Raw genomic sequence first — 72,089 nt, forward strand, 5'->3', positions numbered from 1 at the left:
GCCTGCTACACCAGACACATAACTTTTGCAGATCAAGAGTTGCTCCTATTTATTTAAATGAAACATGGACGTAAACGCTCTGTGAGAGGCTTGCGCTGCTCAGCGTAAAATGACGCTCTGGCTCAATTTTTATGATTGACACAGCTTGCTCCCAAGGCCAATAGTTTTAATTGGCTCTCGCTCTGCTCGCGCTGCCTAAAAGCTTGGGCATAGCAAATAAGAAACCTTGGTTTCTGTGGCCACGGGTGGTCTAGTGCAGTGGTCCCAAACTTTTCACAACAATTACAACAATATCTATGGGCTAAAAAAATCTAAATTTAAAAAAGGAACTGATGCAGAGGTGCCGTCGGGGATTTTGGGCCCCATGAAAAGATATCACATTGGGCCACACCACCACAGGCCATACCAACCCTGCGCAATTGCTGTAGCCACACACCTCCAGAACCCAATCGACCCATTCAAAGCTTTAAATAACTCTAGCTTTGCAGGCTTGCAACTCTCTTGTAGTCCAATATTTACATTTACATTTAAGTCATTTAGCAGACGCTCTTATCCAGAGCGACTTACAAACCTTAAGACATCCAGTGGAACAGCCACTTTACAATAGTGCATCTAAATCTTTTAAGGGGGGTGAGAAGGATTACTTTATCCTATCCTAGGTATTCCTGAAAGAGGTGGGGTTTCAGGTGTCTCTGGAAGGTGGTGATTGACTCCGCTGTCCTGGCGTCGTGAGGGAGTTTGTTCCACCATTGGGGGGCCAGAGCAGCGAACAGTTTTGACTGGGCTGCGCGGGAACTGTACTTCCTCAGTGGTAGGGAGGCGAGCAGGCCAGAGGTGGATGAACGCAGTGCCCTTGTTTGGGTGTAGGGCCTGATCAGAGCCTGGAGGTACTGAGGTGCCGTTCCCCTCACAGCTCCGTAGGCAAGCACCATGGTCTTGTAGCGGATGCGAGCTTCAACTGGAAGCCAGTGGAGAGAGCGGAGGAGCGGGGTGACGTGAGAGAACTTGGGAAGGTTGAACACCAGACGGGCTGCGGCGTTCTGGATGAGTTGTAGGGGTTTAATGGCACAGGCAGGGAGCCCAGCCAACAGCGAGTTGCAGTAATCCAGACGGGAGATGACAAGTGCCTGGATTAGGACCTGCGCTGCTTCCTGTGTGAGGCAGGGTCGTACTCTGCGGATGTTGTAGAGCATGAACCTACAAGAACGGGCCACCGCCTTGATGTTAGTTGAGAACGACAGGGTGTTGTCCAGGATCACGCCAAGGTTCTTAGCGCTCTGGGAGGAGGACACAATGGAGTTGTCAACCGTGATGGCGAGATCATGGAACGGGCAGTCCTTCCCGGGAGGAAGAGCAGCTCCGTCTTGCCGAGGTTCAGCTTGAGGTGGTGATCCGTCATCCACACTGATATGTCTGCCAGACATGCAGAGATGCGATTCGCCACCTGGTCATCAGAAGGGGGAAAGGAGAAGATTAATTGTGTGTCGTCTGCATAGCAATGATAGGAGAGACCATGTGAGGTTATGACAGAGCCAAGTGACTTGGTGTATAGCGAGAATAGGAGAGGGCCTAGAACAGAGCCCTGGGGGACGCCAGTGGTGAGAGCGCGTGGTGAGGAGACAGATTCTCGCCACGCCACCTGGTAGGAGCGACCTGTCAGGTAGGACGCAATCCAAGCGTGGGCCGCGCCGGAGATGCCCAACTCGGAGAGGGTGGAGAGGAGGATCTGATGGTTCACAGTATCGAAGGCAGCCGATAGGTCTAGAAGGATGAGAGCAGAGGAGATATTTACTGACAGTGAGCTGTGAAAATATAACACTGTGCAGATATGCATGCAACATTCTGCATACAGTGGAATTCACTATTTGATGCAAGACTGATACCCTCTATAAGAAATGTGCTAAAGGCCATCATCTTTTACAGTCAAAATGTAATTTTAATGGTAAAATTCTTGAATGGAGAATTCTCTTAACATTAATGAATAACTTAAAATAAATATAACTTAAATATACATTAACCTCTTCAATTAAAATAAATTAACATTATCACCTATAGAATGATATAACAAACAAAATAATAAAATCAGAAGCATATTTTTTGAACTGTTTTCAGTCTGTTCTCAGCCTGTGGGCATCATGTGTGTAGTGATCCAATATCCATAGCCATGCCATTTAAGAGTTATCACTGGGCCTTGCTCAGCGTTACTCACCAAGAGCCCAGCGCCGAGCCTTTTTGCTGGCAAAGTCACTGATCAAGTCTTTGATATCCAGCTTTCTAGCTAATTGACTTTCAATGGACAGAGTGGCAAGACTGCAAAGCCTGTCCTGGGCCATAGTGGACCTCAAATCGTTTTTAGCTTACTGAAAGCTCTCTCGCCACCAGCAATAGTAATAGGCAGTGTGCAAAATATACGTAAAGCAATGCACACTTCTCCAAAAATGCTTTGCAGCTGCATCTTACAAATTGCATTCGGGAGACCAAGAGGGGACAAGTAAGTGGGGAAAGTGGCAGCATTTACAGTGTTCAGGTGTCTTACTTCATTTTGAACCTCAGGTGTAAGATCTCTGGAATACTTCATGATCAGTGGTTGGCACACAGAAGGGACTTTATCCTCACGAATCTGTCCAACTTTCAGAACAGCAGAAAATGATTCTACAATTTTTGCAGTGTGTGGAACCAAGTGTCCAAGTCACTTATGTTGTCCATAGCAGTAAAAAACAGTGTTCCAAAACTGCTGCACTGTCCTGAGCCGTCTCCTCTTGAGAGGTCTCATCATGGAATCTCCTCTGGCGGCTGTGTTCCTTGCTCAATTGAGGTGCAACATCCATTTGCGTAGCAATCAGTGTTGCCTCAGACAGGAGAGACTCCCATTCATCTCTAAGAGCCCGCATCTCTTCCTTTAAGGCTCTGATATTGGCTGCCTCTGTGTCAAGTGAGATGTTTCCTGACTGGAGAATCACATTCCTGTGATTATGCTAACTGACATGTCATTCAACACAATGCTGCTCACCTCCTTCAGTTGGGAGTAGGGCTGGTTCAGGGGTATGGGGATGAGGAGACAGGGCTGGTTCAAGGGTATGGGGATGGGGTGACAGGGCTACTGAGCCTGAAGCTGCATCTGTTGGGCCTGGCACCAGGCAGGGAGAACTGATTTAGTATGAATAGTTTGCTAAAAGTTTGCCTGCATTGATTAAATCTCAGCTGAAAGAGAGGCTCGAAATGTAAACACTCTAATGTTAGGGGATCAAAAGTAGCCTATTTCACTACGGACTACGCTACCAGGTTCATTTCCACCACTCACGGACTACACCCACCTTCCTTTGTGAACAATTGGGTGACATACTGTCGCCCTTCCTTTTCTCTCTCCAGTCTTTTTCGTTTATGGAAACCAGATTTTTCTTTAGGAAGCTGAAACATTATGCTCCACTGGCACTCCTCACTCGCAATTCACTGCTAGCAAGTACCGTTCGCACCTGGTTTGGGGGCAGAGGCTCTATGGATTTGTACTTTTTTGCCAAAAACAAGAAAAGAAACCGTTAGTTTTATTAGTACATTGTAAATAAAAAATATATTAATTATGATAGGTTAATAATTTAATGTTGAAAAAAAATGTACCTAATGTTATAATACTTGTTTAGGGCCCCTGTCAGTCACAGGCCCATAGAATCGTCCTAACTTTTCCCACACATATGCAGCCCCTGAACTGATACACTACCCATTTTTGAAATTGCTCCTTGTGCATTCTATTATACATTTCAAGAGTAAGTTTAAAGCCAGACTGAGACCCCTCGCCCCACAGTTTGGGAACCACTGGTCTAGCGGTCTAGGCTACTGTCTCTGGTGCTCATTTACAGCCTACCGTTTGGAATCCAGCCCAAAGCAATTTCAGCACACTCTCCTATCTATAATGAACAAAAACAACATGCAACAATTTAAAATAATTTGCTGAGTTACAGTTCATATAAGGAAATCAGTCAATTCAAATGCATTTATTAGGCCCTAATCTATGAATTTGACAACTGGGCAAGGGCGCAGCCACGGGTGGGATTGGGAGGGCATAGCCCCCCCCCAGACAATCCCACAGGTGAAGGTCTTGGGCTGGTGTGGTTACATGTGGTCTGCGGTTGTGAGGCCGGTTGGACATACTGCCAAATTGATAGAGAAATGAACACAAAATCACTGGTGGATGTTCCTGCAGTCAGCACTCAAATTGCATACTCCCTCAGCTTTAGACATCTGCAGCATGGTGTTGTGTGACAAAACATCACATTTTAGAGTGGCCTTTGTCCCCATCACAAGGTGCATCTGTGTAATGATCATGCTGTTTAATCAGCTTCTTGATATGCCACACCTGTCAGGTAGATGGGTTATCTTGACAAACGATCACTAACAGGGATGTTAACAAATTTGTGCATATGGAACATTTCTGGGATCTTTTATTTCAGCTCCTGAAACATGGACCAACACTTTGCATGTTGCGTTTATATTTTTGTTCAGCATAATAAAACAGACTTCAATATTAAAACATTTGCTGACACCTCAGCGTAGCTCCTATGTTACTCTGGAATGTGCACATAACACAAACACACTGTTATTCATACAAAAACTATTTATTTATTGAAGAGATTTCATACAAAGACAACACTGCTCCCTGTTGGGGAAAACTCAGTACAACTGGTCTTCAGGTACAAAACACGAGATGAATATATATGTGTGTGGAAAATGATGCCTTGGGGACAGGAAGTGGAGAGGTTGTATTCTCCTATCCCACAATGTACCACAAGTGCTTTGACTGGCTGAGATCCATCTGAAAGAAGAAGAGGGAGCAAAAAAAGACAGTGAGAGACTTAGCTACAGTATGGTAAAGCAGGTCCATAAAGTTGACAGCAGGATGTGGATTTAAAGGTGATCACACAAAACATCACACTAGCATACTGATAATTATAACGTAGTATTATGATATGTTTTTACTAGTGGTCTATGTCTGCATCTTCAAACTGTCCAGCCACCGTCGACCCTGCATCCACCTCCACCCCATCTGCAAAGACAGACATAGAAATAGAATGACTAGAACAGCCAATATACTGATTATCATGAAACACATGCAGCTTTCTTCATGCTCATGTGTTGATAACGGGTGTGGGCTATGCTCTGAACTATATACCCGCTGCTCAGAGTGAGAAAAATAAAGTGAAAATGTTTTAGTTTTTTTCTCTTTCAAGATAGGGGCTCTGAATGCCTTGGAAGACAAAGTACATGTGACAAAGTCACACAGGAAAAAAACATTCATACTGGAAATTCCAGCAGTGTGTTTCAAACAAACCTGGCCAGATTGATTTACTATACTGAGTTACATTTACTATACTGAGTTACATTTACTATACTGAGTTACATTTACTATACTGAGTTACATTTACTATACTGAGTTACATTTACTATACTGAGTTATATTTACTATACTGAGTTACATTTACTATACTGAGTTACATTTACTATACTGAGTTATATTTACTTACTACGTTAAGTTACAGCGCATTCATAAAGTATTCAGACCCCATGACTTTTTCTACATTTTGTTACGTTACAGCTTTAGCGCCAGAGGAGATGGTTGCCGTTTTACGGGCTCCTAACCAATTGTGCTATTTTGAATGGTTTTTTGCATTGTTTGTAACTTATTTTGTACATATGTTTCTGCCACCTCTTATGACTGAAAATAGCTTCTGGATATCAGAACAGCGATTACGCACCTTGAACTGGACAAAGATTTTTTCTTTAATGAGTCGGACGCAAATAATTTTACTCCAGATAAAATACAGTTGGATGGTTTGTCTGTGCATCGGCAAGACCGAACAGCTGGGTCCATTAAGACAAGGGGTGCGGTCTGTATATACTGTCAATAACAGCTGGTGTGCGAAATTAAATATTAAGGAAGTCTTGAGGTTTTGTATCATGATAAGCTGTAGACCACACTATTTACCGAGAGAGTTGATCTATATTTATCTTAGCTGTAGAGTTACCACCACAAACCGATGCTGGAACTAAGACCGCACCCAACAAGCTGTATATTGCCATAAGCAAACAAAAAAATGCTCATACAGAGGCGGCACTCCTAGTGGTCAGGGACTTTAATGCTGGCAAACTTAAATCTGTTTTACCTAATTTCTACCAGCATGTTACATGTGCAACAAGTAGAGAATAAAAAACATATACACACATATACATATATATATACACCCTGCTCAAAAAAATAAAGGGAACACTTAAACAACACAATGTAACTCCAAGTCAATCACACTTCTGTGAAATCAAACTGTCCACTTAGGAAGCAACACTGATTGACAATACATTTCACATGCTGTTGTGCAAATGGAATAGACAACAGGTGGAAATTATAGGCAATTAGCAAGACACCCCCAATAAAGGAGTGGTTCTGCAGGTGGTGACCACAGACCACTTCTCAGTTCCTATGCTTCCTGGCTGATGTTTTGGTCACTTTTGAATGCTGGCGGTGCTTTCACTCTAGTGGTAGCATGAGACGGAGTCTACAACCCACACGGCTCAGGTAGTGCAGCTCATCCAGGATGACACATCAATGCGAGCTGTGTCAAGAAGGTTTGCTGTGTCTGTCAGCGTAGTGTCCAGAGCATGGAGGCGCTACCAGGAGACAGGCCAGTACATCAGGAGACATGGAGGAGGCCGTAGGAGGGCAACAACCCAGCAGCAGGACCGCTACCTCTGCCTTTGTGCAAGGAGGAGCACTGCCAGAGCCCTGCAAAATTACCTCCAGCAGGCCACAAATGTGCATGTGTCTGCTCAAACGGTCAGAAACAGACTCCATGAGTGCCCGACGAGTATGAGGGCCCGACGTCCACAGGTGGGGGTTGTGCTGAAAGCACAAGCACCCTTGTGAAACCATATGCTGCTGCGGTTGGCCCTGGGTTCCTCCTAATGCAAGACAATGCTAGACCTCATGTGGCTGGAGTGTGTCAGCAGTTCCTGCAAAAGGAAGGCATTGACGCTATGGACTGGCCCGCCCGTTCCCCAGACCTGAATCCAATTGAGCACATCTGGGACATCATGTCTCGCTCCATCCACCAACGCCACGTTGCACCACCAACTGTCCAGGAGTTGGCGGATGCTTTAGTCCAGGTCTGGAAGGAGATCCCTCAGGAGACCATCCGCCACCTCATCAGGAGCATGCCAAGGCGTTGTAGGGAGGTCATACAGGCACAAGGAGGCCACACACACTACTGAGCCTCATTTTGACTTGTTTTAAGGACATTACATCAAAGTTGGATCAGCCTGTAGTGTGGTTTTCCACTTTAATTTTGAGTGTCTCCAAATCCAGACCTCCATGGGTTGATACATTTGATTTCCATTGGTAATTTTGTGTGGTTTTGTTGTCAGCACACTAAACTATGTAACGAAAAAAGTATTTAATAAGAATATTTCATTAATTCAGATCTAGGATGTTATTTTAATGTTCCCTTTATTTTTTTGAGCAGTGTATATATATTTTTTAAACCTCTAGACCATCTTTACTCCACACAGAGACGCGTACAAAGTTCTCCCTCGCCCTCCATTTGGCAAATCTTACCATAATTATATTCTTCTGATTCCCACTCATAAGCAAAAACCCACAGTGACCGTCCCTACATACCCCAACCAGAAGCCATGGATTACAGGCAACATCTGCACTGAGCTAAACGATAGAGCTGCCGCTTTCAAGGAAAGCGAATCTAACCCAGATGCTTATAAGAAATCCCGCTACACCCTCAGACGAACAATCAAACAGGCAAAGCGTAAATACAGGACTAAGATTGAATCCTACAAGACCGGCTCCGGGCACTGTTCGGATGTGGCAAGGCTTGCAAACTATTACGGACTACAAAGGGAAGCTCAACTGCGAGCTGCCCAGTGATACAAGCCTACCAGACGAGCTAAAGGACTTTGAAACAAGCAACACTGAAGCATGCATGACAGCACCAGTTGGTCTGGACTACTGTATGATCACGCTCGCCGTAGCCGATGTGAGTAAGACATTTAAACAAGTCAACATTCACAAGGCCGCAGGGCCAGACGGATTACCAGAACGTGTACTCCGAGCATGCGCTGACCAGCTGGCAAGTGTCTTCACTGACATTTTCAACCTGTCCCTGTCAAGTCTGTAATACCAACATTTTTCAAGCAGACCACCACAGTCCCTGTGCCCAAGAGCACAAATGTAACCTGCCTAAATGACTACAGAAGCGTAGCACTCACATCAGTAGCCATGAAGTATTTTGAAAGGCTGGTAATGGCTCACAACACCATTATCCCAGAAACCCTAAATCCACTCCAATTTGCATACAGCCCCAACAGATGACGCAATCTCTATTGCACTCAACACTGCCCTTTCCCACATGGACAAAAGGTTCATGTGAGAATGCTGTTCATTGACTACAGCTCAGCATTCAGCACCATAGTGCCCTCAAAGGTCATCATTAAGCTAAGGACCCTGGGACTAAACACCTCCCTCTGCAACTGGATCCTGGACTTCATGATAGGCCGTTCCCAGTGGTAAGGCCAGGCAACAATATATCTGCCATGATGATCCTCAACACAGGGGCCTCTCAGGGGTGCGTGCTTTGTCCCCTCCATGACTGCATGGCCAAGCACGATTCCAAAACCATTATTAAGTTTGCCGAAAACACAACGCGATAGGCCTAATCACAGACAACGATGAGACAGCCTATAGGGAGGAGGTCAGAGACCAGGAACTGTAGTGCCAGGACAACCTCTCCCTTAACTTGATCAAGACAAAGGAGATGATTGTGGACTACAGGAAAAGGAGGGCCGAGCACACCTCCATTCTCATCGACAGGGCTGTAGTGGAGCAGGTTGAACGCTTCAAGTTCCTTGGTGTCCACATCACCAACAAGCTAACATGGTCCAAACACACCAAGACAATCGTGAAGAGGGTACGAAAATGCCTATTCCCCCTCAGGAGACTGAAAAGTTCTGGCATGGGTCCTCAGATCGTCAAAAAGTCCTACAGCTGCACCACCACTGGTTGCATCAGCGCCTGGTATTGCAACTGCTCGGCCTCTGACCGCATGGCGCTACAGTGGGTAGTGCATACGGACCAGTACATCACTGGGGACAAGCTTCCTGCCACCCAGGAAAAGGGATACAACCTTTATACCAGGTTGTATCAGAGGAAGGCCATAAAAATTGCCAGACTCCAGCCACCCTAGTCATAGACTGGCTACTATTTTTTTAACTCTTCGTTTTCTTAAAACTGGATTGTTGGTTAAAGGCTTGTAAGTAAGCATTTCACGATAAGGTCTGTCAATCTACACACAATACACAAAACAAAAACAGGTTAAGACATTTTAGCAAATGTATTAAAAAAATAACTTATTTACATAAGAATTCAGACCCTTTGCTATGAGACTTGAAATAGCATCCTGTTTCCATTGATCATCATGGAGATGTTTCTACAACTTGGGAGTCCACCTGTGGTAACTTCCAACTGATTGGACATGATTTGGAAAGGCACAGACCGGTCTATATAAGGTCCCACAGTTGACAGTGCATGTCAGAGCAAAAACCAAGCCATGAGGTCGAAGCAATCGTCTGTAGAGCGCCGAGACAGTATTGTGCCGAGGCACAAATCTGGGGAAGGGTACCAAAATATTTCTGCAGCATTGAAGAAGTTTGGAACCACCAAAACTTTTCCTAGAGCCGGCCTGGTTAAACTGAGCAATCAGGGGAAAAGAGCTCCAGTGGCAACAGCCTCCTGGGACTAGACAGCGCTACTAGGGGGGGGTTCATGTATCATGAAATAAACTAATACGGTACTCTGGTGAATGTGATCAGCACGCAGAGCTGGATGCGTGTCCCTGCTGAGGACACCTCAGACAAGGTTAAAGGTCAACTGAAGGGGCGTGTGACTCTGGCCGAGGGGGGTTGGACCCCTTGCCTTCCCATTGGTCTACTCTGGGGTTGCCCTTCGTCAGGAGACACAAAGTGGCTGGGGAGAAGCACCTAGAGTGCTGGGAGGAGGAGTGGAGTCGCACCATGGTTCTGTTCTCCAGAGGAGAATGGCTAGCCGGTAGGGGGACCACTATAGAAGAACACATTCAGTCGGCCAGGTCAGAGCTCAGATGGCTCTTAGAGAAATGTGGGAACAGGTACCATGTCAACAACAAGGAGAAAGAGCTACCACAGAAAATCAAAAAGTAGGTACCAAATAGGGAAGAGATGGAGGGAGAGAGATGGTACAAGAGAGAAAATATAGAAGTGTAAGAAGAGTGTGTGACAGAGGGAAGAGATTCTAGCAGGTGTATCCTTCTCGGAGAAACACAGCCACAGAAATTGAGTGTTTTCACTCTTTTGTAGTGATAAGTCAGCGACAGGCTGGAGTTGGGAGAACCATCCGGTGCTCAAGAGAAGGACTAACTGTACTGGCTTATTAGCTGCCAGTATCAGGCCGACTTCAATGCTCTTATTTTAACTTCTAGAGGACTCCATGGCTAAGCTCCCTCATCTGACAGATGCTTGTTCCATTCAAGCCAGTCAGGATATTCTAAGACCAAGTAGCTAGCCTGGTAATATTTTGTAACAATGTTTTTGCATGCTTCTTTTATTGTATTATGTTATGTTCTCTTTGTTATGTACTTGCTGTTATGTAGTGACTATGTAGAGCGGGATCCTTGTCACTCTGTCCTCAAGTGCCATCCAGGCTGTATCACAACTGGCCGTGATTGGGAGTTCCATTGGGCGGCGCTCAATTGGCCCAGCGTCGTCCGGGTTTGGCCGGTGTAGGCCGTCATTGTAAATAAGAATTTGTTCTTAACGGACTTGCCTAGTTAAATAAATCTTGTGGTTATTACAATACACAACCACATCTAACAAGCAGAGCCGAGAAAGTCAGTTTCAAGAACCTCCGCTGTGTATTATTTACATCCCGTTCATGAAACTTTGCCTGTGGGGGTTATACTATTTCAGTGTGTGTGTGACCTACCCTTGTATCCTGTGTTTGACTATGTGTGTGACCTATTATTGTACGTGTGTGTGACCCACCGTCAAACTCTCCATTGGTCTCATCAGTGCGGACCCCAGCCATGTGAAAGGTGTTTGCGACAGACTGAGCTAACATGCCCTCCAGTCTCTGTAGAGTGGCCTGGCCTTCAGCCCTCAGCCCCGACACACCCTCCTCATATGTACAGAATGACGGGATATCACCCTGACCATGCTCTGGGGGACAGAGAGAGAATACCACCAGTGAGTGCGTGTGTACCTGTGTGTATTAGTAGTAGCAGCAGCTGGTAGGGTGAGTGCCTAGTTGTTAGGCTTCTTACCTGCCTCTTTTCCGTTGAAGGCAGAAAGAAGGTGGAGATACAATGTTAATATTATCTTCTTGATTACTCCATCTATGTGAGTTCATGAACTGTATGTTAAAGTGTGTCTGTATGCTTGTATAAATGAGTGAGTTACACACCTGCCTCCTCCACATCGTACTCATCTCCGTCAAAATCCCCGTTGGAGTCTTCGTCATCTGGGTCTGGGTGCAGGGCCTGACACTCACACATCGCTGAAAACATAGACTCCACTGGACACACACACACACATTTGTGAAATCCTAGCTGGCATAGCGATTCCAAACTAGAGCTGCATGTCAAAAAACTGGAGAGAAAAGCTTTAGACATCCCTAATGCATGTTTGTATAGAGATGTTTGAACTTGTTATTGGCTATTGTACAGCACTGGTTACATTATATGTGGAAGATGTTATTATCTGTGACCTGCTTAATAAAGATGCATTGACTTAAATTTAGCCCTGCACAACTAGACATCCCTCTCCCCTCACACTTACATGCTGCCTTGTCGCTAGGGACGAAGCGGATCTCTGTGATCCCCTCACACTCATCTTCCTCATCCTCCTCATCATCATGGGCATTCTCCTGCATCTCATCTGGGGAACACACAGACACACACTTTAGGATCTTCTTACTCGATCACAAGTTTGTGTTTCACTGCAAGGTTTGATATTGACACTGATGGACAGGTGTGTCTCTCACCGTTGAGTTTTGCATTGACCATGACGTATAGATGTTCCTGTGGGTAGGCGCTGAGGTCTAGTGAGATGGCGTGAAGGCTGATAGTGGGGTACTCCAGAGAGAAGCCCATCCCTGACCCGTCAAACCACGACAACCGCCTGGAAAACACAGGAAAGCAACATTCTCACTCAGAGTCAACAAAAAGGAGATGATCGTGGACTTCAGGAAACAGCCCCCCCCTATCCACATTAACAGGACCGCAGGGGAGGTGGAAAGCTTCAAGTTCCTCGGCATACACATCACTGACAAACTGAAATGGTCCACCCACACAGATAGTGTGGTGAAGAAAGCGCAACAGCACCTCTTCAACCTCAGGCGGCTGAAGAAATTTGGCTTGGCACCTAAAACCCTCAAACTACCTGCCCAGAGGGTGGTGCGGTCTGCCCAACGCATCACCGGTTGCAAACTACCTGCCCTCCAGGACACCTACAGCACCCAATGTCACAAGAAGGCCAAAAAAATATTATCAAGGACAACAACCACCTGAGCCACTGCCTGTTCACCCCACTTCCAGAAGGTGAGGTCAGTACAGGTGCATCAAAGCTGGGACCGAGAGACTAAAAAACAGCGTCTCTCTCAAGGCCATCAGCCTGTTAAATGGCCATCACTAGCACAGAGGCTGCTGCCTATATACAGACTTTAAATCACTGGCCACGCCAATGGAACACTAATCACTTAAACAATGTTACATATCTTGCATAACTCATCTCATATGGAGATACTCTATACTATTCTACTTAATCTTAGTCTATGCTGCTCTGACATTACTCGTCCATATACTTATACATTCTTAATATCATTATTTTACTTAGATGTGTGTGTATTGGGTATATGTTGTGAAATTGTTAGATATTACTGCACTGTCAGAGCTAGAAACACAAGCATTTCACTACACCCGAAATAACATCTTCTAAACACATGCATGTGACCAATAAAATTGGATTACTATTATATGGTGGAAACTCATTGTATTTCCTTGATTCATCTTGTCCTCCCTCCTTGCCTCCTCAAAACGGAGGAACCTCAGATCTTCCCGGCCAATGTGCTTTGAGAAGGAGACAAGGAGGAAGGATGTGAGGCAAGGAGAAGTGATTAATCAATTAAATATAATTGAGATCCACGTCAAGTAATTGACTAGTTAGCTAACATGATGCAAAATTCAAGTTCAAGGTGCTCAAGTTGAAGTTTATATATAAAAAAAAAATGTTAAGTGTATATTTTCAAAGCAAAAACACTAATGAAACATGTAAGTCTTCAAACTTCCTGATTTTAGGACTTTAGAAATTAGCTAGCATGCTAACTAACAAATGTCAACTGGCCACCACACCAAAGCGTCACATACGTTTCAGCAACGTAGAGAGTCCCTGTGCCGAGACCCTTCCCGTCCAACACCGCCGTCGTCTCGCCTTGTTCATGCCGGACTCCCTCGGTGGGTGGGGGGACACTCCTTAGCAGAACCATCCTCGGAAACCGATGGGGGACGGCAGAGAAACTCTCTTTTGGCTCGGTCCACAACACTGCACTTCTGTGACCTGGCTGGCTAACTTCGTTTCCCAAAACTGCCTATTTAACTCTGTCTGAACAGAAACGGATAGCTAGATGTCTGTGCAGGCAAGACAAAATAAAAGACGATATAGCTATCGATAGCCTGAAGAGTTAACGAGTCTGAATATTTATTTAGTAGACATTCCCCTGAAACGTTAGTGCCATTAGCTTGCTCGGTAGCATTTACTCGACCCAGCTCCCACTGCTAGCTAACGTCACCGTTCTTATTATAGCTCAGTTGTAACAACTACGCATCCCCGCCAAGAAAATAAGTTGCGACAAAGTAAATATGGCTTGTAATAAAAAATGTAAGCGCTTATTGGTCTTATTTTTTAGGTTCGGGTTCTTTATTATAGTTCAGAGTTAGGGTTTCAAATAGATACATTGTAGAAATAGGCGAGGGTTATGACGCTGTGGAAAATAGTGACGGAGAAGAGAAGGAACAGCGACGGCAAGACAACATTACCGCCAACTACAGGTCGGGGGGTGTACGAGGAAGTGATGATTTTCCTCTTCCTACTAGCCGCGCGAAAAGTTAAAAACAACATACCTACTTGGCCAAAGGTATGTGGACACCTACTAGTCGAAAATATAATTCCAAAATCATGGGCATTACTATGGAGTTGGTTCCCCTTTGCTTATATAACAGCCTCCACTGTTCTGGGGAGGCTTTCTACTAGAAAGGGACTTGTTTCCTTTCAGCCACAAGAACATTAGTGAGGTTGGGCGCTGATTATGGGCAATTAGGTCTGGCTTGCAGTCTCCATTCCAATTGATCCCAAAGGTGTTCAATGGGGTTGAGGTCAGGGCTCTGTGCAGGCCAGTCAAGTTCTTCCACACTGATCTCCATAAACCATTTCTGTATGGACCTTCGCTTTGTCATGCTGAAACAGGAAAGGTCCTTCCCCAAACTGTTGTAACAAAGCTGGAAGCACAGAATCGTTGAGAATCAGTGGTGGAAAAGGTATCCAATTGTCATACTTGAGTAAAAGTAAAGATTCATGAATAGAAAATGACAAGTAAAAGTGAAAGACCCAGTAAAATACTACTTGAGTAAAAGTCAGTATTTGGTTTTATTTGGTATTTGCTAAAATATACTTAAGCATCAAAATGAAAAGTATAAGTAATCTCATATTCCTTATACTAAGCAAACCATTTTACATGTTTTAATTTACAGAAAGCCAGGGGCACACTCCAACATACATACATAATTTACAAATTAATCATCTGTGTTTAATGAGTCCAGAGCATCAGAGGCAATAGAGATGATCAGGGATGTTATCTTGATAATTGTGTGATTTGGACCATTTTCCTGTATTGCCAAGCATTCAAAATATAACAAGTACTTTAGGTGTCAGGGAAAATGTATGGAGTAAAAAGTACATTATTTTGTTAAGAAATGTAAAGTAAAAGTTGTCAAATATAAATAGTAAAGTACAGATACCCCAAAAAACAACTTAAGTAGATACTTTAAAGTATTTTTTACTTAAGTACTTACACCACTGTCTAGAATGTCATTGTATACTGTAGCGTTAAGACTTCACTGGAACTAAGGGGCCTAGCCCGAATCATGAAAAACAGCCCCAGATCATTATTCCTCCTCCACCAAACTTTACATTTGGCACTATGTAATAGAGAAGGTAGCGTTCTTCTGGCATCCACCAAACCCCGATTCATCTGTCGGACTGGCAGATGGTGAAGCGTGATTCATCACTCCAGTGAACATGTTTCCACAGCTCCAGAGTACAATGGCTGCAAGCTTTACACCATTCCAACCGACGCTTGGCATTGATCTTAAGCTTCAGTGTGGCTGCTCGTCCATGGAAACCCATTACATGAAGCTCTTGACGAACAGTTCTTGGGCTGTTGTTGCTTCCACAGGCAGTTGTAACTCCGTAGTGAGTGTTGAAACCGAGGACAGACTATTTTTATGCTCTTCAGCACTGGCGAACTGACTTTTTGGAAAGGTGACATCCTATGATTATGCCACGTTGAAAGTATCTGAGTTCTTCAGTAAGGCCATTCTACTGATAATGTTTGTCTATTGAAATTGCATTACTGTGTGCTTGATTTTATACTCCTGTCAGCAACGGGTGTGGCTGAAATAACTGAATCCACTCATTTGAAGCGGTGTCCACATACAGTGCATTTGGAAAGTATTTAGACCCCTTGACTTTATCTACGTTGTTACGTTAATACCTTATTCTAAAATGGATTAAATTGTTTTTCCCCCCCTCAATGTACACACTACCCATGATGACAAAGCAAAAACAGGTTAGATATTTTTGCAAATAAATAAAAAATTAACAGAAATATCACATTTACATAAGTACTCATACCCTTTACTCAGTACTTTACAGCCTTAAACCGTCTTGGGTATGACTCTACAAGCTTGGCACACCTGTATTTGGAGAGTTTCTCCTATTCCTAATAGGACAACGACACTAAGCACATAGCCAAGACAACATAGGAGTGGCTTTGGGACAAGTCTCTGAATGTCCTTGAGTGGCCCAGCCAGAGCCCAGACTTGAACCCGATCTAACATCTCTGGAGAGACCTGAAAATAGCTGTGCAGCAACACTCCCCATCCAACCTGAGAGAGCTTGAGAGGATCTGCAAAATATGGGAGAAACTCCCCAAATACAGGTGTGCTAAGCTTGTAATGTCATACCCAAGACAACTCGAGGCTGGAATCGCTGTCAAAGGTGCTTCAACAAGGTACTGAGTCAAGGGTCTAAATACTTATGTAAATGTAAGATTTCAGTTGAATTTTTAAAATAAATTTGCTAAATATTCTAAACCTGTTTTTGCTTTGTCATTGAGTATTATTGCACGTAGAATGATGAGGAAGAAAAACAATACATTTTAGAATAAGGCTGTAGCGTAACAAAATGTGGAAAAGGTCAAGGGGTCTGAATACTTTCCGAATGCACTGTTTACACTGTAGTCTTTATCTGATACGGCATTATCAGTAAAAAAAAAAAAAACATTACCATAGGGCAGGTAGCCTAGTGGTTAAGGGCGTTGGGCCAGCAACCGAAAGGTCGCTTATTAGAATCCCCAAGCCGACGAGGTGAAATATTAGTTGATGTTCCCTTGAGCAAGACACTTAACCCCACTTGCTCCTGTTAAGTTGCTCTTGATAAGAGCATCTGCTAAATGACTTCAAATGTGAAAATCAAGTAGAACATAATCACAAATAATTTGTAGACCGCAAGAAGCCCAAATAGATATAATATTTGACTCAAACAATGACTAGAACTATTTCAAACCTTGCTTACATTTGTATACGATACCTGGGAACAGATTTCCAAAATTAAAGTAACTTCGAACTGATTGGGGGGCCAAATAAAACCACTATTTGTATAGTAAAAGATTTCAAAAGCAGATGACAAGGTGCATTTGTGAGATGCTTGAATATTGGTTTTTAATAACTTATAAAACACCTATGTTACAGCATCAACTATAAACATACTGTACATACACTGTGGATGAATAACAGGGTGATTTCTTTTTTTCAGACTGAACATTTCAAAATATTTGATATTTTGGGGGGGGGAGAAAACATAAGAACAATGAGCTGGAATGATAGAATCTATAAAGAGGTTCAGATGGAACTCTGAGGATGAAAACAGAACAGACAGTGGACTGAGGACCAGATACAGCATTCACACCTGGGGCCATATTCATTAGGGCACACAGCAGCAAAACATTTTGCAAGTTCAGGTAGTCCCTCACTGTTTCAGTACTTTTTCGGACTTATGAATATGACCCCATCTTCTCAAATAGTAGTAGGTTGTAGAATGTATAGACTGGAATGGAGAGTACTAGACTTCTGTGGATAAATTATTCAGTCCTCACTGAGTGAGAGAAGGAACACTTCAATTAACACATAAAAGTCAACAGTGAATTGATTTACTGAACATAGCTAGTTAGATAATTTGCCAGTGTCCATCTGCCCGCCCCCACTGTAGTTGTAACTGTGGTCAAATCTGCAAAGTGTCATTTGAGATGAATCAGCCTGTATGAATCTCTTTCTGGTAGTTCTCTTCCTGGTTCACAGCAGAGCAACAAGAGCAGCTCTTCCATTGGTTTAAAACATCCAACTCACTATTTTCTGGGATTATTAAACACCAGTCCATTCGCTCTCTCCTTCATGGTATATAGAACACAATTTTAGAGGGAGACAGAGAAGAGAGAAGGGAACATCTAGTATTTTACAGGATCAGCAGCCGAGCAGAACAGCTGGAGAACAGCTAAGGAGGGTGTCTGTCTGGTGCTCAGGACAGTCCTTCACCCTTTGGCCGTGTATTGTGTTGTGTGTCTGTGTGTTGGATGACGCTAGTGCGTTTGGTCCAGTAGTTATTCATCCTGTTTAGAGGAAGGGAGGAGGAGGGAAAGGAGAAAGGGAAGGAGGGATGATGAGGTAATGAGAGATCCAGTTGAAAGGTTGTTGGTGAAAGGCAAGAAAGTAAAACAAAATATAACTAAAAGTCTATGTCATCATGCGTCTGACTGGTCAGGAGGTGGGGGGCTGTTAGACCTGTTCTGCCCAGCTCTGGCTGGTCTGTCCCTGGGTAAGGCTGCACTCTCAGCCCCAGGCTGTGTTGAGCCTCTAGAGGCCTGCTGTCCATTAGGGCTGTTTGATTCCTTGTCTTTTGATGACGGCTTTCTCAGCTTCTTCTCCTCTTCATCCTCTTCTTCCTCGTCCTCGTCATTTTTTCCCTCTTTCTCCTCCTCTTCATCAGAGTCGATGCGGTTAAGTCGTTTGCGGATAGGACGATCTTCCTCGGATGACGACTCCGATTCCCCTTCATCGTTACCATCCTCATTATCTTTAGTGGAGGGTCTGCTTTTCTTCAGCAGAGCTAGACGTTTCCTCCGCTGTTCTATCAACACCTTCCTCCGCTTCCCTCGGCCCATCGTCTCTCCTCTCCTCTTCTTTCCCCCTGTTCTACTCTCCTCCACCTCTTCTCTCCGCCTCTTTCCCCTCATTCTCTTCTCTTCCTCCTCAGACTCTCTCGAATGGGAGGATTCTGAAATAGAGGGAGCGAGCGGCGGATTCATACAGCAGCAGGAGTTAACCCCGCATTCAGACACTAGCGGCAAAAACGTTCCTTTGCCCGGCGCAATGGAATCGATGGCTCTATTTTCTCTGCGTCTGGTGACGTGTTTTCCGCTTCATCCAGCCAACCAGAAAATGTTGGTTTAGGGACAGTGGTTGGTTTAAATTTAGGAGGGGGAGGGGTGGAACGTTATCGGCACGCTTTCACTTGAAGAAGCGTTTTTTTCCGCTAGTGTCTGAATGCGGGTTGGTTATGAGTTGTTTACATTGACTAAATGACAGTCTGTCAAGTTCCACATGGACCTCCCTAATTGGGGGCAGGGATGGTAACCATAGTAACTGACCATCGCTGTTTGAGCTGGAGAGACGACGGCGGCGGGGTTTAGCCTTATCCTTATTGGTGGTTGCCTGGGAACACTCGGATTCTGACGTCTCGCGGTAGTTCACCTCCCGCTTCCGGCCCCTCCTTAAACCACACCTCTTCCTGTCCCCATCGCTGTCACTCAAATCACTGGTCTCTACAAAGAGAGAGAGAGAGAAGCAGAGAGAGAGAGAGAGGGAGGGGAGGGAGAGAGTTGTTTTACTTTCAACTGAACATGTTCTTTAACATCCAGCACCAAACCTCTGGATTTCTGTGTGTCTTCTTTTCCCAATTTATATTCCAAGCCTTACTCACCCATCTCCTCTTCCTCCTCCTCTTCACTCTCCTCCTCCTCCTCCCCCCATCCTCTCCTCTGTCTGCGTGGGCGTTTCTTGCACTTTGCTGCGGTCCTGGAGGTTCTCTGTTTAGGTGCCCGTCTCTGTGCCCGTGTGGACTGGCTTACAAAGCCCGGGTCGCTGGCAAAGCTGTCCACATCACTGGCTGCTTCCTCATCACCTGACGCTACAAACTCCTCCTCCTCCGTGCTACACACACACACACACACACACAAAAGTTTGCATTTATAGTGCTCAAACAAAATATGACTTTACAATATGGGGTGTAGCTCCAAAGAGTAGCACCCACCCATACACATATCCACAGAATTACTAGGACTGACTTAAGGCCAGTCAGATACAAACACACCTGGCGCTGAGCTGAAACTCCTCCTCGCTCTCTGCAGCCGTGCTGTCGCTCTCCAGGTCGTTGAGTCTCCTTCTCTTCCTGCTCCTGGTGGGAGGGGCCTGAGCTGTGGTTGGTCCTCGTTTCTCCTTCCCCTCCTCTGATAGGATGGTGGCAATGTCCTTACCCTGCCCCACCTCTACACACAGGACCACAGGGTTACACAGGCAGGCCACTTTTCTGTCATCTAAACCCTCTTGTTCCTCATCCAAAATGACACCATATTCACTTAATATAGTGCACTACATTTGACCAGGACCCTTAGGGCTAGGTTCCCAAACTGGCATCCTGCGGGCCAAATTTCATTTGCCCCACCCAAAAAAATCTGACTCCAATTATTCTCACGCATAATAGAGACAAGTGATGGCATACAAATGTAAGCAAGGTTTGAAATGATTAAGTTTTAGTCAAATATTATATCTGTTTGGGCTTCTCGGGGTTAATTTGCAATCTACAACCTATTAGTAATTATGTTCCGGCCCCCCGACCTTCCGCTTAAGAAAAAAATCTAGATGATGATCCCTGATATAGAGGATACGGTGCCATTTGAGACAGCCATTCAGTCCTCAGTCTACACACTCACTCCCTCTCTATTTCTCACCTCCTCCATCCTCATCTCTGACGTCTTCCTCTATCGCTTCATCAATGGCGTCATCAAAGTCATCAAACCTGGAACACACGCAGACACCACACACACACACCAGGGTTTACGTTTTCCTAGTCAGTCCTGGGAAAACGAGGAGCTGGACACACAGTGGAGAACGACTGCCCCCTCTCATTGAAGAGAGAGGCAGTTGATTTACAAACAGACAGTTAATACTGTTAATATTATCCAGCAGTACATTGTGTATTTATAGTAAGCCCTCAGCAGTTGAAGTCATCCCCCTCCCCAGCCCTGAGTTGCCTCAGAGCCATAGCCTTTACCCGGGTGGCAGGTAGCCTAGCGGTTAAGAATATTAGGTAGCAGCCTGCCTGTTGGCTCTTGGTCAGGGTAGCCATTTTAGACATCTCCTAACTTTTGCCACACACGGAGGGAGGCGCTATGACTGTAGCCTGTAGTATATTGCCGCTCTGATGACTTATGATGGGCCATCAACAAGCTACACACGCCATGCTCCACTCTCGTGAAAAGCAAGAGCAGCAGCATCAATTATTCAATTTCTCTCTCTACTGCAGCAGTCGGATATGAACGTGCCCTTCCGGACAAGTCAGTTAAACTTACACATACCGGAGACCCATGACAATCATATCAGATCGGACCCAGACCCATGATATTATTTATAATTCTGGATCCGGACTTGCTCAGGTCCCAGATCGGGTCTCAGGTACAGGTGAATCCGTGAAGATCTCTAGCTCAAACTGAGCATGTTATGTCTCCATGAGACGCCATCTTAACTGACTTCACTTGGTTTCAATGCGCTACGGAGTCTTCACATAAGAATGAACGGTGTCATGTGATTGATGGCTTTGTCCATTCATATATACAGTCATTGGGACAACGTGACCGAGAAGATTTAAATTTACCGGCCATTTGAGAAATTTACCAGACCCATATGTTCTGGGTGCGTAACCCATTAGGGCGTCCACCAACAGTGCTCAATTAAGGAGCTAATAAAACATCATTTTCAAACATTTGTCAAAATGCAATTCGTAGGAAAACGCCATTCTATACAGAGCACCTGGTGCGAGCAGTTTCATATGTGACAGAGATGAACATCTCTGTTAGAAACTTCGAATGAAGGGGAATCTGAAGACGCAACTAGGATGGGACACTAAAATGACTAGGATTGTGCCTTTGGCATCTGCACAACAAAAGAAAGTTGATATGAAAACCAATAGAACAGCAGAGAAATGCTGGTTTCAATGGCATAGGAGGAAGTCTTTATAAAATAAATGGCTCCACGGTTCTATAGTGTGATTTTGCCGAGGCTATTTTGAAGCAAGGTAAGACATGCCTCATAATATAGAGTCAAATATTCAGGTTTCAAACAATTAAGTATGTGTTTTCAAAATGCATACTGCCTCCAGCTCACAATGCAAAGTAGTGGGTGACATGCTCTTAGCCTGCCTACCATAGCCCATGCACTTGAATGGCTTCAATTACCAGTTAAGAAAAAAACAAATAGTAGCTCTTTATAAATCGTGGCTAACAAAAATGTTTTTAACACACAACTGCATTTAGAATTGTTCCGCAATGACATGTTTCACTCTAGCAGCAACACAAATGAACCTATAGACCGACGGTCAAATGCATTTACAGCGACTGATATTTACATCAATTAATTCAATTTCAATGGGATTGTTTTTTCTCCTGTTCAATTGGCAGGTAACAATTTTATTTAGCGGCTTTATTTCATTTATTTTTCATCTGCCAAAAGCCGGCAATTACGGAAACCCTTGCAGACAAGCACACTATGAGACGGGAGTGTCACTATGACAACATGTGACTTATTTGAGCTGTGCTGTCACTTCTCTTTCTCATACACACACCTGTAGCTGATACACTTCCTGGTTCTGGTAGACCTCCTTCCCAGGTTTTTGGTATTTTTTGCATCTTTCTTCTTCACCAGTTTCTCCTCTTCTTCCTCCCCTTCCTGCTAGAAACACATAACACACAATTTCAGATTATGATCATTTATTTGGCCTTCTAGACTAATTTTGCCTGATAGTACACACACAAAATTAGGCTTACAGGAATGATGTTCTCCACACTGATTCCCACATACACCAGACGCTCCCTCCTACAGAGACAAAACACACAGGAATTCCACAACCATTTCAGTGTGTTAGGTGTGTGTGACAGTGTGTGAGTGAGACTGCGTGTGACGTGTGAGACTGTGTGTTACCTCCTCTCAGCTCGGTCTCTTTTCTTCAGAGCGCAATCCAGATTTTGCAGCTGCTCCTCTAGTCTGTCACACAGCAGTTTCTACATAGACCAGGGACAGTGTTAAAACACGCACGCACGGACAAACACACACACACTCTCTCTCTCTCACTTACGTGTTGGCAGGGTGGGCAGAACCATTCTCCCTCAGGTATGACCATGAGAGGGGGTCTGAGGCAGGCGGTGTGGTAACCACTATCACATGAATCACACAGCAGGATCTGCAGCAGAGAAACACACGGGTTGGTTTCAAACGGAGTGTATGCACCTTCAGGTGCTGGGTGTAAATAAAATCATGAAATCAAGAATAGATAGTGATCTGCAGAAGGGAAACAGTTGGCTTCACAGTAAAGCACACACAATATACCATAAGTCATTCAGATGCAGAGACATAAAGAAACAAAGAAAACAACCATCTCCTCCACACACACATCTCACCAGTTCGGGGTGGTTGGGGAGTCCACAGTGGCTGCAGGGATCTTCATTAGGCATCTCCTCTGATTGGCTAGAGTCATCTGAGTCACAAATACTTCCCTCCCTCCCTCTCTCCTCCTTTCTCCCTCTCTCCTCCCCCTCCTCTCCTCCCTCATTCGGTTTGCATCTCTTTGCTCGAGTGTTTGACCAGCGGGGGCCTCGTTGTCTTCGTCTGCTCTGTAGACACACGCACAAACGGTTACAATCAATCACATTGATAAACAACATTTTCTTGACTATGATTTTTTTGATATTCATACAAAGCCTTACACATCACTTAGATCTTATGTGTCGGAAAGATATCAATTTGTCTCTGTGGATGGTTTGTCCTCTGACAAATCAACTGTAAGTTTCGGTGTTCCTCAAGGTTCCGTTTTAGGACCACTATTGTTTTCACTATATATTTTACCTCTATGTTTATGAATGACATCACCAAATTTTAACTTTCACTGCTATACGGATGACACACAGCTGTACATTTCGATGAAACATGGTGAAGCCCCAAAATTGCCCTCGCTGGAAGCATGTGTTTCAGACATAAGGAAGTGGATGGCTGCAAATGTTCTACTTTTAAACTCGGACAAAACAGAGATGCTTGTTCTAGGTCCAAAGAAAAAAAAAGATCTTCTGTTGAATCTGACAATTAATATTGATGGTTGTGCAGTCGTCCCAAATAAAACTGTGAAGGACCTCGGCGTTACTCTGGACCCTGATCTCTCTTTTGACGAACATATCAAGACTGTTTCAAGGACAGCTTTTTCCATTTACGTAACATTGCAAAAATCAGAAACTTTCTGTCCAAAAATGAATCCATGCTTTTGTCACTTCTAGGTTAGACTACTGCAATGCTCTACTTTCCAGCTACAATCACTAAATAAACATCAGTTAGTGCGAAACACAGCTGATAGAATCTGGACTATAACCAAAAAATGTGATCATATTACTCCAGGTCTAGCCTCTCTACACTGTTAAGGCAAGGGCTGATTTCAAGGTTTTACTGCTAACCTACAAAGCATTACATGGGCTTACTCCTACCTATCTTTTCGATTTGGTCCTGCCGTACATACCTACACGTACGCTACGGTCAGAAGACACAGGCCTGCTAACTGTCCCTAGAATTTCTAAGCAAAAAGCTGGAGGCAGGGCTTTCTCCTATAGAGCTCAATCTTTATGGAATGGTCTAACTACCCATGTGAGAGACGCAGACTGTCTGGCCCAAGAGTGTGAAGGTGAACGGAAAGGCACTGGAGCAACGAACCGCCCTTGCTGTCTCTGCCTGGCCGGTTCCCCTATCTCCACAGGGATCCTCTGCCTCTAACCCTATTACAGGGGCTGAGTCACGGGCTTACTGGTGCTCTTTCATACCGTCCCTAGGAGGGGTGCGTCACTTGAGTGGGTTGAGTCACTGACGTGTTCTTCCTGTCTGGGTTGGCGCCCCCCTTGGGTTGTGCCGTGGCGGAGATCTTTGTGGGCTATACTCAGCCTTGTCTCAAGATGGTAAGTTGGTGGTTGAAGATATCCCTCTAGTGGTGTGGAGGCTGTGCTTTGGCAAAGTGGGTGGGGTTACATCCTGCCTGTTTGGCCCTGTCCGGGGGTATCGTCGGATGGGCCCATAGTGTCTCCCGACCCCTCCTGTCTCAGCCCCTAGTATTTATGTGTCGGGGGGCTAGGGTCTGTAATATCTGGAGTATTTCTCCTGTCTTATCCCGTGTCCTGTGTGAATGTAAGCTCTCCCCACCCCCACCCAAGGACCATGCCTCAGGACTACCTGGCCTGATGACTCCTTGCTGTCCCCAGTCCACCTGGCCGTGCTGCTGCTCTAGTTTCAACTGTTCTGCCTGCGGCTATGGAACCCTGACCTGTTCACCGGACGTGCTACCTGTCCCAAACCTGTTGTTTTCAACTCTCTAGAGATACTCTGAATGATCGGCTATGAAAAGCCAACTGACATTTACTCCTGAGGCGCTGACATGTTACACCCTCAACAACCACTGTGATTATTATTATTTGACCCTGCTGGTCATCTATGAACATTTGAACATCTTGGCCATGTTCTGTTATAATCTCCACCCAGAAGAGGACTGGCCACCCCTCATAGCCTGGTTCCTCTCTAGGTTTCTTCCTAGGTTCTGGCCTTTCTAGGGAGTTTTCCTAGCCACCGTGCTTCTACACCTGCATTGCTTGCTGTTTGGGGTTTTAGGCTGGGTTTCTGTACAGCACTTTGAGATAGCTGATGTAAGAAGGGCTTTATAAATACATTTGATTTGACTTATAAATGAGTAAATTGACTTTTAAAACAAAGTAGTTACCTTTACAGTCCTGCTTTGTCCCTCAGGGTTTGCTCTCTTCTTTTGCCATTGAGCAGTCTTCTCCTCCTCTTCTTCCCTCCTCACTCCTGGGGGTGCGTCTTGGCTCTTCACCTTGTTTGGGCTGGGTCTGTAGGTAGGGTTGATCAGTAAAATATCTAAATATCAAATTACAGAACAATAGAGACCACTCCAAACACCACCAGTAGAGCTGGGGCACAGTTGGAGAAGATGGCCAAAGACAGTCAGAAGTGGAAAGCCTTTGTTGCTGCCCTATAAGCTATCAGGCACGACGGCGATGAGTGAGTGCGTGATATTACAGCAGAATATTGTATCTATTGTTCAGCTCTACATGATAAATTGTCACCTCAGTTGTTGTGATGAAAGAAGTTATGTTATGGTAATAATCATTGAGACATTGTGATGGGAAGAGATTTAATCATGGACCTTACCTGCAGATCCGAGCCGATCTCCGCAGAGACCTCCCATCTCCCTGCTCCTCCGACTTCTCCTCCTCTTCTCTCACGTTCTCTATCCTCTGGTTGGGAGGGATCTTTATCTTCAGCCTGATCCCTTCTTTCTGCAGCTCAGAGGAGGCCTCAAGGGGACCCGGCCGGTCTGCTGCTCCATGCCCAGCTCCCCTCACTCTGGCATGGGCTGGTGTGTCTGTGCTGAGGGCCTCTCCCTGGTCCCTCTGTCCTTCTACAGTCTGGCTGCTCTCTGACTCCTGCTCCTTCTTTCCTGAAGTACTCTTCTTCTCCTCTTCCTCTGTTCCATGGCATCCCTCGCGTTTCTCCATATGGAGGGTGGTCTTTTTCTCTTTCTCTTCTTTCTCTTTTGTGTTGTCATCCCTCTCTCCAGACAGGTCTCCATCTAACCTCTCCCTTGCTTTCTCAATTCCATCCTCTCCTAATCTCTCCCTGGATCTCTCTCCTTTCTCCTTCCTTTCCCTCTCCTCTCCTCCTGCCTGTCTCTCCTGTCCTCTAGGCTCTAGGGGTGTTGGGGCTCCAGTCTCTCCCCAGCCAGGACTCTTCCTCACCAGGACTGACTGCCTGCTCCTCTCCTTGTCTGGAGCGCTGGCCCTCTCAGCCCCTTCCTCTGCCCCAGGTCTGGTTCTGTCCGTACAGAACAATCCACCATCTTGTTGCTGTGAGGCTGACCTGCAGATGACCCCCACATGACCTATACCCCCTGTGAGCCCTCCAAGCCCGTTTAGGGGAGCCCCCCCATTGGTCAGCTCCTCTGGCAGTGGGACAGCTAGGCCCCCAGGTGGCGCTGACTGCCTCCCCATCTGCTCCTCCTTGGTATGTGTTACTGAAGGGTTACGGACAATGATGCTACTGCTAGTACTGCTGCTATGGCTGTTGTTGTTGTGTTGGTTGCTGTGCATGTCATTGTTGTGATGCGTGTTGCTATGGTGACGGTTAGCGCCAAAGAGCTCTCTCTTCTTCAGTGGTATCTTGGCCTGCTGGTCGGTCCTCAGGGCCCGCTCCGCTTCCTCCTTCACAGGAGGAACTTCCTGTTTTGTCGTTGCCGAGACGGGCGCCATGACGACGGAGACAGCGTTGCTAGGGGAGTTGTTAAGCATTTGGGTCTCCTCTTTGACGAGCGCGGTGATGGTGCTCACTCTGTTGTCAATCACTTCTGACCTCTCCTCCTTCCTCACACTCTGTGTCTCTCCCTCTTCTTTCTCATCACATTTTTTCATTTCCTTTTCATCCTTCATCTCAACTGCAATGTTTTCCTCTTTCACTGAGAATAATGGTTCAGACTTGGTTGGGTTTTCCTTCTCTGCTAACGATGCCATGTTGTCATCCGTACTAGTGGATTCTGGGTAGGTAGATGATATACTCTTTTCTCGCTTATCCTCCTCTTCCTCCTTCTCTCTCTCTTTACTCTTGTTCTTGTCTTCCTCAGCCTTCCTCTTCTGTCTTGCCTTCTCCTCTTCCTCCTCTTCCTCCTCCTTTACCTCTCCTCCAGCCTCACCTTGAAAAATCATCACAGATGTTGACATGTTATATTGCAGCTCTGGTTCCAACATTCATTTATAATAACACAATTATAATATGTCAGTAGTAACAACACAATCATAATAATAGTAACTACACCATCATATTTCTAGTAACAACAGAACCCATACCCTCCTCTGTGTGTCTTCTCCCCCTCTCCACAGTTTTGGCAAAGTTGGATCCTCCCTCCTTCTCTTTGTCCATCTCTTTCTTTCTCTCCGTCTCTCCCTCCTCTTTCTCCTTGTGTTCTGGGTCCAGCTGGGTCTTCAGGAGGTCCAGAGCATCGGCCAAGTCGTTCCGGGTTCTGAAGACAAACAGAACATTCTGAACATACAGTGCGGTAAAAAGGTACTTGCCCCCTTTCTGATTTTCTCTATTTTTGCATATTCTTTGATAATGAGCGTTATCAGATATTTAATCAAAAACTAATATTAAATAAATGGAACCTGAGTTTACAAATAACCACCAAAAAAATGTATACTTATTTTATTTATGTAAGTGACAAAGTTATGCAACACCCTATTCCACTGTGTAAAAAAGTAATTGCCCCCTTACACTCAATAACTGGTTGTGCCACATTTAGCTGCAATGACTGCAACCAAAGGCTTCCTGTAGTTGTTGATCAGTCTCTCACATCATTGTGGAGGAATTCTGGTCCACTCTTGGATGCAGAACTGCTTTAACTCGGAGACAATTGTGGGTTTTCAAGCATGAACTGCTAGTTTCAAGTCCTTCCACGACATCTCAATTGGGATTAGGTCTGGACTTTGACTAGGCCATTCCAAAACTTAAAATGGGTTGCTTTTCAAACTTTTTCATGTAGACTGATCAACAACTTCAGGAAGCGTTTGGTTGGAGTCATTGCAGTTAAAGGTGCAACAACCAGTTATTGAGGTCGCAATTACTTTTTCACAAAGGGGCACTGGGTGCTGCATAACTTTTTTTATGAAATATGTAATTGTTGTGTTATTTGTTCACTCAGGCTCCCTTTATCTAATATTAGGTTTAGGTTGAAGATCTGATAACATTCAGAATCAAAAATATGCAAAAGTAGAGAAAATTAGCAAGGGAGAAAATACTAATTCACAGCACTGTATATACAGTATACCCTTTCTCTCTTCTCAGATGCTCCAACTAGGGTCCCAAAAAATATATGCATCCATCCATCATTACCTGACGATACATCTCCAGGTGGATCCGTCCCAGTCGTCCTGTTCCTCTGTATACAGGCGAATGTTGTGTTGGGCGTCAGTCTGCAGCCAGTACATCAGGCCCTGTCTGTCTCTGCCCAACGGCTGCAACCTCATTGCCTCCGCCTCCTCCTCGTTCACCAACGTCTTGAACTTCAGGTTGTCATCAAACTGGATCTCACACAGGTACTGGGGTCAGAGAGACGAGGTGGTTAGGGTTAGACAGAGAGAAGAAAACAGTACAGTGCCTTCAGAAAGTATTCACACCCCTTTACTTTTTCCACATTTCATTGTCAACGATCTACACAAAATACTCTAATTTCAAAGTGGGGGAAAAAATGATTAATGGAAAATAAATATATGTTAAGAATCACCTTCAGCAGCAATTACAGTTGTGGGTCTTTCTGGGTTAGTCTAAGAGCTTTGTCAACCTGGATTGTATAATATTTGCCCATTTTTTTTCTTTTTTAAATTCTCCAAGCTGTCAAGTTGGTTGTTAATCATTGCTAGACAGCCATTTTCAAGTCTTGCCATAGATTTTAAGCTGGATTTAAGTAACAACTGTTACTAGGCCACTCAGGAATATTCAATGTCATCTTGCTAAGTAACTCCAGTGTATAATTGGCCTTGTGTTTTAGGTTATTGTCCTGCTGAAAGGTGGATTTCTCTCCCAGTGTCTGTTGGAAAGCAGACTGAACCAGATTTCCCTCTAGGATTCTGCCTGTGCTTATCCCTATTCTGTTTCTTTTTATTTAAAAAGAAAACTCCCTCGTCCTTGCCGGTGACAAGAATACCCATAACATAATGCAGCCACCACCATGCTTGAAAATATGAAGAGGTGTACACAGTGATGTGTTAGATTTGCCCCAAACATAATGCTTTGTATTCTGGAGAAAAATATATATTTTTTCAGAATTACTTTAGTGCCTTATTGCAAACAGGATGCATGTTTTGTAATATTTTTTTATTCTGTACAGGCTTCCTTCTTTTCAATTTGTAATTTAGGTTAGTATTGTGGAGTAACTAAACTCAGCAAAAAAGAAACGTCCTCTCTCTGTCATCTGCGTTTATTTTCAGCAGACTTACCATGTGTAAATATTTGTATGAACCTAACAAGATTCAACAACTGAGACATAAACTGAACAAGTTCCACAGACATGTGACTAACAGAAGAAATGTAATAATGTGTCCCTGAACAAAGGGGGGGGGGGGGTCAATATCCAAAGTAACAGCCACCAGCTGCATTAAGTACTAGAGGTTGACCGATTAATCGGGGCCGATTTCAAGTTTTCATAACAATCGGTAATCAGCATTTTTGTACACCGATTTTGGCCGATTACATTGCACTCCACGAGGAGACTGCGTGGCAGGCTGACTACCTGTTATGCGAGTGCAGCAAGCAGCCACGGTAAGGTGCTAGCTAGCATTAAACCTATCTTATAAAAAACAATCAATCTTAACATAATCACTAGTTAACTACACATGGTTGATGATATACTAGTTTATCTAGCTTCTCCTGCGTTGCATATAATCGATGCGGTGCCTGTTAATTTACCATTGAATCACAGCCTACTTCGCCAAAGGGGCATTCGCGAAAAAAGCACTGTCGTTGCACCAATGTGTTCCTAACCATAAACATCAATGCCTTTCTGAAAATCAATACACAAGTATATATTTTTAAACCTGCATATTTAGTTAATATTGCCTGCTAACATGAATTTATTTTAACTAGAGAAATTGTGTCACTTCTCTTGTGTTCTGTGCAAACAGAGTCAGGGTATATGCAGCAGTTTGGGCCACCTGGCTCGTTGCGAACTGTGTGAAGACCATTTCTTCCTAACAAAAACCGTAATTAATTTTCCAGAATTGTACATAATTATGACATAACATTGATGGTTGTGCAATATAACAGCAATATTTAGACTTAGGGATGCCACCCGTTAGATAAAATACGGAACGGTTCCATATTTCACTGAAAGAATAAACGTTTTGTTTTCAAAATGATAGTTTCCAGATTTGACCATATTAATGACCTAAGGCTCGTATTTCTGTGTGTGATTATACTACAATTAAGTTTAGGATTTGGTAGAGCAGTCTGAGTGAGCGGTGGTCGGCAGAAACAGGCTCGTAAGCATTCATTCAAACAGCACTTTCCTGCATTTGCCAGCAGCTCTTCGCTCTGCACCAAGCATTGCGCTGTTTATGACTTCAAGCCTATCAACTCCCGAGATTAGGCTGGCAATACTAAAATACCTATTGGAACATCCAATAGTCAAAGGTATATGAAATACAAAATGGTATAGAGAGAAATAGTCCTATAATGACTACAACCTAAAACTTCTTACCTGGGAATATTTAAGACTCATGTTAAAAGGAACCACCAGCTTTCATATGTTCTGAGCAAGGAACTTAAACGTTAGCTTTTTTACATGGCACATATTGCACTTTTACTTTCTTCTCCAACACTTTGTTTTTGCATTATTTAAACCAAATTGAACATGTTTCATTATTTATTTGAGACTAAATTGATTTTATTGATGTATTATATTAAGTTAAAATAGGTGTTCATTCAGTATTGTTGTAATTGTCATTATTACAAATATATATATATATATATATATATATATATATATGTAATAATGACCATTTTTATATAAATATATATAAATCGTCAGATTAATCGATATCTGCTTTTTTTGGTCCTCCAATAATCGATATTGGCGTCGAGAAATCATAATCGGTCGACCTGTATTAAGTACTGCAGTGCATCTCCTCCTCATGGACTGCACCAGATTTGCCAGTTCTTGCTGTGAGATGTTACCCCATTCTTCCACCAAGGCACCTGCAAGTTCCTGGACATTTCTGGGGGGAATGGCCCTAGCCCTCACCCTCCGATCCAACAGGTCCCAGACGTGCTCAATGGGATTGAGATCCGGGCTCTTCGCTGGCCATGGCAGAACACTGACATTCCTGTCTTGCAGGAAATCACGCACATAACGAGCAGTATGGCTGGTGACATTGTCACGCTGGAGGGTCATGTCAGGATGAGCAGGGTACCACATGAGGGAGTAGGATGTCTTCCCTGTAACGCACAGCATTGAGATTGCCTGCAATAACAACAAGCTCAGTCTGATGATTCTGTGACACACCGCCCCAGACCATGATGGACCCTCCACCTCCAAATTGATCCCGCTCCAGAGTACAGGCCTCAGTGTATCGCTCATTCCTTCGACGATAAACGCAAATCCGACCATCACCCCTGGTGAGACAAAACCGCAACTCGTCAGTGAAAAGCACTTTTTAACAGTCCTGTCTGGTCCAGCGACGGTGGGTTTGTGCCCATAGGTGACGATGTTGCCGGTGATGTCTGGTAAGGACCTGCCTTACAACAGGCCTACAAGCCCTCAGTCCAGCCTCTCTCAACTTATTGAGGACAGTTGTTGTTGCCATCCTGTACCTGTCTCGCAGGTGTGATTTTCAGATGTACCGATCCTGTGCAGGTGTTATTACACGTGGTCTGCCACTGCGAGGACCATCAGCTGTCCGTCCTGTCTCCCTGTAGCGCTGTCTTAGGCGTCTCACAATACAGACATTGCAATTTATTTCCCTGGCCACACCTGCAGTCCTCATGCCTCCTTGCAGCATGCCTAAGACACATTCAAGCAGATGAGCAGGGACCCTGGACATCTTTCATTTGGTGTTTTTCAGAGTCAGTAGAAAGGCCTCTTTAGTGTCCTAAATTTTCATAACCGTGACCTTAATTGCCTACCGTCTGTAAGCTGTTAGTTAGTGTCTTAAAGGCTGTTCCACAGGTGCATGTTCATTAATTGTTTATGGTTCATTGAACAAGCATGGGAAACCGTGTTTAAACCCTTTACAATGAAGATCTGTGAAGTTATTTGGATTTTTACTAATTATCTTTGAAAGACGAGGTCCTGAAAAAGGGCAGTGTCATTTTTTGCTGAGTTTACTATGTTGTTGATCCATCCTCAGTTCTCTCCTATCACAGCAATTCTGTAACTGGTTTAAAATCACCATTGGTCTCATGGTGAAATCCCTGAGCAGTATCCGTACTCTCCGTCAACTGAGTTAGGAAGGACGCATGTAGCTTTGTAGTGACTGGGTGTATTTATACACCATCCAAAGTGTAATTAATCACTTCACCATGCTCAAGGGGATATTTAATGTCTGTTTTTTAATTTTTTAACCCATCTTCTTTGCAGTTTCGTTGTTGTATCTGTGCTTGAAATTCACTGCTCGGCTGAGGGATCTTACGGGTTATTGTATGTGTGGGGTATAGAGATGAGTCATTCAAAAATCATGTTAAACACTATTATTCAACACAGAGTGAGTCCATGCAACTTATTATCTGACTTGTTAAGCACATTTGTACTACTGAAGTTTAGGCTTGCCATACAAAGGGGTTAAATACTTATTGACTCAGCTTTTAATTTTGTATTAAATATGCAAATATTTCTAAAAACATTATTCCACTTTGACATTATGGGGTATTGTGTGTAGATCAGTGACACAAAGTCTACATTTAATACATTTTAAATTCAGGCGGTAACACAACAAATTTTGGAAAAAGTCAAGGGGTGTGAATAGGCACTGTATATTATCAATATACTGTTCATACAGAGAGTAGATGTCACAGCAGACATAAAGAGGTAGACTAGTGTGATAGTCTGCACAAGGTGTGTGTGTCTTACTTTGAGGATGCTGGTTTTGCACTCCATGCTCAAATCCTGGTAGCCCTTGTGTTCCAGCTCCCAAGCCCAGCTACTGTTGATGTCCTGGCATACCTGTGTGATAAATATACATGCATTACAAGTGCGCGCGCACACACACACACACACACACACACACACACACACACACACACACACACACACCAAGCACAGCTCACCTTAGCCAGGTACCGCTCCCACTTGTCTGCAGACACAGACTTGCCAAGCTTCCTCAGGAGCTTGACATGCAGCTCCACCAGTGGCTTGGGAACTGAGAGAGATACACACAGAGAGATAATACATTTTGTTATAAAACTAAACACAGTCATAACACCAGCTTGTATAACACGAAACACCTATTACAACACCAATGTGCTGTGGGAATACAAAAAAAATCCACATTCTCCTTCATTTATTCGGACCTGTGTAATTCACATTGATTCACATTTTCTTATTCTCAAAGATCTAGCTAACAGTGGCACGGGTGGAGGTAAGATCAACAACAACTGTGATTCATTGTCATTTTTTGCATGAATATAAAAAACACGACGATGTGTTTGGTGAACAAGGGAGGAAATGTGGAAAAAGCTAACAACGTTATCACAGAAGTCTACATACAGTTAACTAACTAGTTAGCTAGTAACAACACATTTCCCACAGATACTGTAACGTTAGTGGCTAGCTAGGTACGCCACACACTGCTAGCCAGATAGCTAGCTGGCTAAATCGTGACAAGAAAGTCTCAGTAGCTACCATTGCCTCTAAAGAGGATTTAAATAGTTAGAAACTGTGGCAAATGTACAGTCTGAGGAATTTGAAATCAGCGGTATTTTATTTGAATGAATTGATAGCCACCAGCAAAACTAATGTTAGCTTGGTTTAGCATGAAGTTGGCTAGCTCGGCTACATCACGCATTGCGCCTGCGTGAAATTGACAGTCAGCCACCCTGTACCAAGTAACGTTCGTGTTTTTATCGGACTATTTTGACAACTGTTTACGACACGATTTTCCACAATACGAGATCGATTCTATTCAAACGTTATTTACTCATACACACTGGGGCTAAGTTTGATACTTTTCTTGCACTAGTATGGGCAGGCAAGCATGGAAAAGTACACCTGATCGCTAGCTAGCTAACAAAATTATGCTAGCTAACTAGCTGGTTTGGTAATTCAAGCAGGAATGGCAAGTTCGCTACTTATCAAATAGCTATGTAACGGTACATCTAGCTAGCTACATCAATCAGTAACGTTAGCCAGTTATACCCAGGCACATGTCACAGTGCGTGTGTGGAACCCCACAGCCAGCTAGCTGTACTGGCTCCCCCCTGACCACCCAGCTAGCTAGCAAGTCAGTGATGAGGATGCTGAGACCCTCTTCCTCTCCCTTCCCACCTGTCGATGTGTCCCGGAGATACCTCTCCATCTGCGGAAACGTGAGTTCGGGGAGGTCCAGGGCTTGTCCGTAGCGCTCCAGGAACGAGCAGACCACTGCGAAACTGGGGCAGAGACCGGGGTTTGAGCCCTGCGCTGCCGCTAAAGCAGCCATTTTTCAGCCGGGGAGTAGGATGAGAATGAACGGAGTAGGGAGGACAGAAAAGAGCCCAGAATTCAGCGCGCCAACATCGCATCGTGGGTGGCTCTGTGACCAGGTAGTCCCCCCCACCACTACCCCCCCAGGGACTCAAGTTTCAAACATCAAGAATGATCTTGTTGTGGTTTATTATCTAGGCCCATATGATTACTAAACATTTCATGACCTAGTAGGACAATTTGTCATATAGCTAGCAGGCATATTTTAGGTGCTCTACAGTCTATATGTCATAACGTTGCGGCCATCGTGCATAATATAGCTAGTCCTTTTATTTCCCATAGCTACGGTAGTTGGCGAATTACGTCAGTGGATACAATATTCACAACAATGTCCACACTGTAACGTCACCCGTTTATGTAAAATACAAATGTGATTTGTGGAAAAAGACAGGAGGACCAGCACTGGTCATTTGATGCGGATCTTGCGCACCCCACCGGTGTTAATGCGGCGTGTGATTGGATAGAATATTTGACGGAGGGGGGCGTGTACAGACGCTAGAGGGAAGGCAGGCAACTCTACATACAGTGCCTTCATCAAATCAATACGGGTGGGTATAATTTGTGGAACGATCCAACAGGAATCTGTTCCAAAACTTCGTAAATTAACAAGGATGTCAACAAACAACGCATACAAAGTTGTATAGCGGCAGATTAAGATACCAGGTAGGGAGTGGGATATTTAATTTCGTTTTTACTCACCACGTTTATTCCGGAAAATGTCTGTCCTCACTCTGGTGGCCAATGGACTAACATTGAGAATAAACTACGCGGTGAGTTGATGCCTATTCGTCAACATGCTACTTTGTATGCGTTGTTTGTTGGCAACCTTGTACTTTACGCAGTTTTTGGAACAGATTCCTGTTGGAACGTTCCACAAATTAGAGTGAGAATCTGCGAGAATGTGAGAATCTGTCTCACTTGTTCTTTGAATGTAAATTTGTGTCAGTATTTTGAGAAAACCTTGCAAAATACTTATTTACCATTATGAACACTGCCCATGTTTTTGAAATGAAGGATATAATATGTTACTATTGCAATAATAATAAGACCATTGAAATGATTGTGAATTATTTTATTCTTGTGGCCAAATACTTTGTACACAAACAGAAATTCCAAAATTCTATACCAAAATTACTATACCAAAAATTGAATATAACTATTTCATTAAAACATTAACCCTAGTGAATAACAATAAGAATAACATTTCCCAGAGTCAATATATTAAGAGTTATTACAATTGCACTAGAATTGTTTATTTTTTTATTACTTGATATTTTTTGTACGTTTTAGTATTTTCTCGTTAATACCTGTGTTCTGTTTTGTATGATGTAACAATGTAAATTGTTGATTTGTATTTTGATTAATAAATGGAAAAAAAGGAAAAGTTGTTCCCCTCTGCTTTTCTGGAGCGATGGGTAACGATGCTTCGAGGGTGGCTGTTGTCTATGTGTGCAGCCCAGGTAGGGGTGAGGAGAGGGACAGAAGCTATACTGTTACATTAGCCTGAATAAAAAATTGATTTAATAAATACAAAATCTTGACCATCTACGCACAATACACAATAATGACAGAATGAAAACATGGTTTTAGATATTCTTGCAAATGTATTGAAAATGAAATACAGAAATATCTAATTTACACAAGTATTCACAACCCTGAGTCAATACATTGTTGAAGAAGCTTTGGCAGCGATTACATCTCTAAGAGCTTTCCACACCTAGATTGTTAAACATTTGCCTATTATTCTTTTCAAAATTATTCAAGCTCTGTCAAATTAATTGTTAATCATTAGGTCGGGGTGTGATTTGGGTGGGCATTCTAGTTTTTCTATTTCTTTATTGGCCGTTTATGGTTCCCAATCAGAGGCAGCTGTCTCGCATTGTCTCTGATTGGGGATCATACTTAGGCAGCCTTTTTTCCACCTTTAGTTTGTGGGATCTTGTTTGTGTGTAGTTGCTTTCTGCACCTCATGTAGCTTTACGTTTGTTTTTGTATTTTGTATTTTTTTTTGGTGTCATTTAATAAAAGTAAAATGTACGCCTACCACGCTGCACCTTGGTCCGATCCATCTATAAATGAACAAAGCAGATATAACCAGGTTTCCCTCTAGAATTTTGCCTGTGCTTAGCACCATTCCATTTATTTTTAATCACGAAAAACTCCCCAATCCTTAACGATGACAAGCATACCCATAACATGATGCAACCACCACTATGCTTGAAAATATGGTAATGTGTTGTATTGGATTTGCCCCAAACATAACACTTTGTATTCAGGACAAAAAAAGTGAATTGCTTTGCCACATTTTTGCAGTATTACTTTAGTGCCTTGTTGCAAACAGGATGCATGTTTTGGAATATTTTTAATTCTGTACAGGCATCCTTCATTTCACTCTGTCAATTTCACAGCCATTAAACTCTAACTGTTTTAAAGTCACCATTGGCCTCATGGTGAAATCCCGGAGTGGTTTCCTTCCTCTCCGGCAACTGAGTTAGGAAGGACGCCTGTGTCTCTGTAGTGACTGGGTGTATTCATACCATCCAAAGTGTAATTCATAACTTCACCATGCTCAAAGTGATATTCAATGTCTGCTTTTAATTTTTTTACCCACCTACCAATGGGTGTCCTTCTTTGCAAGGCATTGGAAAACCTCCCTGGTCTTTGTGGTTGAATCTGTGTGTGAAATTCACTCCTCGATTGAGGGGCCTTACACATAATTGCATGTGTGGGGTACAGAGATGAGGTAGTCATTACAAGGTCATGTTAAACACTATTAGTCCATGCAACTAAGTATGTGACTTGTTAAGCAAATTGTTACTCCTGAACTTATTTAGGCAAGGAGTAACAAAGGGGTTGAATACTTATTGACTCAAGATATTTCAGCTTTTCATTTTGAATTAATTTGTAAACATTTCGAAAAACATAATTCCATTTTGAGATGATGGGATATTTAATCGAAATGTAATACATTTTAAAATCAGGCTGTAACACAACAAAATGTGGAAAAGGTCAAAGGGTGTGAATACTTTCTGAAGGCACTGTTAGCTACAATGTTTGCTACCAGACACTTCTACATTAAAAACATTTAATAAAACATTTCAAACAAAGAGATTCTGACTCAAATCAATGAATATATCATAGGCTAGAAAAACTTGGGGTGGCAGGTAGCCTAGTGATTAGAGTGTTGGGCCAGTAACTAAAAGGTTGCTAGATTGATTCCCGAGCTGACAAGATACAAATCTGTCATTCTGCCTTGAACAAGGCAGTTAACCCACTGTTCCTAAATAAATTAAATTACATTTTAAAAGCCTAAAAGAAGCCTTCATACAGTATTTCAAATAGCGTAGAGCAGCTTAGTAGTAGCAGCTTCTAAAACAAATAATTTGCACTTTTTTATATACAGTGGGGCAAAAAAGTATTTAGTCAGCCTCCAATTGTGCAAGTTCTCCCACTTAAAAAGATGAGAGAGGCCTGTAATTTTCATCATAGGTACACTTCAACTATGACAGACAAAATGAGATTAAAAAATAAAATAAAAAATCACATTGTAGGATTTTTAATGAATTTATTTGCAAATTATGGTGGAAAATAAGTATTTGGTCACCTACAAACAAGCAAGATTTCTGGCTCTCACAGACCTGTAACTTCTTCTTTAAGAGGCTCCTCTGTCCTCCACTCGTTACCTGTATTAATGGCACCTGTTTGAACGTGTTATCAGTATAAAAGACACCTGTCCACAACCTCAAACAGTCACACTCCAAACTCCACTATGGCCAAGACCAAAGAGCTGTCAAAAAACACCAGAAACAAAATGGTAGACCTGCACCAAGCTGGGAAGACTGAATATGCAATAGTTAAGCAGCTTGGTTTGAAGAAATCAACTGTGGGAGCAATTATTATTATATTAACCCCCCCTCCTCCCCCCCGCTCTTGCTGCGGGCGATTCCCTGATCCACCTCTACGCAGACAACACCATTCTGTATACTTCTGGCCCTTCCTTGGACACTGTGCTATCTAACCTCCAAAAGAGCTTCAATGCCATACAACACTCCTTCCGTGGCCTCCAACTGCTCTTAAACGTTAGTAAAACCAAATGCATGCTTTTCAACCATTCGCTGCCTGCACCCGCACGCCTGACTAGCATCACCACCCTGGATGGTTCCGACCTAGAATATGTGGACATCGATAAGTACCTAGGTGTCTGGCTAGACTGTAAACTCTCCTTCCAGACTCATATCAAACATCTCCAATCTAAAATCAAATCTAGAGTCGGCTTTCTATTTCGCAACAAAGCCTCCTTCACTCACGCCGCCAAACTTACCCTAGTAAAACTGACTATCCTACCGATCCTCGACTTCGGCGATGTCATCTACAAAATAGCTTCCAATACTCTACTCAGCAAACTGGATGCAGTTTATCACAGTGCCATCCGTTTTGTTACTAAAGCACCTTATACCACCCACCACTGCGACCTGTATGCTCTAGTCGGCTGGCCCTTGCTACATATTCGTCGCCAGACCCACTGGCTCCAGGTCATCTACAAGTCCATGCTAGGTAAAGCTCCGCCTTATCTCAGTTCACTGTTCACGAGGGCAACACCCACCCGTAGCATGTGCTCCAGCAGGTGTATCTCACTGATCATCCCTAAAGCCAACACCTCATTTGGCCGCCTTTCCTTCCAGTTCTCTGCTGCCTGTGACTGGAACGAATTGCAAAAATCGCTGAAGTTGGAGACTTTTATCTCCCTCACCAACTTTAAACATCTGCTATCTGAGCAGCTAACCGATCGCTGCAGCTGTACATAGTCCATCGGTAAATAGCCCACCCAATTTACCTACCTCATCCCCATACTGTTTTTATTTATTTACTTTTCTGCTCTTTTGCACACCAGTATCTCTACCTGCACATGACCATCTGATTATGTATCACTCCAGTGTTAATCTGCTAAATTGTAATTATGCCTTTTGCCTCATGCCTTTTGCACACAATGTATATAGACTCTTTTTTTTTCTTTTTTTTCTACTGTGTTATTGACTTGTTTATTGTTTACTCCATGTGTAACTCTGTGTTGTTGTCTGTTCACACTGCTATTCTTTATCTCCGTGCCAGGTCGCAGTTGTAAATGAGAACTTGTTCTCAACTAGCCTACCTGGTTAAATAAAGGTGAAATAAAAAATACTAATAAAATATGAACTGCAACTCAGCAAAATCTTTGAAATTGTTGCATTTATATTTTTGTTCAGTGTTGGTGATACTGATGTCAACATGTAGGCTAGAACATACATGGGCAACTAAACACTAACCCTCTGCTTATAGCTCTCCAGATTTCAGATCCTTCAAAACTACAAACATCAAATTGAGATCAGCTTTCTATGTAGGCCTAGTCTACCCTATTCACATATGCTCAGTTTGCAGGCCCTGCTCTCCTTCTTTCCTTAAACTGAGCCAGGAAAGGTAACCTTAAGGAAACCAACTTGGTCTTGCAATAGCTCACATTCTGTTTCCCTCTAAACTAAATGTGAGTGCAGCGATCAGTCTGATCGACCAGGCTAATGGAGAGGAGCAGTGGTCCTTAACTTGGCAGTGGCTAGTTGGGGTTGTAGTGACTCCTAAAAGTCCAGCAGGTGGAACCATTTTACTGATGTGTAGATCAGGCTAGATGGAAAACAAATCTCCACTACAACTACCCAACATCATCCCCAGAGATCTGACCTGGTTAGCACTGTGTTTGGGATGGGATTCACATGGCTGTTGTCCATAAATCAATGCTGTTGTCAGAGGCCTCTTTCTACTCTAGTCTGACTGCGTAATCTTTCCATGTCTTGTTGAAGGGCGTCCATTTCTGACCAGACTGTCGTCAGCCTCTTCCAGCCTGATCAATTCATCAACCACATCCAACTGCCTGTTACAATGTTATAGACTATGTCAACCACAAGCATCCTCTACCTCTCCGCACTACTTTTGACTAGAGCCCTATGGGCCCATATCAAAAGTAATGCACTACAGTACATAGGGACCCATTTGGAACACATACATTATAGAACCATCTCAACCACAGTCTACTCTATGGGCACAGCTAACCTGATTAGCCTACATTGTTATCTGGCAGCAGGAGGCTACTTTATATATGTGTATGACACATCTGTTTGCAGTAAACCAGCAGACTGTATGTTTATCAGATCAGACTGACCTATGGCCATTTATTTCTTTATCATAATCCTACTCAGAGAGCAGACATACCCTGTAAACCTGACAATCAGATTACAATCAGACTTTTAAACCAAGCTCTTTCCTCAAACCTCACATCTTAGCATTGTCTTTACATTTTCTTTTTACTTGGGTCAAATGTTTCAGGTAGCCTTCCACAAGCTTCCCACAATAATTTGGGTGAATATTGTCCCATTCTTCCTGACAGAGCTGGTGTATCTGAATCAGGTTTGTAGGCCTCCTTGCTCACACACGGGGCGGCAGGGTAGCCTAGTGGTTAGAGCGTTGGACTAGTAACTGGAAGGTTGCAAGTTCAAACCCCCGAGCTGACAAGGTACAAATCTGTCGATTTGCCCCTGAACAAAGAATTTGTTCTTAACTGACTTGCCTAGTTAAATAAATAAAAATTAAACACGCTTTTTCAGTTCTGCCCACACATTTTCTACGGGATTGAGGTCAGGGCTTTGTTATGGCCACTCCAATACCTTGACTTTGTTGTCCTGAAGCCGTTTTGTCACAACTTTGGAAGTATGCTTGGGGTCATTGTCCATTTGGAAGACCCATTTGCGACCAAGCTTTAACTGATGTCTATGAGATGTTGCTTCAATATATCCACATAATTTTCCTCCCTCATGAAGCCATCTATTTTCTGAAGTGCACCAGTCCCTCCTGCAGCAAAGCACCCCCACAACATGATGCTGCCACCCCCGTGCTTCATGGTTGGGAGGGTGTTCTTCGGCTTGCAAGCCTCTCCCTTTTTCCTCTAAACATAACAATGGTCATTATGGCCAAACAGTTCTATTTTTGTTTCATCAGACCAGACGTTTCTCCAAAAAGTACAATCTTTGTCCCCATGTGCAGTTGCAAACCGTAGTCTTTTTAATGATGGTTTTGGAGTAGTGGCTTCTTCCTTGCTGAGCTGCCTTTCAAGTTATGTTGATATAGGACTCGTTTTACTGTGGATATAGATACTTTTATACCTGTTTCCCCACAGCATCTTCACAAGGTCCTTTGCTGTTGTTCTGGGATTGATTTGCACTTTTCGCACCAATGTACGTTCTTCTCTAGGAGACAGAAAGCGTCTTCTTCCTGAGCGGTATGACGGCTGCGTGGTCCCATGGTGTTTATACTTGCATACTATTATTTGGACAGATGAACGTGGTACCTTCAGGCGGTTGGAAATTGCTCCCAAGGATGAACCAAACTTGTGGAGGTCTATATTTTTTTCTGAGATATTTGCTGATTTCTTTTGATTTTCCCATGATGTCAAGCAAAGAGGCACTGAGTTTGAAGGTAGGCCTTGAAATACATCCACAGGTACACCTCCAATTGACTCAAATTATGTCAATTAGCCTATCAGAAGCTTCTAAAGCCATTTTCCAAGCTGTTTAAAGGCACTGTCAACTTAGTGTATGTAAACTTCTGACCCACTGGAATTGTGATACAGTGAATTATAATTTAAATAATCTGTCTGTGAACAATTGTTGGTAAAATGATTTGTTTCATGCACAAAGTAGATGTCCTAACCGACTTGCCAAAACTATAGTTTGTTAACAAGAAATTTGTGGAGTGGTTAAAAAATGAGTTTTAATGACTCCAACCTAAGTGTATGTAAACTTCCGACTTCAACTGTACCTCAGCCAAATGTAGATTAATATATTTGCACTGCAGACTGCAACCAATAGTCCAGGGCTGTGTTTCCCAAAAGAATCGTAGCACTAACATCATCTTATTTCCATTGAAACAAAATGGACAAAAATCTTCTTAGTGTTACGATGCTTTTGGGAAACCCAGCCCAGTTCTGAAGAATGTTGAAGGACAGACAGACACACGACAGAATTTGCGTAACAGATGTCTCCTTCCATATGTTCACAGAACAAAATCAAATCTCATGAGCTCTATTTAGCTGACGATTATATTAGCAGCAGCAGCTGATGATGATATTAGCAACAGGAACAGGCTGGAAATTACTTTGAAGTTTAAGGTTGGGGATAAAATTGTCAGAACACTTCCTCCAGTCATGTCCAGTAGAAGGCGCTGTGTCCCTCTGTTCTGCAGGTCATACTGAATTTGTCCCAAATGACACCCTTTTTCCTATTTAGTGCATTTCGTTTGACCAGGTACCTGGTTGAAAGTATTACATTATATAGGGAGGGAATAGGGTGCCATTTTGAACACAAAGCTGGAGGTTCAGCTGATGTCTCCACGGAGGAGAGGAGGGGAAAGCTGTTGTTTATAATGCATCGACACAGAGGGCTTAGCAGCAACACAGGGAAACACACAAAGGGAACACACACATACTAAAAATGTATGCTCTCATTGTAATGTAAATTGTCTTGGGTAAAAGGGTCTGTTATGTGGCATTACGTTATATGTCTACAGGCCTATCGGTTCCTCTGAACTTTCTAAAGGGATAAGAAAAGGTTATGTTTAAAAGTTGTGTTCTGTTACTAGTGAGTCTAGCATAGGGAGATGTGAATGAAAGTACGTAGGGAGCTTTCCACAGCAAAGGACAGTCAGTCAACATGATTTTAAATGTACAAAATCAACATAGCACCTTTTCCCCCTTTACATACGGTCTTGAGAGAGGAAGAAAAGCGAGAGAGAGAGTTCTCATCTTTAGTGTCTGTATCATTTTAAATCTATCGTGTGAACCCAGGAGGGACATATGTTTGACATTAGTTTCACCACCATCAGACCAACTGTCTGCAAACATCATTCACAGACACATCATCATTGCACAGACCAATGAGAAAACCAGTCATCTTACACACCATTGGTTATAGAATCAGTAATCAGACACACCATTGGCAATAGACCCAGTATAGCACACATCTTTGGTTATACAGTGGGTATCATACAGTGGGGCAAAAAAAGTATTTAGTCAGCCACCAATTGTGCAAGTTCTCCCACTTAAAAAGATGAGAGAGGCCTGTAATTTTCATCATAGGTACACTTCAACTATGTCAGACAAAATGAGAAAGAAAATACAGAAAATCACATTGTAGGATTTTCAATGAATTTATTAGCAAATTGTGGGAAATAAGTATTTGGCCACCTACAAACAAGCAAGATTTCTGCATACATATATATTTCAAACTTTTTTAACAAATCAAAAACTGAAAAATTGGGCGTGCAAAATTATTCAGCCCCTTTACTTTCAGTGCAGCAAACTCTCTCCAGAAGTTCAGTGAGGATCTCTGAATGATCCAATGTTGACCTAAATGACTAATGATGATAAATACAATCCACCTGTGTGTAATCAAGTCTCCGTATAAATGCACCTGCACTGTGATAGTCTCAGAGGTCCGTTAAAAATGCAGAGAGCATCATGAAGAACAAGGAACACACCAGGCAGGTCCGAGATACTGTTGTGAAGAAGTTTAAAGCCGGATTTGGATACAAAAAAAGATTTCCCAAGCTTTAAACATCCCAAGGAGCACTGTGCAAGCGATAATATTGAAATGGAAGGAGTATCAGACCACTGCAAATCTACCAAGACCTGGCCGTCCCTCTAAACTTTCAGCTCATACAAGGAGAAGACTGATCAGAGATGCAGCCAAGAGGCCCATGATCACTCTGGATGAACTGCAGAGATCTACAGCTGAAGTGGGAGACTCTGTCCATAGGACAACAATCAGTCGTATAAATTCACAAATCTGGCCTTTATGGAAGAGTGGCAAGAAGAAAGCCATTTCTTAAAGATATCCATAAAAAGTGTTGTTTAAAGTTTGCCACAAGCCACCTGGGAGACACACCAAACATGTGGAAGAAGGTGCTCTGGTCAGATGAAACCAAAATGGAACTTTTTGGCAACAATGCAAAACGTTAAGTTTGGCGTAAAAGCAACACAGCTCATCACCCTGAACACACCATCCCCACTGTCAAACATGGTGGTGGCAGCATCATGGTTTGGGCCTGCTTTTCTTCGGCAGGGACAGGGAAGATGGTTAAAATTGATGGGAAGATGGATGGAGCCAAATACAGGACCATTCTGGAAGAAAACCTGATGGAGTCTGCAAAAGACCTGAGACTGGGACGGAGAGTTGTCTTCCAACAAGACAATGATCCAAAACATAAAGCAAAATCTACAATGGAATGGTTCAAAAATAAACATATCCAGGTGTTAGAATGGCCAAGTCAAAGTCCAGACCTGAATCCAATCGAGAATCTGTGGAAAGAACTGAAAACTGCTGTTCACAAATGCTCTCCATCCAACCTCACTGAGCTCGAGCTGTTTTGCAAGGTGGAATGGGAAAACATGTCAGTCTCTCGATGTGCAAAACTGATAGAGACATACCCCAAGCGACTTACAGCTGTAATCACAGCAAAAGGTGGCGCTACAAAGTATTAACTTAAGGGGGCTGAATAATTTTGCACGCCCAATTTTTGAGTTTTTGATTTGTTAAAAAAGTTTGAAATATCCAATAAATGTCGTTCCACTTCATGATTGTGTCCCACTTGTTGATTCTTCATAAAAAAATACAGTTTTATATCTTTATGTTTGAAGCCTGAAATGTGGCAAAAGGTCGCAAAGTTCAAGGGGGCCGAATACTTTCGCAAGGCACTGTACATAGAATGTTCCCCTACCGAATGAAAAACTGGACACAAATATTAGTGCAACATTAGAAAAACTTTCTCCCGCCCTAGAATTGTTAGCCGTGTAGACCGCAATTTAAGTAATTTCATAGATTTTTAAGCAGATTTAAATGAAAACTTTAACTTGGCCACTCAGGAATATTCTGTCTTCATGGTAAGCAACTTCAGTGTAGATTTGGCCTTGTGTTGTAGGTTATTGTCCTGCTGAAAAGTTAATTATTCTCCCAGTGTCTTGCAGACTGATGCAAGGTTGTAAAGTAAGCATTTCACTGTAAGGCCTACACCTGTTGTATTCGACGCATGTGACAGAACATTTGAGTTGATTTGAGGTTTTCCTCTCGGATTTTGCCTCAACACCATGTGAAAAGAGCCAAGGGGGTGAATACTATGATACCCACTGTAGATGTGATTAGGTGTAGATGTGATTAGTTCCGATAACAGGGTAGCGTCCATAAAACTCTCATTTGCCCCAGAGTCAATGAGCACCCGGAGATACTTAGACTGGTCTCCCCACAGCAGAATCACAAAAAAAGGAGTATGGGTAATGGGAATTAGAGAATTCCAGGTCTGGCTCACCAATGCACTCATACCTACTAACGAGTCAGGTCTCTTTACTGGGCAGGTAGCTATGTAGTACCCGACCTCCTCACCCGACCTCCTCACCCGACCTCCTCACCCGACCTCCTCACTCGACCTCCTCACTCGACCTCCTCACTCGACCTCCTCACTCCTGCGTTCCCGTATAGATGCCCATCAATCCTAATGGTAAGTGTGATGAGGCAAACAAGGTCCAAAGGTAACTCCCGAGCTGTTAGCTCGTCTTTTATCTCCTCCGAAAGTCTGAAGGAAGGTATCGAACAGGGCCACTCTCGGCGGCCAACGTGCGAAAATCTACCACGTATTCTGCCACACTACGGGAGTTTTGATGTAATTTCAGTAGTTTTCAGGCCGCCTCTCTCCCTGGCGCCGGAGAATCGAACACCTTCCTCACCTTCGCAATGAAATTGTCCAGATTATAGCAAACGGCAGATTGTTGCTCCCAAAGAGCCATAGCCCAGGAGAGCACCCTTCCAGACATTAGCGTAAAAAGATATGCTATCGTCGACCGATCCGAAAGGAACAAAGATGGCTGTAGCTCAAAAATAAGGGAACACTGGGAAAGAAACACCGGCAGGTTGGCCAGGATCCCTAGCATATCGCTCCAGAGGTGGTAAGCGGGGTTCTCTGGGAGCTGGGGTAGGCGGAACAAACCCACCACTGGTAGGGGGGTTACTGAGCGACTGGGAGGTCTCAGATGTGGCATGCTGTCTGTGAGACAATTCAAGGAACTGCTCCATTAATGCCTTTAACCCCTGGTCATGGCGTTTCGCCAGAGATTGGAAGCCTTCCATAAGGTTCTGAAGTGGGTCCTCATGTTTTTTTAATGGTGGCTCCCTGCAGGCGGACAACGTGGAGGAGCCGGTCTGCATCTGCTGGGTCAGTCATGGCCAGTTCGTACTATAACGACACAGGGCGAGACCCAGATGCAGACACAGGAGGCAGTCTCTGATATTTATTGAGCAACAAGGGGCAGGCAAGAGGCAGGTCGAGGACAGGCAAGAGTTCATCACCATGTCAGAGTCCAAAGGTACAGGGCGGCAGGCAGGCTCGAGGTCAGGGACAGGCAGAATGGTCAGGCAGGCGGGCTCAGTGTCAGGACAAGCAAGAGGTCAAAACCGGGAGGACTAGAAAAAACAGACTAGGAAAACCATGAACTCAGAAAACACACTGGTAAGCTTGACAAGGCGAACTGGCAACAGACAGAGAACACAGGTATAAATACACTGAGGGTAATAGAGAAGATGGGTGACACCTGGAGGGGGGTGGAGACAATCACAAGGACAGGTGAAACAGATCAGTGTGACAAATGGAGAAGATTGAAGAGCAGGAAATAACTTTCTATAAACTCTTTGCTCAACTAAATACTGGAGCAATGATCCACCTTGCACCACAGTCCATTTACTCTTATGTCATAAATTCTCTTCACCAATACCATAATAACAATAAAGTTGACCCATAGGTGCAACCATCAGGGGACATGGATATTTTCTTGAATGTTAATTTCTTTATGATATTGTGCTTGAATCTGTCCTGTAGACTTGTAGCAAAAGGGTAATAACTGTAGCCCAGAACCCCCCCCCCCCCTCTGATATACAGTACATTCCCAGGTGATGCCTGCTGTCATATGTCTCTGTGGTGTCCTAAGGTTGAAGTAGTGAGGGGGATGCAAGTGAGTTTAAGAAAGACGGCCCGTTTGAGAGCTAGTTTAGCATTATGGTCTTCAGTCAGCTGTCTACAAATGGCAGCCAACCCAGTGCACTATGGGTCCTGGTCAAAAGTTGTGCACTATATAGGGAATAAAACTTAAGAAATCAGATTAAGAAATCAGGAAATCTGTCATACATTTTTACAGAGGAGATCTTAGTCGCCAATTTTACATTGATCCTAAGATGCAGCATTTTCCCCAGTGAAGAATGAAAACGATTTGCAATTGTTGAATGACTACAAACACTTTATTTGAAGAAGTCCTACTGTTGACCAATCACAGATGAAGGGGTGTAGCTTGACTTACCTCAGTTTCTGGGGTGTCCACGAATAGACAAAAAAACCTTGCAGAAGGCCAAAACTAACTGTTTTCAGATGGGAAGCAAGTGGACTATCAGGTATGAAGATAAGACCCAGATACAGACCACATCGAATAAACAATAGTTTAATAAGTCAACAGGGGCAGCCGATAGACAGGTCAAGGCAGGCAGGGGTCAGTAAACCATAGGTGGAGCAAAGGTACAGGTCAGCAGGCAGGCTCAGGGGTAGGCAGAGTGGTCAGGCAGGCTCGGAGTCAGGACAGGCAACAGTCAAAACCAGAAGGGCGAGAAAAGAGAGACTGAAGAAGCAGGAGCTAAGACATAAAACGCTGGTTGACTCGCACAAACAAGACGAACTGGCAACAGACAAAAAGAGAACATAGGTCTAAATACACAGGGGATAATGGGGAAGGCGGGCGACACCTGGAGGGGTGTGGAGACAATCAAAAGGACAGGTGAAACAGATCAGGGTGTGACAGGACAACTTAATTTAAGTTGAAGGCCGACCGGGGTACTGCAAGCTGCCATCACCAACAAAATGTGTTATTTTTTAAATAATTTCTTCCAAGGACATACAGTTCCAGTCGAAAGTTTGGACACACCTACTCATTCCAGGGTTTTTCTTATTTTTACTATTTTCTACATTGTAAAATAATAGTGAAGACATCAAAACTATGAAATATGGAATCATGTAGTAACCAAAATCAAAATGTATTTTATATTTGAGATTCTTCGAAGTAGCCACCCTTTGCCTTGATGACAGCTTTGCACACTCTTGGCATTCTCTCAAACAGCTTCATGAGGTAGTCACTTGGAATGCATTTTAATTAACAAGTGTGTCTTGTTAAAAGTTAATTTGTGGAATTTCTTGATGACTTCTTAATGTGTTTGAGCCAATCAGTTGTGTTGTGACAAGGTAGGGGTGGTTTACAGAGATAGCCCTATTTGGTAAAAGACCAAGTCCATATTATGGCAAGAACAGCTCAAATAAGCAAAGAGAAACGACAGTCCATCATTACTTTAAGACATGAAGGTCAGTCAATCCGGAAAATTTCAGTCACAAAAACCATATAGCGCTATGATGAAACTGTCTTTCATGAGGACCGCCACAGGGAAGACCCAGAGTTACCTCTGCCGCAGAGGATAAGTTCATTAGAGTTACCAACCTCATAAATTGCAGGCCAAATAAATGCTTCACAGAGTTCAAGTACCAGACACATCTCAACATCAACTGTTCAGAGGAGACTGCGTGAATCAGGCCTTCATGGTCGAACTACTGCAAAGAAACCACTACTAAAGGACACCAATAAGAAGAAAACACTTGCTTGGACCAAGAAACACGAGCAATGGACATTAAACCCGGGAAAAGTCCAAATTTGAGGTTTTTGGTTTCAACCGACGTGTCTTTGTGAGATGCAGAGTAGGTGAATGGATGATCTTCATATGTGTGGTTCCCTCCGTGAAGCATGGAGGAGGAGGTGTGATGGTGTGGGAGTGCTTTGCTAGTGACACTGCCAGTGACTTATTTAGAATTCAAGGCACACTTAACCAGCATGGCTACCACAGCATTCTGCAGTGATATGTCATCCCATCTGGTTTGCGCTTAGTGGGACTATCATTTGTTTTTCAACAGGACAATGACCCAACACACCTTCAGGCTGTGTAAGGGCTATTTGAACAAGAAGGAGAGTGATGAAGTGCTGCATCAGATGACCTGGCCTCCAGTATCATCCGACCTCAACCCAATTGAGATGGTTTGGGATGAGTTGGACCGCAGAGTGAAGGAAAAGCAGCCAACAAGTCTCAGCACAACTCCTCCAAAATGGCTTCGGAAGAAATGGCAGCAGTTTTATGGGCGCCCAACCAATTGTGCTATTATGTGGGGTGTTTCGCGTTATTTGTAACTTATTTTGTACACAATGTTTCTGCAACCATATTTTACGGCAAAAAAAGACCTGGATATCAGGACAGCGATCACTCACCTCGGATTAGACAAAGATTTTTTCTTCAACAAACAAGACGCACAAGACATTCTCCAAACACCCGGCAGGGCCGACGTCCCCGTTATTTGCAAGAGGAAGCGAAGCAGGTACAGAGGACAAAAAGACGGATGCCTGGTCAGGACCCAGAAAAGGTGAGTGGGAAAGCTTACGCTACCGTCAATACTACTCGCCAACGTGCAACCATTGGACAATAAACTAGATGAGGTACGATCACAAATTCCCTACCAACGGGACATCAAAAACTGTAATATCCTATGTTTTATGGAATCGTGGCTGAATGACAACATGGATATTTAGCTAGCGGGATACACGCTGCACCGGCAAGATAGAACAGCACACTCCGGTAAGACGAGGGGGAGGTCTGTGCATATTTGTAAACAACAGCTGGTGCACGAAATCTAAGGAAGTCTCTAGATTTTGCTCGCCTGAAATAGAGTATATTGTGATAAATTGCAGGCCACACTACTTGCGTAGAGAGTTTATTTCCCACCACAGACAGATGCTAGCACTAAGACACTCAGTCAGCTGTATAAGGAAATAAGCAAACAGGAAACCACTCACCCAGAGTTGACGCTCCTAGTGGCCGGAGACTTTAATGCAGGGAAACTTAAATCAGTTCTACAAAATTTACATCAACATGTTAAATGTGCAACCAGAGGGGGGAAAATTCTAGATCACCTGTACTCGTCACACAGAGACGCGTACAAAGCTCTCCCTCGCTCTCCATTTGGTAAATCTGACCACAACTATATCCTCCTGATTCCTGCTTACAAGCAAAAATTAAAGCAGGAAGCACCAGTGACTCGCAGACTATTGGACTGTTTTGTTATCACAGACTGCAACATGTTCCATGATTCTTCCGATGGCATTGAGGGATACACCACATCATTCACTGGATTTATCAATAAGTGCATCGAGGACATCGTCCCCACAGTGACTGTACGTACGTACCCCAACCAGAAGCCATGGATTACAAGCAACATTCGTACTGAGCTACAGGGTAGAGCTGCCGCTTTCAAGGTGCAGAACTCTAACCCGTAAGCTTACAAGAAATCCTGCTATGCCCTGCAACGAACCATCAAACAGGCAAAGCATCAATACAGGGCTAAGATTGAATCATTCTACACCGGCTCCGACGCTCGTCTTATGTGGCAGGGCTTGCAAACTATTACAGACTACAAAGGGAAGCACAGTCGCGAGATGCCCAGTGACACGAGCCTACCAGACGAGCTAAATTACTTCTATGCTCGCTTCGAGGCAAGCAACACTGAGGCATGCATGAGAGCATCAGCTGTTCCGGACGACTGTGGGATCACGCTCTCCATAGCCGACGTGAGTAAGACCTTTAAAAAGATCAACATACACAAGGCTGCGGGGCCAGACGGATTACCAGGACGTGTGCTCCTGGCATGTGCTGACCAACTGGCAGGTGTCTTCACTGACATTTTCAACATTGTCCCTGTTTAAGTCTGTAATACCAACATGTTTCAAGCAGACCACCATAGTCCCTGTTCCCAAGAACACAAAGGCAACCTGCCTAAATGACTACAGACCCGTAGCCCTCACGTCCGTATCCATGAAGTGCTTTGAAAGGTTTGTAATGGCTCACATCAACACCATTATCCCAGAAACCCTAGACCCACTCCAATTTGCATACCGCCCAAACAGATCCACAGATGATGCAATCTCTATTGCACTCCACACTGCCCTTTCCCACCTGGATAAAAGGAACACTTATGTGAGAATACTATTCATTGACTACAGCTCAGCGTTCAACACCATAGTACCCTCAAAGCTCATCACTAAGCTAAGGATCCTGGGACTAAACACCTCCCTCTGCAACTGGATCCTGAACTTCCTGACGGGCCGCCCCCAGGTGGGGAGGGTAGATAGCAACACATCTGCCACGCTGATCCTCAACACTGGAGCTCCCCAGGGGTGCGTGCTCATTCCCCTCCTGTACTCCCTGTTCACCCATGACTGCATGGCCAGGCATGACTCCAACACCATCATTAAGTTTGCAGACAACACAACAGTGGTAGGCCTAAACACCGACAACGACAAGACAGCCTATAGGGAGGAAGTCAGAGACCTGGCCAGGTGATGCCAGAATAACAACCTATCCCTCAACGTAACTCTCTGTTTATCATATATGCATAGTCATAGTTATCATATATGCATAGTCACTTTAACTATACATTCATGTACATACTACCTCAATTGGGCCGACCAACCAGTGCTCCCGCACATTGGCTAACTGGGCTATCTGCATTGTGTCCCACCCACCACCCGCCAATCCCTCTTTTACGCTACTGCTACTCTCTGTTCATCATTTATGCATAGTCACTTTAACCATATTTACATGTACATACTACCTCAATCAGCCTGACTAACCGGTGTATGTATGTAGCCTCACTACTGTGTATAGCCTGTCTTTTTACTGTTGTTTTATTTATTTACCTACCTATTGTTCACCTAATACCTTTTTTGCACTATTGGTTAGAGCCTGTAAGTAAGCATTTCACTGTATTTCACAGGTCTACACCTGTTGTATTCCGCGCATGTGACAAATAAACTTTGATTTGATTTGAAGACTGTTGGAAAAATATTCCAGGTGACTACCTCATGAAGCTGGTTGAGAGAATACAGAGCTGTCATCAACTTGTTTAACACTTTTTTGGTTATTTCATGATTCTATGTGTGTTATTTCATAGTTTTGATGTCTTCATTATTATTCTACAATGTAGAAAATGGTAAAAATAAAGACAAACCTTTGAATGAGTAGGTGTGTCCAAATTTTCGACTGGTACTGTACAATTAGTGTACTAGAAGCTATTTTTGGTACCGTGATTGTCTTGGATTATTTTTCCATTCACTTCAGAAGCTGCCAAAAAATGTCTACGGTTCGGCGGTTGGGCTTGAACCTCCGTGTCTTCATGTCTTCATGAGATGGGGCAGTCGTTCCGTGGCTTCAATAAGTGGAGGCAGTTGTTCCATGGCTTCAATGAGAGGGGGCAATCGTTCTCCCCTGCCTTTTCCCTATGTAGAGAAAACAAACGTTTCAGAAGCTGCCAATGTCCTTAGGTACCTAGGGCTCACACCTCTGTGGAATTGCTGTTGCCTCTTGGTGAAAAGATTATACCTTTTCAACTTGATCTTGCATGTAGTGTGTGACTGAAGGGTTTGTTTTATTGAAGAAGACACTCTCAAATACTTACACTATACAAAAATATAATTGCAACATGCAACAGTTTCAAAGATTTTACTGAGTTACAGTTCATATAAGGAAATTAGTCATTAGGCCCTAATCTATGGATTTCACATAAGTGGGAATACAGATATACATCTGTTGGTCACAGATACCTTTAAAAAAAGGTTTAAAAAATCAGAAAACCAGTCTGTATCTGGTGTGACCGCCATTTGCCTCATGCAGGGTGTTAGAGTTGAGAGTTGATCAAGCTGTTGATTGTGGCCTATGTTGTCCCACTCCTCTTCAATTGTTGTGCGAAGTTTCTGGGTATTGGTGGGAACTGGAAAATGTGGTCGTACACGTCGATTGTGAGCACTCCAAACATGCTCAATGGATGACATTTCTGGTGAGTATGCAGGCCGAGGAAGAACTGGAACATTTTCAGCTTCCAGGAATTGTGAACAGATCCTTGTGAAATGGGGCCATGCATTATCATGCTGAAACATGAGGTGATGGCGGCGGATGAATGATACAACAATGGGCCTCAGGATCTCGTCACGGTATCTCTGTGCATTGAAATTGCCATCGATAAAATGCAATTGTGTCCATAGCATGTCTGCCCATACCATAACCCCACCATCACCATGGGGCACTCTGTTCACAACGTTGACATCAGCAGACCGCTCACCCACGCGACGTGTCATACATGCTGTCTGCCATTTGCCATCTGCCCGGTACAGTTGAAACCAGGATTCATCAGTGAAAAGTACACTCTCCAGCTTGCCAGTGGCCATCGAAGGTGAGCATTTTCCCACTGAAGTCAGTTACGACACCAAACTGCAGTCAGCTCAAGACCTGGTGAGGACGACGAGCACACAGATGAGCTTCGCTGAGACGGTTTCTGACAGTTTGTGCAGAAATCCTTCGGTTGTGCAATCCCACTGTTTCATCAGCTGTCTGGGTGGCTGGTCTCAGACGATCCCATAGGTGAAGAAGCCAGATGTGGAGGTTCTGGGCTGGCTGAGTTACAAGTAGTCTGCAGTTGTGAGGCCGGTTGGACGTACTGCCAAATTCTCTAAAACGACATTGGAGGAGGGTTATGGTAGAGAAATTAATATTAAATTCTCTGGCAACAGCTCTGGTGGACATTCCGGCAGTCAGCATGCCAATTGCACGTGCCATCAAAACTTGAGACATCTGTGGCATTGTGTTGCATGACAAAACTGCTCATTTTAGAGTGGCCTTTCATTGTCCCACGCACAAGGTGCACCTGTGTAATGATCATGCTGTTAAATCAGCTGCTTGATATGCCACACCTGTCAGGAGGATCGATTATATTGGCAAAGGAGAAATGCTCACCAACAGGGATGTAAACACATTTGTATACAAAATGTTAGTGAAATAAGCTTTTCGTGCGTATTGAACATTTCTGGAATATTTTATTTCAGCTCTTGAAACATGCGACCAACACCTTACATGTTCCATTTATATTGTTCAGTATATATCTGAAATGCACACATTTAGGCTACAGTACAAAGTGATACAAATATTGTCCAGATCGTATGGCTTTTCAACTTACGTCTAAGTATGATAGTCATCGAAATAAACTTTATTGGGGATGACCTTTTAAACTGTGGCAGGGTTGGCTGCCTGTAACATCCCCCAGATGTTATGGCAGTATTGAAGCTATGTGCAGCCCAGTTTCAATATGCTGGCTGCAATATACTGTAAACCAATATCATTGGGCTGTAATGGGCTTGAGCATCAATCAAACTTTATGAGAAATTGCTCTGTTCAAAAGATGTCAGAGATGGTTCAGCTCTTATCTTAGTAGTAGTAGTAGTATAAGTAGTATATAGACCTCTGACCTCTGTCATTCTACTTGACCTTACTTGACCCTTTTTTCATGTGATGTTTTCAAAGCATTAAAGTAGCATTCCATTCTCCTTTTCACCTCAATTATCACCTGATTTCTTGAACAAAGGGCAGTAGGTGGTCCTGACATTACATGGCACATTCAACCATGACATAGCACTCACCAACAGATAATAATCTACTTCTAACACTTACAGCATGTTGCGAGTTCACAAAGTAGACCTAAGCAGATACTTGACGCTATGTGTTGTTAATCAGTTTCTAATAACACACTTCTAACACTTACAGTACCTTCGGAATGTATTCAGACCCCTTGACTTTTTCAAAATTGTGTTACGTTACAGCCTTATTCTAAAATATATATATTTTTAAAATCCTCAGCAGTCTACACACATTACCCCATAATTGCAACCATCTCTGCAGCACTCCACCAATCAGGCCTTTATGGTAGAGTGGCCAGACGGAATCCACTCATTAAAAGGCACATGACAGCCTGCTTGGAGTTTGCCAAAAGGCACCTAAAGACTCTCAGTCCATGAGAAACAAGATTCTCTGGTCTGATTAAACCAAGAAATCTTTGGCCTGAATGCCAAGCGTCACTTCTGGAGGAAACCTGGCAGCATCGCTACGGTGAAGCATGGTGGTGGCAGCGTCATGCTGTGGGGATGTTTTTCAGCGGCAGGGACTGGGAGACTAGTCAGGATCGAGGCAAAGATGAATGGAGCAAAGGACAGAGAGATCCTTGATGAAAACCTGCTCCAGAGCGCTCAGGACCTCAGACTGGGGCGAAGGTTCACCTTCCAACAGAGTGTACAGGTGTGGCAAGCTTGTAGCGTCATACCCAATAAGTCTCCAGGCTGTAGTCGCTGCCAAAGGTGCTTCAACAAAGTACTGAGTATAGGGTCTGAATACTTATGTAAAGGTGATATTTCCGGGTTTAAAAAATATATAAATTAGCAACAATTTCTAAAAACCTGTTTTTGCTTTGTCATTATGGGTTATTGCTTGAGTAGATTGATGAGGGGAAAAAACTATTGAATCTATTTTAGAATAAGGCTCTAACATAACAAAATGTGGATTTTTTCCCCCAATGCACTGTATATAGAACCAAAACAGGCTGCGGAGGCCACTTGCTCAAGCATGACAGTTGCAAGTAGGCCTATAAGCAAAGACTGTCAAAACACTACTGTATGTATCAAGGGCTCTTGAGTGGCGTAGCGGTCTAAAGCACTGCTTCGCAGTGCTAGAGGTGTCACTACAGATCCTTAGTTCGCTGTATCACAACATCCCGTGATCACGAGTCCCATAGGGCTGTGCACGATTGGTCCAGCGTCATCCGGGTTAGTGGAGGGTTCGGGCGGGGTAGGCCATCATTGTAAACAAGAATTTGTCTTTTACTGACTTGCCTCGTTCATTTTCAATCTATCCTTGTCCCAATATGTAATTCCAACATGTCTTAAGATGACCAACATTGTCCCAGTTCCCAAGAACTCCAAGTTAAATAAAGGTTAAAAAAATGTGTGGTCATAATTATATTATACATTCTATCAGCCAGGGAACAAGAGGCTTGGCTATTTATGTGTTCAGTCCTGTATTTCTAACTACTTTACCTGTCTTTAGGTCTCGAGAGGAAGACATGATCCAAGCCATTTGAAGACTAGTTCATCTATACCGTACCACTTTTCCATATGTTCATTACACATATGAATCCATGAATTCCTGACAGAACAACGGCTACCATGGCTAGAAAGGAGCATAGGGTGTGTGTGTGTATGTATGTGTGGGTTTGTGTGTGTGTCTCAGTCACCAGATCTCAACCCAATTGAACCCTTATAGTGTTTTCCACCACCATCAACAATGGAATTTCTCATGGAATAATGGTGTTGCATCCCTCCAATAGAGTTCCAGACTCTTAGAACAAGTAGATCTATGCCAAGGAGAAATTGAAGCTGTTCTGACTCGTGGTGGCCCAACACGCTATTAAGACACTATGTTGGTGTTTCCTTTATTTTGGCAGTTACCTGTATGTGTGTGAGTACAGTATGTGTGTGTGTGCATGTCAAATCAAATTGTATTTGTCACATACACATGGTTAGCAGATGTTAATGTGAGTGTGTGTGTGTGTGTGTGTGTGTGTGTGTGTGTTTGTGTTTGTGTGTGTGTGTGTGTGTGTGTGTGTGTGTGTGTGTGTGTGTGTGTGTGTGTGTGTGTGTGTGTGTGTGTGTGTGTGTGTGTGTGTGTGTGTGTGTGAGAACTGAGCAGCAGCAGCAGCAGTCTTGTAAAGCTATCTTTCTGTGAGAGATGATTAATAGTCTGTTCTGTTGTTTTCTCTTCTTCCTCCAGGAAACTGACACAGTGTAAAGGATCAGAACAGAGCAGCAGAGTGGAGGTGAAACCAGGCCTCTGTCGAAAGTATTGCACTACGTAAAGGAATAGGGTGCCATTTGGGACGCAGCCCATGATCTGCTGCTCTCTTATTAACAACTGAGGCTGGGTAGAAATATGTGGTAAATATGTACAAGGGAACAGCTAATGGGAAACAGGGCGCTCAACGATAGGGACTGGAATCCAATGATAGAGTGTACCCAGGACACACTTCAAAATAGTCTACTTTTGTGTTATTGGAACACTCAAAACAGAGAGAGATGTCTATAATAAAGCTCAGGATTTATACCATGATGAGCAAGAGATTGAGCGTGAGAAGATATTTATCTGCTGGGTTTTTTTTGTGTTCCAACACCTGTTAACCATCAGTTGGTCCTTATGGGAGTTTTCCTGCATAATCCCTATCATTGGATTCTAGTTTAAGTTAGTCCACTGACCACAGTTACACCTAACAGTGCATATGAAGTTCCTCCTTTTTTGTTGTCACTGCCCTGACCCTTTTCATTTGGGGTGGATGTCAACATGTTGAACTGATGTTTCTATGTGAACTGACATTTTTCTCTCTCTCCATCTCTCTGACGTTTCTGTGTTAAGAACATCTGGAGTGAAGAATATGGCACTGTCCTCCATTCTTCCCCTTCTTCTCCCCAGTCTTCAAGAACACGTATTTCTCCTTCAGAGGGCACAAGTGGGCCATAAAAAGCCAGTCATTAAATTTGCAACACTTTACCCATAAATCAAACACATGCATTTATGGAGAAATGGAGAAAGGTCATGGCCAGAGTCGGACAACTTCACTGTCTGGAGAAAAAAACACTTGATGGATTTGAATGTAATGCATAAGGTACAACATCATCATCAGTGAGAAGAAAATATCTGCGTTCCAAATGGCACCCTAGTCCCTATTAAAGTACACTACTTTTGACAAGAGCACATAGGGGCATGCCCCCCTCTTCCCTGTAAACTACACTACGTATGACCAGAGTCCAAGGGTCCTGGTCAAAATAAGTGCCCTATATGGGAAAACGTCAGGGGTCAAATCAGAGGTTATGCTCTGTTATTGGTCCAGCGCTGCCATAACAAACTCTGAGTTTGTTAAACCTCTCTTCATAAGGACAATTGTGTCTGTGGTAAAAGCAGTTGGACACTGAGGAATTAACATTAGTCATGCCTCTACTGTCCTTATCACGACTCAGGCTAAGACCCCGATGCAGACACAGGAGGCGGATAGTACGAGACTCAGAGTTTATTACAGTACAAGGGGCAGGCAAAAGGTAAGTCAAGGCAGGCAAAATGTCATAATCCAAATCAGAGTCAGGCAGGTACAGAACGGCAGGCAGGATCAGGGTCAGGACAGGCAGAAAGGTCAGAACTAGGAAGACTAGGAAAAACAAAAACAGAAGACAAAGGGCTGTGAGACTGGGGTTTAACTCTAGATACAGGGAAAGTGGGATGTATACCGGAGAGTGCAGGGCAACAGAAGGTGAACAGAAGAGGGGCTCAGGACCATAGAGATGGGAAAGGGTTGATAAAATGGGGGGGGGAGTTTTCAGGTCTCCAGCTGGAGGGGCAGATCCCGAGTTGAAAGCCCTTTGCCCAAGACTGTAGCGGGGAGCAGGGTCCGGTGGCTGTCTGCCTGTCGTGGATACTTGGAGGTGGTCTTGAGAAGAGCGGCCCGGGTTCTCTTCCAGGTACGGTGACAACGACAGAGGAAGGTATGCTGACCTCTTCCTCTTGCTCTGGGAAGAGTGGGGGCTGATTTCCCAGGGAACACTTGAAAGGCGAGAGACCCGTAGCAGACCAGGGAAGGGTGTTGCGGGTATATTCTACCCACATGAGTTGCTGGCGCCAGGTGGTGGGATTGGTGGAGACGAGGCAATAAAGTGTCATCTCCAAGTCCTGACTGGCTCGCTCCGACTGGCCGTTAGACTGGGGATGAAAACCAGAGGACAGGCTGGTTGACGATCCAACCAACGCCTTCCAGAACCGGGATGAGAACTTAGGACCACGATCAGAGACCATGTCGACTGGAAGTCCATGGATCTGGAAGACGTGCTGCACCAGCTGGGCCGTCTCTTTAGCTGAGGGCAACTTAGGAAGGGGGATAAAATGGGCGGCTTTGGAAAACCTCTCCACCGCCGTAAGGATGGTTTTGCCATCTGATGGAGGGAGACCCATGACGAATTCTAAGGATATATGGGACCAGGGCGGTGAGGAACAGAGAGTGGTTGAAGGAGGTCTTGTTCTGAGCACACACAGTGCAGGCGGCAACAAACACGCAGAAGTCAGGAACCATGGTGGGCCACCAAAAACATTGTCGGACTAAATCCAAGGTCCGATGGGAGCAAGGATGACAGGTGAGTCTCGAGGAATGTGCCCATTCCAGAATCGGAGAATGGGCAGAGTCCGGAACAAACATCCGCTTAGCTGGGCCCCCCTCCCCCGGGGTAGGAACACTGCGCCTTGCAGATCAGACTCTTGATTCCCCAGATGATAGCAGCTGCTAGACAGGAAGTAGGGAGGATGGTCTTGGGGTCCGATGGTGTAGTAGCGGGGCTGTACAGACGTGAGAGCGCGTCAGGCTTCACATTCTTGGACCCCAGGAGGTAGGAGATAGTGAAATAGAAACAAGTGAATAACAGGGCCCATCTTAATAACAGAGCCCACAAACACAAATCAGTTCAACATGTCACTGAGCACATCATTGACCAGGGCCTGGAACACTGCGGGAGCGTTGGTCAGTCCGAACGGCATCACCAGGTACTCGTAGTGCCCGCTATCCATGTTAAAGGCTGTCTTCCACTCGTCTCCTTCCCGTATCCAAACCAGATGGTAGGTGTTCCGAAGGTCAAACTTGGAGAAGATGACTGCCCCTGGATGGATTTGGACTGGCCTCCCCACAACAGGGTAGCATAGAGGGGGTTATGAGTAGTGAGAGATTGGAAACTCCCCGTAGGGCTCACCAGTGTACTTGTACCTACTGATGAGCCTGGTCTTTTAATAAGAAATGTCACGTAGCTCCACAATACAGGCAGCTCTTGGTGTTTAGTCTGCGTAAGCGCTCAGCAGGAGACAATCTAGCCCTGCCCAGTTGCATCGGCTCCGGAGGAGGCGAGTCATCAGCCCTCTGTGATTTCCGAGAGAACTCAGGTGACATCGGATTCACTCGGAAATGTAGACTTCTGGGATTTCCTCGGAGGCGGGGTGGAAATCAAGTACGAGCGAGGGAGACAGGGAACAGACTCCCTCTCCCTCCTATGTTACCATTGCTGCCAATCGATCTGGATGGTCAAGGCTATGAGGGAGTCGAGGTCCATGGGCAGCTCCCGGGCTGCGAGCTCGTCTTTAATCACCTCCGATAATCCGTGAAGAAACGTGTCGAAAGGTTCCAGGCACTCTCAGCTGCCAATGTGCGAAAATCCACTGGGTAGTCTGCCACACTATGGGAGTCTTGATGTAGTTGGAGCAGTGAACTGGCAACAGACAAACAGAAAACGCAGATCTAAATACTCCCGAATGGGGCACCCGAGTAGCACAGCGCTCTTAGGCACTGCATCTCATTCCAGGCTATATCACAACTTGCCGTTATTGGGAGTCCCATAGGGTGGCGTACAATTGGCCAAGCTCCGTCCGGGTTAGGGTTTGGACGGGGTAGTCTATCATTGTAAATAAGAATTTGTTCTTAACTGACTTGCCTAGTTAAATAAAGGTTAAATACAACATTTAGAAATACACAGGAGATAATGGGGACAAATGGGAGACACCTGGTGGGGGGTGGAGACAAGCACAAGACAGGTGAAACAGATCAGGGTGTGACAGTACTAGTCACAGATGACTGCCATTTGTCAACACCATGGTGGAAATAGCTGGAGAAGCCTGCCCAGAACAGAGAGTGATGGAGTAGAGAGCTCTTAAGTAAGTTTTTCAACACTGTATCACATCCTACAGGCTCAAATTAGGCGATCCTTCAAGAACTTACAACCTACATCTACAGTGGGTATCATAAGTATCCACACCTTTGGATTTCTTCACATTTTATTATGTTTCAAAGTGGGATTTTAAAGGGATTTAATTGACATTTAAACAAATAAATTGAACATTTCTTTAAAAATTCTGAAAAATTAAACATCAATATACTTTGATTCAATAAATGTTAGAAACACCTTTGGCTGCGATTACGTCTGTGAGGCTTCTTGGGTGAGTCTCTAAGAGCTTTGCACACCTAGATTGTGCAATATTTTCCAATTATTATTTTCAAAATTCTACAAGCTCTGCCAAGGTGTTGGGGTGATTGCTAGACAGCAATTTCCATGTCTTGCCATAGATGTTCAATCATATTTAGATCCATCTGTAACTTGGCCACTCAGGAACATTGAATGTCTTCTTTGTAAGCAACTCCAGTGTAGATATGGCCTGCGTGTGTGTGTGTGTGTGTGTGTGTGTGTGTGTGTGTGTGTGTGTGTGTGTGTATGTGTGTGTGTGTATGTGTGTGTGTGTGTGTGTGTGTGTGTGTGTGTGAGAACCTGCCTGAGAGCAGCACATGTGTATGGGGCTCCTGCCAGACAGAGTGGGAAATGCACAAAACAAATGGTAGGAATCCACAGTGGCCAAATATCTGGCCCTCCTCCTCTTCCTCCATCTCCTGCCACCCTCCTCTTCCTCTTCCTCCTGCTCCTGCTCCTCCTCCACCCTAACCAGAGGCTTAAACCACATCATAAACCCTGTTTCCTCTTGGGAAATCTAAATAGTGTTGTGATAATAGTGGGGATTGTTTTGTTACATTATTAATCACATCCCTCCTGTGATGTTGTGTAGCAGCTATTTCCACCCAATAAAGCAGGCTAGTGACTGAGACAGTGCCCCAAATAGCACCCTATTACCTACATAGTGCACTACTTTTTCCCCGAGCTATATGGGCCCTGGTAAAAAGTGGTGCATTCTTTAGGGAATAGTTTGCCATTTAGGACGGAAGTTGATTCTGAGCTTTTCAATGTTGTGTGAGTGTTCTTATTCATCAAACAGTGCGGCTCTAGTTCCTGTCCATGGTGATGGTCGTAGCTGGACAATTCATCACAGAACTAGAATAGAACAGAGAAGACGGGCCACATGTGGTTGTGTAACCCGCAGGATATGTACCTGGGTCTCCCACAGGAGCAACACACATCTTTGACCATGAGGAAAATCCCCTTTTGGGCCAAGAGCAGATGGGCCGAGGGCAGACACTAGTTTTGAAGTTTGCAGGCGGGGAAACCTCATCACATGACCATAACCGACTCATGTCCGCTACATTCAGCCCCCTTTGACCCACAGGGCTCCGGTTTCAAAGAAGTTCACTATATATGGAATAGGGTGCCATTTAGGATGCAGACAAAGACTGTTTGAAAGTACACCAACATGCAGGTGTCGTTATCAAGGGCCCAAGGTATCCTAATATCAGGGAACATTGGTTGGACTGGAGGCTAGAAACATGAACACAGGGTTGGGTATCTCATTATCATAGTTTAGTGGTAGTTATACAGTGCATAAGGAAAGTATTCAGACCCCTTTCCTTTTTCCACATTGTGTTACATTTTTGCAAAAAAACCAGAAATACCTCATTTACATAAGTATTCAGACCCTTTGATTTGGAAAGGCACATACCTGTCTATATAAGGTCCCACAGTTGACAACACATGTCAGAGCAAAAACCAAGCCATGAGGTCGAAGGAATTGTCTGTAGAGCTCAAAGACAGGATTGTGTCGACGCACAGATCTGGGGAAGGGTACCAAAACATTTCTGCAGCATTGAAGGTCCCCAAGAACACATTCTTAAATGGAAGAAGTTTGTAACCAGCAAGACTCTTTCTAGAGCTGGCCGCCCAGACAAACTGAGCAATCGGTCAGGGAGGTGACCAATATCCCGATGGTCGCTCTGACAGAGCTCCAGAGTTCCTCTGTGGAGATGGGAGAACCTCCCAGAAGGACAACCATCTCTGCAGCACCACCAATCATGGTAGAGTGGCCAGACGGAAGCCACTCCTCAGTAAAAGGCACATGACAGCCTACGTGAGGTTTGCCAAAAGGCACCTAAAGGATTCTCAAGATTCTCTGGTCTGATGAAACCAAGAATGAACTCTTTGGCCTGTATGCCAAACGTTACGTCTGGAGGAAACCTGGAATCATCCTTACGGTGAAGCATGGTGGTGGCAGCATCATGCTGTGGGGATGTTTTTCAGCGGCAGGGACTGAGACTAGTCAGGATCGAGGGAAAAATGAACGGAGCAAAGTACAGAGAGATCCTTGATGAAAATCTGCTCCAGAGTGCCCAGGACCTCAGACTGTTCACTTTCCAACAGGACAACGACCCTAAGGACAACGACCCTAAGCACACAACCAATGTAGTGTGTTCTTTTTAAGAACATCATCAGGCAAACAGATGGTTTGGAAATCATAACAGTCCTATCAAATCGAACCCAGGCTATCTTCAGACCTGACAAATCTAACCCAGGCTCTCTTCAGACCTGATAAATCTAACCCAGGCTCTCTTCCGACCTGACAAATCTAACCCAGGCTCTCTTCAGACCTGACAAATCTAACCCATACTCTCTTCAGACCTGACAAATCTAACCCAGGCTCTCTTCAGACCTGACAAATCTAACCCAGACTCTCTTCAGACCTGACAAATCTAACCCAGGCTCTCTTCAGATCTGACAAATCTAACCCAGACTCTCTTCAGACCTGACAAATCTAACCTAGACTCTCTCCAGACCTGACAAATCTAACCCTCCTAAAACACTTCACAACCAGGAAGCATATCACCTTACATGTACAATGAAATTGACCGACCAGGTAAATCCAGCTGAAAGCTATGATCCTTTATTGATGTCACTTGTTAAATCCACTTCAATAAGTGTAGATGAAGGGGAGGAGACAGAGGTTAAAGAAGGATTTTTAAGCCTTGAGACAATTCAGACATGGATTGTGTATGTATGCCATTCAGAGGGTGAATGGGTAAGACAAAATATTTAAGTGCCTTTGAACAGGGTATGATAATAGGTGCCAGGTTTGTGTCAAGAACTGCAACGCTGCTGGGTTTTTCACGCTCAACAGTTTCCCATGTGTATCAAGAATGGTCCGCACCCAAGAGACATCCAGCCAACTTGACCGAACTGTGGGAAGCATTGGAGTCAACATAATCCAGCATCCCTGTGCAACGCTATCAGCGGAGCCTTGTCTGGCAGCGAAACTGTTAATTCAGCCTCATTTACTGCCTTTTAAAAACATAGCTGATATGGCTGACTGCGATTTCTACTGACAATTGAGATGTACAAACTATGGCATAAGGGGACGACGAGCGGATAAGCGGCAATCCGTAATTTCGATTAATACATTAATGAGCGAGCTAGGACGGACATTATCAATATAGCTATTTGTTCAGCACTTTTGAAATGTACAGCAACAGAATTCAGAACATGGGCCGTTCTTATAGTATTCTCCCTGTACACCAAGTCAGAACCGTAGGATAAATAAAGGGGGCATATAAGCAGACAATGGAAGCTCTTACAATATTTGATGATGACATTTCTCTAAAACAGGCTATAGGCTACATGTGCACCACCAAGTCAGAACAGTAGGCTAAGTTATGAGTGGAAAAGAGACCAAATAATTAAGGTGAGGCACATGGGCTACTAACAGTTTACTACAAAACATACACTTAGAATTGCTTTCTTAGCTACAGTGTACATATTTCCCTGGCATATGGCATAATTTATGCAGCATCATACAATACATTTTTGGACTCACCTTGTTGTGCTGTGCTCCCTTGAACAGGAAGGTGGCGTGGTGATCCTTCTTGGGCAAATTTTGTCATCATACTTTGTCATCAAAGTCTGGCATTCTCTGGCTTTATTGTGCTTTCAAGACAACTGGGAACTCTGCAAACACCTGCCCTCCCATCCAGCATCACTACTCTGGACGGTTCTGACTTAGAATATGTGGACAACTATAAATACCTAGGTGTCTAGTTAGACTGTAAACTCTCCTTCCAGACTCACATTAAGCATATTCAATCCAGAATTAAATCTAGAATTGGCTTCCTATATTGCAACAAAGCATCCTTCACTCATGCTGCCAAACATACCCTCGTAAAACTGACTATCCTACCAATCCTTGACTTCGGCGATGTAATTTACAAAATAGCCTCCAACACTCTACTCAGCAAATTGGATGCAGTCTATCACAGTGCCATCCGTTTTGTCACCAAAGCCCCATATACTACCCACCACTGCGACCTGTATGCCCTCGTTGCCTGGCTCTCGCTTCATATTCGTCGCCAAATCCACTGGCTCCAGGTCATCTATAAGTCTTTGCTAGGTAAAGCCCCGCCTTATCTCAGCTCACTGGTCACCATAGCAGCACCCACCCGTAGCACGCGCTCCAGCAGGTATATTTCACTGGTCACCCCCAAAGCCAATTCCTCCTTTGGCCGCCTTTCCTTCCAGTTCTCTGCTGCCAATGACTGGAACGAACTGCAAAATGTCTCCCTCACTAACTTTAAGCACCAGCTGTCAGAGCAGCTCACAGATCACTGCACCTGTACATAGCCCATCTGTAAATTGCCCATCCAACTACCTCATCCCTGTACTGTTATTTTTATTTTTTATTTTGCTCCTTTACACCCCAGTATCTCTACTTGCACACTCATCTTCTGTACCTCTATCACTCCAGTGTTTAATTGCTATATTGTAATTATTTCACCACTATGGCCTATTTATTGCCTAACCTCCCTTATCCTACCTCATTTGCACACATCGAATATAAACGTTTTCTATTGTATTATTGACTGTATGTTTGTTTATTCCATGTGTAACTGTGTTGTTGTTTATGTTGCACTGCTTTATTTTGGCCAGGTCACAGTTGTAAATGAGAACTTGTTCTCAACTAGCCTACCTGGTTAAATAAAAGTGAAATAAAGAAAATATAAAAATATACCACGGCAGTCAGCCAATCAGCATTCAGGTTTCGAACCACCCAGTTTATAATGTGCAAACCTAAACCAGGTGGAAACTGCATTCCTCCCTAAGGTTCATATACTATTTTATTCTTTGAGGAAATCTTAATCCCTTAAATAAGTGATTAGCAACTTATCTACAATCACATTAGGACCTACCTCTCTCTTATCCTATTGATTATGCTAAGGTGTGTCTACGTGTCCACTAAATAAGTAAAGTAAGCCTTGTCCAAGCAAGAATGGTCCATAGGGTAGGAGCCTATCTCCTGTTTCTGTAGCATGAGGCAGATTGAAGAACACCCCCTGGAAAGAACACTAGTCAGTCGCAAAACCAGGGACTGAACCCCTATCCATCTCCTTGAATAACTAAATAAATATTTTCATCAAATTCACTACAGAGTAATGTTGTCTCTTGTGAAATGTCAAGTGTGAGTTGAGGAGCTCAGATATGCAGTGTCTATCTCTGTCTCCGTTCCCTTTCAACCTTTCAACGCAGTAGTGGAAAACTAATTAGCCACCGCTCTGTGATGCAGCTAATCTCGGGGACTGTCCCATATGGCACCCTATTACCTATACAGTGCAGTACTTTTGACCAGAACCCTATGGGCCCTGGTCAAAGTACTGCACTACAGGGATAGAGCAACATTTGGGATGCAGCCTCATTGTCAAAGCTCATTTATCCACGTATAAACACTTACTGAGAGCTAACCGTTCATTGTTTACAGAACAGTTGTCATGAGAAAGGTTGAGGGAAAGACATACCAGCAATTATTACTAACTTTAAAAGCAGTGTTTTAGTTGTCATATACAGTATTGGGACTGAAGAGTTACATGTCAACATAAGCAGACACTCATTAGCCCTGGACCTCACAGGTAATTTACTTCCAGGTGCTGAGTGTTGTCACACACACACACACACACACACACACACACACACACACACACACACACACACACACACACACACACACACACACACACACACACACACACACAATGATTAAAATACATGAATAATACATTTTTCAGTCATACGTCTCCATCCCTTGTGTTCTGAATAAAACATGTTTAAGCCTGGCTATAACATTCATATGTGGAGAGGAGAAATAAAAAGCTTTTTTTGTGGAGGTTTTATCCTGTACAGACAACAACCGCCAGTAGTTGAGTATACTGTGTGGCTTGGAGGCGTCCACATACTTTAACAAAGACACTCCTATCCACACTTGATCTGGATAGTAAACCTGATTTATTATATTATTGCACTACACTTAAAACACCTAGAATGTCAAGCACACTCCCATATATCTATCCATTTTTATCTATCATACATCTATAATGTTCTTTTATCTGTTATTTTGCTGGCTTGTCACAAAGGCAGCAACAGTACGTGGTGGTGGAGGAGTAGTTTGAACTAAGGTAGGATGATTAATTTGTCCTCCGTTGTTTAAAAACTGTTCACTCATATTGACACAAAGTATCAAATAACCTCTCGAGGCCTAGTATCAAGACACTGTGGTTGTGTTCCAAATATATAGTGCACTACTTTGGACCAGGGCCCAGTGCACTAGTCAGGGAATAGGGTGCCATTTGGGACACAGGATATGCCATAATACACTCTTAGAATAAAGTGTTCCAAAAGAGGTCTTTGGGTGTCCCCATAGAATAACACTTTTTGGTTCCATGTTGAACCCTGTGGGGAAAGAGTTCTAAATAGAACCCAATAGGGTTCTACCTGGAACCAAAACGGTTCTACCTCCAACAAAAAAGGGTTCTTCAAAGGGTTCTCAGATGGAGACAGCCAGAGAACCCTTTTAGGATCTAGATAGCACCTTTTTTTCTAAGAGTGTAAAGTACAAGTACTAAATCCACACTGTACTGAACCTGTTGAGGAAGAGGGACAGAAAAAGCCCTCCTGCTTGTACCAGAACCAACAATTACCTCAACACATCACTATGTTACAGCATCTCCGCTGGCCCCTGGCCCCTACACACAGACAGGCAGTGGGAGAAAACTTGGCACCTGAGGAGGTAAAATGTACTGTATATGCAGCTACAGACAGAACATGTGCCCAAATGGTATCCTATTCCCTATATGGTGCCCTACTGTTGACCAAGGCTAATAGGGCTCTGGTTAAAAGTAGTGCACTATATAAGGAATAGGGCGTCAATTGGGACGCATCCGGAGGACTTGGCACCTAAAGATAGAGATTTACTGTATCTACAATGTGCCTGCCTGTCTGCGCACATGGTGTAATTCCTTCTCCCAAGTTAGGTGTGGCTGTGTTAGTGTGAGGGACTCCTCAGTGTTGTAGGTAGGTTAGTGTCAGCATTGCAGGTAAGTAGACAACCCAGGGCACAAAGTATTCAGTCAATAAGGACAAATATCCATGTGAGATGACAATAGGTGAGGTGGAACAGAGCCACACTCAAACACAACATCCCCCTCACACCACACACACACCTCTCTATCTTTACGGTGAGAGAGGAGAACGCATAGACACGTCCACGGATGCACCAGACGTTCTAGCCTACTACATGGATTGGATTTTTAGAAACTTTGTAAATGGGGATTGAAGCAATATTTTACTCAATAGTTGAATTTTCATAACTTATCTCTGTGCTATTGTCGTTGTGGTACAGAAAGTCATTATTTCCATGTCATGAGTTGTATTTTATAGACATAAAACATTACATTATAATTGTTAGTCATTTATTTTAAAGGTGGCCACAGGGAATGGAAACAGAGGGACAATAGAACTCTTATCCACAACTCTGTTTCTCCTATTATGTTTCTTTCCTATGTAGAGGCCAACTATGTGTAGACTAAACCACTGCTGGCTGTTTAAACAAAATGCCTATGAGTGCTCTTGCCACTAGAAATATTCTGGATTTACTATTATAGTTGTACAGCAGTAGTCCAACACACCAATTAAGTCCCTCACTTAAACATAAATTAAGTCACTACTTAAACATATCTGCTCAGAGCAATACACAACTAAACACAACTCCACTGTAGGGGTTCGTATGTATATTGAGATGAGGGTTGCATCCCAAATAGCACCCTATTTGCCTTAAAAAGTCAAACTTTTCACCAGGGCCATAGCCGCCATCGAGCTCTGGACAAATGTAGTGCACTATATAGAGAATTACGTCAGAGAACACTGAAGAGTTGCACATGGTCTTCTGTGACTTGGCATACTGAGATATTGTACGGTGTCTTTCTATGTTGGTGTGAGTCACGTATCTTCATGAAGTTAAAATCAGATGCAGTTTTCAGTATTTGTGTCTACAGCTGTAAGAATCTGTTTTCGAGAAAGAAAAACAACGAGACCCTCTTGTCTATCTATGTTTATGACATAGGTTGCGTTTTTGCGTCCCAAATATGGGACAAAGCCACAGTCTAATGCAGACTCTGGGAAGCTAATTCAACCAGTTGGCTACTATAGAGTCTTTTGTCAAGGTTCTCTCAGACAGAGACAGACAGTATCTTCCACCACAAAGTGGTGTATGTATGGTTCTGGACCACACCAGAGTTGAAATGGTATTCAGAATAATAAAATAAAAAAAGTCATACTTTATCTGTGCTTGATTGAGTTTGCCTGGTTTAACGGACCAATAGAATAATCCCAAAACTGTAAACCTCACCATCTGGCGCAAAGTATTTGAAAGACTTAAAAATATATATATATTAACCCAGATATGTTCTGGTCCTAGCTGTAGCCATAGTCTGGGTCTGTTAACACGGAAATGTCAGGGGCCAGAAGAAACAGAAGGGCCTTGGAACAACACTGGAGAGAGATGGAAGGAGGGAGGGAGGGAGAGAGACAGAGAGAGTGGAAGAGAGAGACAGTGGGGGGTAGAAATAGAGAGTGGGAGAGAGAAAGAGAAGGGGGAGGGTCCAGGCCTTCGAACAACACTCCACTGGAAAGAGAGTGAGATGTTGAGAGAGACAGATATGTAGCTTAAGCCCCACCTTAAACATATATATCAACGAACTGGCAAGGGCAAAAGAACAGTCTGCAGCCCCCGGCCTCACCCTACTAGAATCTGAAGTCAAATGTCTACTGTTTGCTGATGATCTGGTGCTTCTGTACCCCACCAAGGAGGACCTACAGCAGCACCTAAACTTTCTGCACAGATTATGTCAGACATGGGCACTGACAGTAAATCTCAGTAAGAGTAATATAATGGTGTTCCAAAAAAGGTTCAGTTGCCAGGATCACAATTACAAATTCCATTTCGACAGTTGCCCTAGAGCACACAAAAACAAAAAAACATACATACAGGAAATTGTTCAAGACCCCTTCCCTTATTCCACATTTTGTTATATGACATCCTTATTCTAAAATGGATTAAATAAATGTCCTCATCAATCTACACACAATACTCCATCATACCCCAAACATGTTTTTAGAAATACCTTATTTACATAAGTATTCAGACCCTTTGCTATGAGATTCGAAATTTAGCTCAGGTACATTCTGTTTCCATTGATCATCCTAGAGATGTTTCTACAACTTGATTGGAGTCCACCTGTGGTAAATTCAATTGATTGGGCATGTTTGTAAAAGCACACACCTATCTATATAAGGTCTCAGAGTTGACAGTGGATGTCAGAGGAAAAACCAAGCCATGAGGTTGAAGGAATTGTCCGTATAGCTCCAAGAAAGGATTGTGTCGAGGCACAGATCTGGGGAAGGGTAACAACACATTTCTGCAGAATTGAAGGTCCCCAAGAATACAGTGGCCTCCATCATTCTTACATGGAAGAAGTTTGGAACCACCAAGACACTTCCTAGAGATAGGAGAACCTTCCAGAAGGACAACCATCTCTGCAGCACTCTACCAATCAGGTCTTTATGGTAGAGTGGCCAGACGGAAGCCACTCCTCAGTTAAAGGCACGACAGCCCGCTTGGAGCCAAAAGGCACCTAAAGAACTCTCAGACCATGAGAAACAAGATTCTCTGGCGTAATGAAACCAAGATCTAACTCTTTGGCCTGAATGCCAAGCGGAGGAAACCTGGAGGAAACCTGGCACCATCCCTATGGTGAAGCATGGTGGTGGCAGCATTGCTGTGGCAATGTTTTTCAGTAGCAGGGACTGCTGTAGAGTGCTCAGGACCGCAGACTGGGGCGATGGTTTACTTTCCAACTGGACAACGACCTTAAGAACACAGCCAAGACAACACAGGAGTGGCTTCGGGACAAGTCTCTGA

The 72,089-nt window shown here is 43.8% G+C and overlaps 2 protein-coding genes across 3 annotated transcripts; both read right to left on the reverse strand.

The window, feature by feature from the left end:
• Positions 1-4,591: 4,591 nt before the first annotated feature.
• LOC115141750 (methylosome subunit pICln-like) lies at positions 4,592-14,088 on the reverse strand. The gene is made up of 7 exons (XM_029680918.2): positions 13,446-14,088; positions 12,065-12,201; positions 11,860-11,958; positions 11,486-11,596; positions 11,068-11,241; positions 4,972-5,038; positions 4,592-4,807 (listed from the first exon to the last, which is right to left on the reverse strand). Coding segments are annotated over exons 1-7 (708 nt in total). The 5' UTR covers positions 13,565-14,088; the 3' UTR covers positions 4,592-4,806.
• A 2,961-nt stretch (positions 14,089-17,049) lies between these two features.
• Positions 17,050-35,001, reverse strand: LOC115141271 (remodeling and spacing factor 1-like). Of its 2 annotated transcripts, none has more exons than XM_065000316.1 (17): positions 34,804-35,001; positions 33,588-33,679; positions 33,391-33,483; positions 28,662-28,867; positions 27,620-27,792; positions 25,932-27,465; positions 25,483-25,609; positions 23,138-23,350; positions 22,816-22,920; positions 22,662-22,741; positions 22,508-22,556; positions 22,306-22,412; positions 20,417-20,484; positions 19,780-19,954; positions 19,390-19,619; positions 19,058-19,231; positions 17,050-18,684 (listed from the first exon to the last, which is right to left on the reverse strand). In XM_065000316.1, the coding sequence occupies exons 1-17, from the start codon at positions 34,955-34,957 to the stop codon at positions 18,152-18,154; spliced, it is 4,113 nt and encodes a 1,370-aa protein (XP_064856388.1). In that variant the 5' UTR covers positions 34,958-35,001; the 3' UTR covers positions 17,050-18,151. The 2 variants fall into 2 exon arrangements, with proteins under 2 accessions (XP_064856388.1, XP_064856387.1); XM_065000315.1 differs by having other exon boundaries at positions 22,306-22,409; positions 34,804-34,972.
• Positions 35,002-72,089: the final 37,088 nt, after the last annotated feature.

This window comes from Oncorhynchus nerka, linkage group LG14, assembly GCF_034236695.1.
Source record: "Oncorhynchus nerka isolate Pitt River linkage group LG14, Oner_Uvic_2.0, whole genome shotgun sequence".
Taxonomy (NCBI): domain Eukaryota; kingdom Metazoa; phylum Chordata; class Actinopteri; order Salmoniformes; family Salmonidae; genus Oncorhynchus; species Oncorhynchus nerka.

Bases quoted from the DNA above. Each gene is read 5' to 3' on its own strand.
- LOC115141750 (XM_029680918.2), bottom strand. From the start codon at position 13,564: ATGGTTCTGCTAAGGAGTGTCCCCCCACCCACCGAGGGAGTCCGGCAT. The intron at 11,242-11,485 runs GTGTGTAACTCA...TCTGTCCCCCAG, and splicing joins GTACGATGTGGAGGAGGCAG to AGCATGGTCAGGGTGATATC. The intron at 5,039-11,067 runs GTGGGTCACACA...CTGTCTTTGCAG, and splicing joins GACCAATGGAGAGTTTGACG to ATGGGGTGGAGGTGGATGCA.
- LOC115141271 (XM_065000316.1), bottom strand. From the start codon at position 34,957: ATGGCTGCTTTAGCGGCAGCGCAGGGCTCAAACCCCGGTCTCTGCCCC. The intron at 33,680-34,803 runs GTGGGAAGGGAG...TATCTCTCTCAG, and splicing joins TCTCCGGGACACATCGACAG to TTCCCAAGCCACTGGTGGAG. The intron at 20,485-22,305 runs GTGTGTGTATGA...CGTGTGTTCCAG, and splicing joins AGGAAGTGTATCAGCTACAG to GTTTGATGACTTTGATGACG.